At 27.4% G+C, this 58,647-nt stretch overlaps 1 protein-coding gene across 1 annotated transcript; it reads left to right on the top strand.

Annotated features, from left to right (window-relative positions):
* Positions 1–9,390: 9,390 nt before the first annotated feature.
* LOC111036920 (pikachurin-like) lies at positions 9,391–51,559 on the top strand. The gene is made up of 7 exons (XM_022319212.1): positions 9,391–9,947; positions 27,011–27,127; positions 31,762–32,013; positions 43,788–43,989; positions 44,059–44,203; positions 48,209–48,398; positions 51,378–51,559. Exons 1-7 carry the CDS (start codon positions 9,800–9,802, stop codon positions 51,542–51,544), a joined length of 1,221 nt encoding a protein of 406 aa, XP_022174904.1. The 5' UTR covers positions 9,391–9,799; the 3' UTR covers positions 51,545–51,559.
* The last annotated feature ends 7,088 nt before the right edge of the window (positions 51,560–58,647 follow it).

Genomic DNA, 58,647 nt, shown 5'->3' with positions numbered 1-58,647 from the left:
TCGTTAAACCGCTATGATTCATGAGTATTTAATGAAAATTCTTCAGTGCCTATTAATTATTTAATTATAATAATTCAAACATAAATGAAAATTGTTGTAAAAATTTAATTAAATAGACATAATATTCTAGCATTGAAATTCTATACATTATATAGACAAATTTTGTTTTCTGTGTAAATATAAAAAAAGCGTAGAATAGATTTGTTTAGCTTTTAATCACTTAAATTTAATTATATATGAAACTTAATTTAGGACAGTTAATGTGAATACAAAATTTACACATTATAATTATTATTACTATAACTAATTGTACTACGGCACAGTGATTTTTATTCAATGTTTTATTCAAACCAATTTTTTAAATTGTTTACATTAAAAATAATTAAGAATAAAAAAATAAAATAAAAAAACATTGTTATTAAGGCTTGACAGAAACAATTAAAGATGAAGCCCACTTTTTATGTAAGTGTAAATACAATTTTTTTGGAGTTTAACAAAAAATGAAATAAAAAAACCATGAGTATAATCACTTTTTCCCATTTTGTACAAATCTTGTTTCCTCTCCCTAAAAACAAATAGAGCGAGGAACTAATGATCATATTATATTGTTTCACATTGAAGTTGTTGGTTCTTATTGAGTGCAAAATTACATAAAATTATGTTTAGGTATTTATTTACCCATTTTTGTTTTTATGTATTTATGTTTTTTTTTTTTTATTTTAGTATTATATTATAGGTTTATTTTGTACAAATGTTTAAAAAGAAAATCCTTGTAAACAAATTCTGTTCTAGTCATAGACATTTATATTTACAAAATTATTACTAAATATTATAAAATAATAATAATAATTACTACTTATATTAATAATAATAAAATTGTCTCCGTACAAGGTTGGACATCGTTATCTTTATAATTTATTATAATGTGTTTGATTGAATTATTATTAAAAAAAAAACAAAGTTAGTTTTGACTAAATCATTGCGTTCATATTTTCATTTCAAATATCTAGTATAATAATAAATAATTAAAAATTAAAAAGTCATGGGTATTGAGGATCAAGAATGTCATAATGATAATGATGAATACAAAAACCATAAAGATTTTTTGAGTTTATTTTTAAGCTTATAATATCTAGGTACCATAAATAGTAGCTCAATTAGTTGCAACCATGGTATACATTTTGTGAATGGTATATCGTATATATGTATACATATGTGATTCTCATAGACAGGTAGTCTTAAGGGTTTAAAATAGCTTAGATTGAATGGCACTTTTGATGACTGTCCGAAGTGCATTATGATTTGAATAGTTTTGTCAAATGGTTGAATTTGATAAGTATATCGTTAAATTTTAATAAGTGAATGGTTATGTCATACTTTAGATTAGTAATTCCCAACTTATTTTACTCACTAAATCTTTGTAAGATCTTGAATATTTTGCAAAACTGCTATTTTTTATTCTTAAAAAGTGAGTGCCGTTAATTTACAAGAAAAAAACCACTGTTAATAAGCTACTCAATAATTTTGGTCTACAAGGAAAATCTATGAATCATAAATTCATAAATACGAATGTGTTTTCGTTAATAAATAACCATGACAACGAAAACCTTACGAAAAATAGGTCAAAAACATTTTATCGTGTATCCAGCCCAAAAACATATGTATGTTTAAAAAAAACAACGACGATTTTTTTTTAAAGTGTTATTTCGTCAATAGGTAACTATTCTCATATTATTATTTACTAATGAACATATTAGCAGAGGTAAATGTCTATCTGTCATTATCTCAAAGATATTGAGAAGATGTGAAGATAGGAATCTTCCATAGTTTTCTTAATTTTTTCTCTTACACCTGTCCGGAGTTATTTCTGAAAGTTGGATTCGTAAGTTCTGAGCAACATTCAGTTGATTTTTGAACTTATTCTTCGTTTTTGTGAACGCCCAAAATCCATTTTCGCACAGGTAGGTAGGAAGTTGCAAGTAGCAATAAAATTGTAACAGCCTTTACAAACAATTTTTCGTAATCACTTTCCATGGCAATCAAGAATGTGGAGAGTAGTATCTTCATCTTTAATTTATAAATATTTAATCTCATTTTTAATATTGTGCACTACAACCAATGTATAATTGACCTTTAATGACATACCTAGGTATCCCATTAAATTGGTAAGTTGTAGAGCTTAGAATGTTCTTGGCTTTATTATTGTGAGGTTGACAAAGAGAAAACTATTTTAATAGATTCTCCTACTTTACTCTCACTAATTAACTTCAAAGTTTAACAGTTTAATACCCATTCCCGAGTTCCCTTTTACACTCCTATAATATGCAACAAAAATTACCTATCTATAAACCTATAAAACGATCGATGACTTGCTTTATAGATAGATAGGTAGACCCTTTATTTTCCGAATAAATGTTAGTTTTATAAAATGTTGTTATGTACTTCCCATCAACTGTTAATCGTTCGAAAATATGTAAATATCGGCTCAAAGATCAAAGGGCCTTAATCGTGTTATATAATATTAAAATAAAAAAAAATAATTTAAAGATTGTGATATTTATATATCAACCCAACGAGTACATTTTTAAAATAAAGTAAATAGGTACTTAAACCGAATAATATTTTACATGGGATTTTATAATTATAGGATTCACATTATATTCATACTTTATGACAGCAAATATAACTACATATCATGAATATATAGGTATCCACGAATTCCACAACATATTAAGTAAACATATTAAAATCGCGTCGTACCTGCTTGGAGTGTGTTGTCTCCGTGCGCATAATTTATCAAAATGTACTGTAAATGAGAGTCATATAAGAGTGAATTGATCTATCATCAAAATTAAATATAAGAACATTATCTGTGTTCTCTCTTATGTTTTTGTGAGTTATAATGGAGTATGTGAAATATTAATACTAGAAAAGCTCATAATTCTCTGAAAAATTTAAATATCATAAAAAACCAACGAGAGAACACAGATAATGTTTATATAATTGTGTTTGATAATAATTCAATTCACTATAATATTTAAGCCAACAATACATAATTGTACCTCCTGAGTCCTGGATGTACATTTTGGTATAAATGTAATATGCGTAAGTATATAACTAGTAAGACGGAGACAACACATGCGGTACGACGTCTTCTTGAGGTAATTACCTAAGGTAAGTAACCTCTCCTAACCTAACCTCTCTAAAGTAAAGGTTTTGTCATAGATCCTTGTTGCAGTTTACTTGTAAGATGAAGTGTGTTCTTATAACGTTATACAAATAATGTATGGGTACATTACATATTTAGTTTATAATTGCACAATATATTAATTGATAAATTATTAAATATTTATATTTAGGTATACCTACATAAAATAATTGTGCATAATATATTAATATGTATTATTGTATTTACGATACAGCTCCAACCTAACACTTAAGTATATAGATCTATACTTATAATAGGTATAGTGTGAATAATGACGTGTAGGTATTTTGGAGTACATCCATCCCTATTAACACCTACATTTAAGATTAAAGTGCTAATGCCTATTTATAATTTATGTATATATAGATAGATTCTAAGGTGCATTCCAATCACTTTGGATTTTGGAAAACATGTTTCATTTTTCTAATTTTGAAAAAAGGTGTTCTTTCAACTTTTCTTTATTTAATTTCGTCAAAACCATTAAACTATTACTCTTTGTTCTTTGCAAAGGAATACAATTCAATATATAGGTGCCTATCGTTTTTAATCCCTAAACGGACACCGTTATATGCTTGTGTATAGTTTATAATATATATAGTTGTAATAATTCGTCTAAAATGATAAAATATAATCCTTCACTTCATTGGAGGAAATGCAGAAACCAACAAAATCTATACTGACTTATCAAAGGCTTTTGACCAATTTAATTATAAAATTCTTTTTCATAAATAAAATACAATCATTTGTAGGATTCTCCGGTTCCCTACTTAGTGTGTTCCAATCATTTCTTGACTCAAAAATTAATAAAAAAAATAACTACTAAACGAAACGTGATTAATTTACAATCGGATATCATCAATAACTTTCTTACGTGGCGTTGGCGTAATATGGATAATATTTATTTTTGAAAATTAATAAATATAAATGTATGCACTTACATCTAATAAATTCCAATAATTAATTATTAATTTTCAATGATGCAATTCTGACGCTAAAATTAAACTCTTTTCTTAACTAAAAGATTAAAGTAAAATTTTTTATTCTAAATTTCATATTTTTTTTTTTACACAGAAATGATATCCATAAGCATGATGTAGGCTTTATTAAGCAAGATTGTAAGTCATTTTAGGTTATATTCCTAAATTTCTCGAAAACCAATCTATCATTCATTCTAACTTAGAACAGATACTGACATATTGTCCTCTCAGATGTTAAATAATACATCAAAACAAAATAGGTAGGTGTATACCATTTATTCTATAATCAATGGTACTACGCTATAATCTCTAAATTGCCCCATACATTGGCTAGAATCATTGATAGAAAGTTTGCCAAATATGGAAGACTGTTTTGTCATCGATTCTTTAAAATGAACTAACTGATTCAAAATTAATTTTTTAATGGTTTGAACACTAAAAATTAAATGTATCAATTTATTAGTTAATATTGTAACAAATTAGTTTTTATATCATTTACACATTTTTTTGTAAGTCTAGGTAGTTTTTTTACTATAGTTGTCAATCTCCCAAAATATTGAACAGGTATAAGTTAAAAGTTATTGAATGCTAACATTTATTGGTATTTCACCTACCTAGCCACTTATATTACAATTACAATTGCCGTGTTACTTTAAAAGAATAAAATGTAATGACATATTATGTAAATAATAATTTTTATTCAATGATTCCGGATAATTTTAAAATTAAATTGGATGATTAATTATTTATTAATCACTACGACACTACCTAATTACCTTTTAGGTACCTATTAATTTGTTGTAAGTAGGTATCAATTACCTACATCCTACGCTACGCCGCTACATAAAACATTAAATATGTTATAAATGAGTAGGTACTTAAACTAAATATAAGTTTACATGATATCTTTAATAGCTTGTGTTGTCGAGAATTTACCGGTCCGCCTGTCATCAGTGCATCATACATTTACAAACCTACTGGCTACTAATCACTACAAAGGTACTGATTTCAACATAGTAAATCTTCAAAGCTATGAAATAAATACTGATATTTGAGATGTTTATATTCTCCATAGCGTGGGTATAAATGTATATTACGTAGGGAGATAGGTACACAACTTGTGTAATATTATACGAATCATGTATTAATTTAAATTACGCTAGTGCAGAAGCAGTGTAGGACTCGTGTAAGGGATGGTAAATCAAACACATATTTTATTAAATAATAAATTAAAATGCATAGTTATAGGTAGTTATGGTGTGCTTTCATATAGATAATTATCATAAGCTTATTTATTTTTAAACGTTAGGTAATAGGCATGTTTATTCTATGTTTATAATATAGATATAGGTATTAGGTATACATATTAATTTATACTTCACTATTTTTGCATTTATACTTTTAAGTCATTTTTTTTTTGCAACTTTCCCAAAGTAAATTGGGTAGTGTTATACAATCTATAATTATATATATAGTTTTATAAGGGAATATTATCCCAATCTATAATTTAATTAGGCGCCTACACTGGCCACCTGTAATACTGTTATTAAAGGATAATAAAAGAAAATATACAATAATATCAATTGGTTGGGCGGTTAACTTAAAAATCTGAAAAACTTCGTGTATCATATAAAAATATGTGTAATTAGCATAATATGTTGTCATATTTGATAATGATTTCAATGTATGTGGTGTAATTTAATATTAAACTGCATTTACCAGTTATCGACATTAAGAGTGTCGGACCCGATATATTGTATTTTATGTCCAATCCGTTTAGCTGTGTTCCTGTCAATCTACGCGGGTGATTCAAAATAAAAATAATTTATTAGAATACTTAATACTAGGTACCTACTTCCGATTTTTATTTGTTTAGTATAATAGTATAATATTAGTCAATTAATAATATAAATGTCAACTAAGCAAAACATATTCTCTAAGTGCTTGAAATAATCACAAATACGCACAAATGGGCATTGAAATGAACCTTGGAAGTCTAGGATAGCTTTAGATAGCAGTAGTGACTTAAATAATTAATAGATACTGTTTTTTTAACTATACCAAATTGATAAAGTAGTAAAAATTAAAGGAAAATAAAAACTGTTCTCAATTGTTAATGTTTCGGAATTCGGAAGCCTTGGGGTGCTGTTAAGCTATAGCCTGTACTCTGTAGAATAGCCGCACCTCACAACTTTCCACTGCTTATGGAGCCAACAGTTCTCGTTATTTACTGACTAAAGTGACTATGTATAATATATATATATATATATATATATATATAAGTAGATAGGTATGTGTTGAAGATATGCGTGGATCCAATGGGGAGGGGGGCAAGGGGCCATCACCCCCGTAGACTTTGGTGCATTTTCTGTTAAATATATTTTCGGCAGCCGCTATAATTTAGACATTGATCCAAGATCAAATCAAAACAAGGCACTGTAGAAAATATAACTATAGATATAGGGATCGTATTAAGTTCAAAATCAACAATTGATGATTTTACTAAAAAACAGTTACTTGAAAATCATTGGAAACCACCTTTAGGTTACAATTTTCTTTATTCAAGTCACATAAAAAATGAAATTCTTCGTAAACGATTTTTTAAACAAGAACAAATAAATAAATATTTCTGGCTAGTTTTTTCGCCTTCAAAAAGTGGATTATTTTGTATTTATAGTTCTATTTTTCATAATAAAACTGGTCATGGATTTAATAACCTTACTCCATTAATGTCATTAGTAGTTGAACCTTTAAAGAAATTCGTTAAGTTATTAGGAAAGGATGGTTAACTCGAAACGCATGATAATAATTTGTACCATAAAAATTCTTTACTGAACGGAAAACAATTTTTAAAATCGTATAATAATCCAGAGCTGGAAGTGGTAAACCAAATAAATTCACAGCGCCTAAAACAAGTTAATGAAAATAGATCTAGACTAAAACCTATAGTTGAAAGTTTGATTTTTCTCGGGCGGCAAAATATTGCTTTACGTGGTCATCGCGATGATAGAATCGTTAATGATCTATCTGATAACCCATTACTCATTAGAGAACGAAGGAAATTTTAAGGGTTTCCAAAGTTTAAGATATTATCTGGAGGACTGGAGATATCGCATTAGAAAATCATTTTAAAAATGCTGAAGCAACAGCTACTTATATAAGTAAAACGACTCAAAATACTCTTATTTCTATAGTTGGAAATATAATTTAAGAAAATATACTGAACAAAGTAAATAATGCAAAATATTTTAGCTTAATTTTTGATAAAACAACTGATATATCCAAAACTTCACAACTGGTTATAGTTTTAAGATACGTGTAAGACAAAACTATAAATGAAGACTTTGTTATAATTATAGACTGTCATAAAAATAACTACAATCAATCTAGTGTCAATATTGAACCAAAAATGACAGAAGAAATAATAGGGAAAACTGTAATACATTTTTAGAAAATTTAGCTTTACCTATGAATACTTGTGTAAGAATAGTGATGCATTCTGAAAAATACAGTGCAATTAAATTATTAAAACTCAAAATAAATTTGCTATAAAATGTTCATGATTTAGTCATACTCTAAATTTATTAATAATGGAAGGTTGTAACAAACATTTGTTAGAAATGCATTTGGAATTATTAAAGAAGTAGTAAGTTTTTTCAATACTTCAGCAAAAAAAAAAGTTTGTTGTAAAAAATATTTTAAATATTTCATTAAAGTCTTTATGTGAAACCAGGTGGGTCAAAAAACATGATTCCATTATGCAGTTTTCTTCGAATTTGGTTTTAATTATTGAAGCATTAGATAAAATATCTGAATGGAACGATCTTGAAACGTCCTCAAAAGCGTCTATTCTAATAAAATCATTGTCAAGTGTGGAATTTATTTTAGCATTAAGTTTTATATCCAATACATTTTCAATATCTGCACCAATAAGTATAATTTTGCAATCAAAAAGTCAAGATAACTTGTTGGCTCTTAAATTAATAAATAATGTACTTATTGTTTTAAAAGAAAAACGGAAAAACAGCGCTGAAAATTTAAATTTAATTTTTAATAATATTATACAATGCTTGGTTAACAAATTAACAATATAATGGCACAATTTTGTGAATTAATATCTATTAATTTGAATTTATCGGAAGATCTCGTAAAAAAATATTTCGAAGGAGAGCTTCAATTGTGGCATACATATTGGACAAATGAAAAAGAAATTCCAAAACATCATTAGAAGCTTTTGAAAGATGTGATTCCGAAACCTTTCCAATTATTTGTAATTCTTTTCTTATACTCCTAATATTACTAGCCACTTTAAAACTACGGAACGAAATTTTTCTTCTCTTCGACGATTAAAAACTTAGATGCGATCAAGTGTATCAGAAGAGCGCTTAAATGGACTTGCATTACTTTATTGTTATAGAAATATTAGTATTGACTATGAAGAAGTAATTGACGAATTTGCCAAATCTGAAAGACGAAACAATTTTGTTCTGTGATCATTATTTAATATTTGTTATATTTTATTATTAATTATTATTTATTATATATTATGTATCATTATTAATTAAACCATATATATTACTTATCTAATTATTTTATTTATTTTATTGTACTGATAAACTGGAATTTAAATAATAATATTTACCTATTAACTTACATAGTATGTACAATGTTTTTATCAGACTTAGGCTGAAATTTTATTTAAGATGCCCCCTCCCCCCCTCCCGTAAATATGTTCTGGATCCGTGCCTGGTTTAAGGGTAAAGTTTGCGAGTCTTTGTGTAGGACTGTCGAGATGTGGTACTATGTCACTTTTATGATATTATCGATTGGACACTATGGTGTCATAGCAGAGTGATAGATAAATTAATATAAAGTAGGTACTGTTTAGCCTACCTATATGGTTATATGGCTGTATAACTGTATAAGTAATATACATTAATTACATATTACATAAATATTATAATATTACTAGTTTATTTACAGTTTAGCAGCAGCTGCTGCAATAGCTGCCGCCCGAATCGAACCGTTTGCAGCGTCTTTGACTCGGTGCGTCAGAGACGTCCGGAATGTGGTGATCGTCACAACGCGGCACATAGATGGCGTGATGCACGAGTACGCGACTTGTGACCACCAGGGGTGGGTGAGTTCGTCGGCGGTCAAAAAATAATAATATTAATAATGATAATACGCCTCTCGCGCTCGAGGACCGGGGGAACCACAAACAGTTGCCAAACGCCCGTAGCATCGCGACGGGAGTTACGTCGTCGCCGCCGTTTCACCCAACGGGGTCGATTTTTTTCTTCGCGTTTTTGTTTATCGTTTCGCCAACGAAAGAGTAAGAAATACAAAATTACAATTCGTTGTGTGGTGCGTGTTCGCGATGAGTTAATAACAATAGTTATATCACAATAAACGTCGCCGTATCGGTCCACGCAGGTGTGCGTGTGCGCGTGTAGGTATAATACAATATTACAGGCAGTGTTTGAAAGATTAAAATAAACCGCGGAAAAAGGATGACGAGACGCGATGCCGAGAAAAAGCGAAAAGGGCGACGACCATCGACCGTGTGAATATTTGGCGGCGAATAGAGTGCCCCTCGCTTGCACCTGTGCCTATGCCGGTCCTGTGCGCGGCGAATAGTATGTACGACTTTCGGTTGGCGTCGGTGTTGTTGGCGACGGTCGTCGTCGCGGTCGGCGCAATCATCGGCGGCGAGTTGTCGGCCGTCGAAAAATCGTTGCAGTTTGAAGCGGCTTTCCAAGGTGAGCTTTTCAAACGTTATGATGATGGTTTTGATGGAATAAAAAAAAGGCACCACAGTTCTTGAACCGCCGGAACGGCTTGCCCCGTGATTTTGTTGTAGAAACCGTTTTAGAATAGTATATCTTACAACAAAATTTGCCAAACATTCGAAAACGATTGTCCTCACATAATTCGTTCTAGCCCAATAACATTTTAACAAATAGTTTCGACACTAAATTGTGAGATAATGTTGGTTTGTAGGTTAGTTCTAGCTCTATGTGACCTGTAGAAATAGAAAGATCGAACACAGTTTTAATTGGTAAAATAAAAAGTATGAACAAAATCGTAAATAGGGGACTAACGAAGTATTAACGAGTAAAATCGTTATTGATTTATTATTAAACGTTGATGGAACTCTTAGCGGAAGAGAAGCTTTTCTTAAGCCCTTAGTTTTCGGTAGTTAAATTCTTTGAATAAGTCACTCTCACGTGCCATCAAGTACAATAATTAGTATTAATCATTGACCGTGAAAACCAGTAACGAGTACTATCATACTGTCATAATTGGAGTAGTGTGTACTATATAACAGACATTGGCCAAGACAACGGGGTGTGTGGTCGTTTTGCGATACGGTCACCCATATTATGGTGTTTAACCTTTGAGAATAATAATTATCGTTAATTTTAATTGTTAATCTGTTGCATAAACTGTAGTGAGTATTAAATTGAATAATATTGAAAAATATATGAATTATTTAAAACTCCGAAAGTATCATATGGTATATAGTACATATTTGATGAAGTCGTCGTTGCTATAGTTTCCACGATTTCTATTAATAATGCAAGTTAATCGCACAGGTATATATTATATTAAATGAAGGTAGAATTTAGATACTTACTGCTCAGTTCTAGAATAGACTGGTAGATATTCATTCTAAAAATTGTAATGTAATAAAGATACTAATTACTCATAAATATGTGTAAGGCGAGATGTAAGAAGCCTAATTGAATAATATTTACGAATTATAAATCATCCACTATAGATATATTTGAAAGACGTTAATGGATTCCACATAACAAAAGATATTTATCGAACAATTTATATACCAACATGTTTTAAACCAATATATTTTTACTAAGCTTAGAAAGTTAGAACCTAAAATAATTACTTAACTGTAAAAATATTGGTATACAAAATTTAAAAAAAAAAATAAGCTCCGTAATAACGTATGAATATTAATGTTAACACAATGTGTAACCTTAATATAACAATATATTTTGAATGCTCGTGTAATTAATTGTAACATAAAGAAACTAGATTATTTTATATGGGCTATTTTAACCGTAATGTAAAATGTTTAAACAAGGCGTGTTGAGTATGCAAAATTAATACACGCTTGTATTGTTGATAAAATGTGGTTCACAATTTCACAGATTACATTTTTTTTTTAATATTCATCTTTTAATTTATGATGGTTTATTTAGTAATCGTTTTCTAAACTATAAGGGGAGATATTATTACAAATGTTATACAGCAAATTTCGATAATTTAACAAGTATACTTGTTGTCAAAATACTTCGAAAATAATTGTATTGTTATATAACAATGTCAGTAGACACTAAATTCTCGTGCATATTCGGTGAACATCACTAGTAATTTATTTTTGTAACAGTAAGTTTGAAAACCTCATAAACATATGATATATGTATAAAGCAGACTTCACACTAAAACCGAGAGTAAAACAAAACAGGGGAAATTCGAGGGGAAATAATTGTTAACACTTAACATAAAGAAAATGTTGTATGCATTTGTTGTACCATGTGTAATATGATATTGAAACAAGTTATGTTAATCAAATAATGAATGCTGTATAATGTGCACGTTATAGTTACATTGGTAGAATATAATATAGTTAAGCTTTATCTGTGACCCTCTACGCGTGTTAGTCATTTGATGGTAGACATTAGAGAGCAACCCCAACCATAGAATCCATTGATTATTAATTTGATTTAACAGTTCGTTCAACGGATTTATTATTAGTCACCTGTGTACTAATAAACATCACTCGGGCGCTTATGAATTTATGACAACAACCAGAATGGTAAAAAGGGTATTTTAATTGAATTTGTCGGGAATGCTGCAATAATTATTAGCAATTCAGTTTGTTTTATGTATCCCAGAGTGGATACAATAGTATACAACTATAAATATGTATTCACATATTTTGATGAATAAAAATAATACAATATAGTATAATATGGTCATGTATAGTATTTTTCTAATTTCTGTATTTTAAATTAGATTAATTATTATTAAAATGCCACAATACAACTATAATATATTCAAATAACTAAAATTAACAAATCATTTAATTTAATGAGATGTCTTAAATTATTTAAATTATACTTATCCCAAATGATTACATAATTTTCAAAGTATTTTGTTAAGACAATATTTATACTTGATATTATTTTTTTTTTCAAGATTGGTTTGAAATATAATCAAAACTTAAATCTCATATTATAAGTTATAATAATAATATTTAAGATAACAATTGTTTCCATTGTGATTTTGAATACACGTGTTTTCGAATCCTTTTATATTTTAAAATGTATACAATGAAAGTCGTAAATAAAAATAGAAAGTTCAAAATATATGTGACTATTACAATGAGATGTCATGTAAAAATGTAAAATACTAAACTGTTCTTTTCACCGTATAATAATCAATACACATCACACACAGACATAATATGATAATGGTTTTCAGTGAAACGTGTATCTACTACCTATTGAACCTTAAATTATTTAAAAACTAAATAGGTACCTTTACGTGTTTTGCTTCATACGTACATAAGATAATAATTAAATTAATAACAAGAAATTACAATTTTTGTGTGTGGACATTTTATGTAATTAAAAAAATACATTTTTCAAATAAAAATGAATTAAAAATGTTTTACAAAGAAACTTAAGTCGGGGAGGATACCTAATTATTTTTTTTCTTTATCCATATTTAGACTTATATCGAAAAGTGAAAAAATCGAGCATTTATTTTGTGAATGTTAAATGATAATTTAGAAAGCATTATAGTGGAGTATATTATACCTACGTCCTACATGGCTACATGTATAGAGAATCCCCTTATTCTAAAAATCGCCAGTTAAGTTGTTAGATAGTTTAGAGTGTTTAGATATTACAAAATCTACACAAAATCATTTTTACTTAATAATTAGTTTATAGAGTAAAAGTTAAAAAACATGGATTCTATATTCCTATGTATATAAACAGGATAGACTATTGAAGGGGAAAAATTCTAATGTGGAAAAAAAGAGTTATTTTTTCATCGATGCAATTTGAGTATTTGACAAATCCTAGTGTTATTTTTAACAAAATCATCTCCAATTTATATACTTATATACCTACTCATCTGTTTAGGTACCTGATATGGTTATGAAATTTATTCCAACACATGATACTCATTTCCTTCATTGATGGTATTAAAATTAATGTTTAATTATTAAAATTAAGTTTATACTTCATACACGTAAAAATCCGATTAGCGTTTATACGATGTATGATATATCTATAAATAAATAAGAATTAAATAAATAAATAAAAATAAATTGAATAAAATATAATTGGCAATATGCAATTTTATTTCATCAGATTAAAGAAGGTGTTTAAAGTTTAAATCCTTTGACTGAATATTAATACTTATATTGTACCTTATCCTCTCATTATTGACACCGATCGACTGAAAATTTGATTTTGTTTCATAAAATAACATAATTATGAAGAAACAACTCAAAAACTAAACTAAATCACTTTTAGAAACTTTTAAGGATGATCAAAGAACAATTTTAGTGTTTGAAGTTGTTGAAAATTATACTGTTTGAAAATTACAATTTCGAATTTTGTGGAAGGTACTAGACATGTGTGAACAATGTTGATTTATCTATTTTCTTTATACAATACACATTTTATAAAAACGTAATAAACTCAACCTGGTTTGGATTTTTCTGCTTGTTCCACACAACTTTCAATTTTTTTCTTTGAAAAAATATATTTTATTATTTTAAAATATAAATAAAATAATATCATTTAATATTATAATGTATGATACAACTTAAATTTACCTATTGGAATAAAATGAGACCATTTTTTACAATAAAAATCGAATAAGTCTGGACTTATCTAATTATTGCACCAAAAAAAAAAGTAAATAATTCCATTTTTTATAAAAACTATGCTTATATATATTATACAACGAACTAATCTGGTTGTCACATCAACTTTTAGGGAATGTTTTTCTTTATTTTATTTTTTTAAAAGTGGACTTCTCTGGTTTTTACAGTACGCCTTTTATTGTAGTATCAAACGTTCTAATAGCTATTAAAATTATATTAAAATTTGTTGTGAAATAACTTTGATACCTGGATTGCGTGTATATCTTTAATTGATGTATATTAAATCAACTTCACATCCAATACGGAATTTAATTGTAAGAAAATAATTATCATAAATATGTAAATAACTCATTTCCATCCATTCGCCTTATATTTCGAGAAGTCAGTTTTTCCAAGCTCACCAATTTAACATCATTATAATTAATGTGCATTAATTGTGTATTTAATATTGGTACTTGCCTATACTTAGGTACCTAAATCACTAATGTTATAATTATGGTAATTGTTTCAGAGATAATATTGTATTTAAAAGTTTAAATTAAAATTAAATGCAAGATTATAATTTGTAGGTACATCGATATATTATTTAGGAATGAATAGAAAGGCTATGATATTATCAATTAATGAACTATTAAAATCTGTGAATAAATTATTCTTTTAAAGAAAATAACTAAAATAATTATTGATATTGGGTTTTACTGAAACATTTAATATGGCAGAAAACTTTTTATTATTTGGACATTTTAACTTCTACTCTGTCTCATTATTATTATTAATATTAGTATTTCATATACATAGATATAAACAAAATAGCGTTGTATTATTAATTTTGCGATATTAAATTGGTTTTACAAGTGATTTGGTGATAGATGTTACAGACAAATTGAAATTGAATATTAATAATAACGCCCATAACTCATAACTCGCTTAAAAATTAAAATATCGCAAGTCCTTACCATTAAGTATGCTAATAGGTCTATTCAATCTAATATTAAATATAACGACAGAAATTTGGTTCTACTGATAAAACGAGTTTCAATTATTAGTTTTGTAGCTATATAATAATAATATTATAAAAAATATTAAAATCTATTCGAAAATTAATCTGATTTCACATTATTATCATCGCTTCAACATTTGTATCATATAACAAAATTAGATTTATTCAACCATTTTTATTTACAAAACACAACGCAAAAAATAAATTTTTATAAACATTATTTATACTACCATTAATCCTACAATTGGTTAATGGTCAGAATGTGTTATTTAGTGACCGTTAGGTTCAATACATTTAAATTATAATAGAAATGATTTATGAGAGGGCTTTAAAGTTTTTTTTTAACGAAGTAGTTATGGGTAGGTAATTCATTATATATGAAAGTATTATTACGTTAGTTTGTTCATTTTGTTTTAAAGTAAACAATGCTGTTTAATAACCAGTCTATGCAGTACTAGTTATATACATTTTAAATTATTCATAAGGATTTACTTTTACATTTTATACTTAAATACGAGTATTTAACTATACCTAAGTACCCGACGTTATTTAAATTAACTAAACATTTATAATCTGGGGTCACTCGACAACCAAAAGATACTTGACGAATGTTCAAACTGTAAAATAAATTATCTGGAATGTATAAGGAATATAAAATATAATATTATAATATTATCCAATTTTCCTTAATATAAATATTTTATGTGAAATATTTGAGCATAAGTACCTTTGAATGTTCTAAATTCATTTAATGTTTAAAATTGAATTTTTTTACGGTACCTATGTTTTTACTTTTCACTCCACCTAAAATATTTCGTTTCTGTTAGGCACCTAATATATTTTATAAACGTATACGGTTGACCTATATTTTTTAGACGCGTTTCTTTCAAAATGTACAATATTATTTTGAGTTAGTTGGTTGAGAATAATATAGTTTTATGTGCTATTGAGATCTCTGAATCCACTTCTGTGTGGAACATAGCGACGGGGAAAAGTTGTATATCCGGATAAAACGCCACACTTGAGCAACAAGTCCGTATAAATTATACACATTTAAAAAATTTGTAGGTGGCGAATAAGATAAGAGTATATTGTTGCAGGAGGGGGTTTGAGAAAATATGCCCTTAGAGGCGGCAGTTATACACGACTCGGGCAGAAGGTCGGCTGCAAACTCAGTGGTGTGTACTCAAAGTATAATATATATGTGTATATATATATTATATATTATATACATATATTCGACGCCCTTCCGCAGTTCCGCGGGTACTATCAACAGCGGCAAAGCGGCGGCGGTGGGTGGCAGAGGGTGGCGGCGGCAACTTGTGTATTGATTAACAACAATTGCTCAGCGGCGCGGCGACCGTTGAACGCGCTGAACACATATCTATACACAGTTACGGTCGCCACCTTTGTCACCCTTATGCCTATCTTCGTCGCCTGTACATTTGCATGTGAAATATTACCCAATATATTATTACAATATGCGTATTTAGTAATAATATAGTGTAGATACACCGTACACATCGTTGTTTGTTTTGAACGTTTGTCTTGAAATTATTCTATGCGAGAAGAAAGAAAACACAATATTATTATTAATAGAAAACGCACTGCCTCCGGTCGTTATTATACGACGTATACCGATTTACAGGGAACGATATGATACCGATTTACGGTGAACGACGCAGAGCCCGTTTTGAGGGGAAATTGAATTCGATTGGTTACTGACAATGGTGGTAGTGGTAGGTTCAACGCGTTAAAGAAGATAAATAAGTTAGAGATTTTGGCTATGGCTGGGGACAAAGGGATTTTAATGAAAATGGATATGGTCCAAAATCGTTTAATTGCCGTCATCGTCGCCACCGCCGTTATTTTACGATCTTTCAATTTGAACTCATTTGTTTGTACGAGTTGAAGACTTGTGCCAAGACACACGTTTTGTCGTCCATTGAATTATTCAAAACTCACAGACAATAAATCTCCATGTCTCGAATTTTAGAAAAAAATAATGGGTATCCAATTTTTGGCCTTTTTGGTTATCTTTCTTCAAAAAAACGTTTCTTCTATTAATTTTTATATTTTATTTTTCACTATTCTGTATTTTGGACTAAACGCATAGAACGATTAGAGCCCTAAGAAATTAAATATCTAAAATATATTTGAATGAAATATCGTAAACCTGCAGCTAATACTTATTATACTTATTTTCTTTCCTTTGACATTAAAACTCATTATACTAATTAGGAAGTAGAGTACAATGTACGCAATTAAGTAATCTACAGTAACTCTTCGCTTATAATAATATGTGACTTAACTATTTTTTAATTGAATTTATAATATTTAATATAACACATAAAATGATTTTCATTGTACATAATGCATAATGCACCCAAATATCTACTTTGATTTACTGGGTATTATAATGCCTAACTTAGAAGTCAATGAAAACACATTCACGCAGTTGTGCTTACCAAGGTGGGGTGGTTTAACAACTCTATTTTTAAAACTAAAATTATCATTCTTCAAAATACAATACAATGTTATATTATGTATATATGTTATACAATACTATATTATAATATCAATATTATTACAATACCGTACAATATAATATCTGACAAATGACGATTGTAAATTTATCATCTGTATCAACTTTCAATAATTTCTCTCAATGTGTATTTTAAGATTATTCAATTGTTTTCAAATAGTTTTTATAATTGTTTGGAAAAATGTATTTAATTTTTCTATTTTATATGTTACTGATAATCATAAGATGATTTGCGTTTTATACAAGAATGGCATGTATTCACAATTTGCTTCTGTACATATTTCTGTCAAGTGTTCCCGGTATTTAGACAACAATATTATATTATAAGACAATAGTGAAAATATTTCGTATTTTATGTTTGATATTCTGAATAAAATTCGTAAAAAGTTTTCAAGTATTTATTTTGAATACCTACTCACTTTCAAACAGTATTTTACTTATTTATATCTAAGTTTGTCTTTATCTAGAGAAAATGAGATATGCTAATATTCAGATATATTATCATGCATGAATATTAAATCATTTCCAAGAATCTATTTGGTTTCTGAACTGAGTTTTCATTGTCCAAACATTGTCACAATGAATAGGTATTCTGCGCTATTAATTATATAATATAATTCATCATTATTTATTATTATTATGTTATTTGAGTATTACAATTATTAATTTATTAGCATAAAGCCGTACAATAATAAAATACATTCTTCTGATTACTGTAATATACACCCTGCTATTTGTGTGTAGAACTTGTAGAGTAAATAGGTACATTGTTTTAGAACAGTAGACAGTAGTACTCAACCGGGGTGACATGTCTCCTTAGGGTGACGTGGACCTAGCTTAGGGGTGACGCAGAATTTTAACAAGAAAAGAAAAAATTTAAAAAATAAATTTTTCGATAATAGTAAAATTATAATAATAATAATAAAATTTCGAAAACAATCATATTATTTCTTATAATACATATATTATTCACCTATACCACCACTGTCATGTACATAACATACCTCAAAGTTTGTATCTTTATATACGCTAGATAGCTTTTGGGTGGCTATTAACAATGAATACCCTCGATTATCGAAAAATGCTATTAATGTGCTCCTTCAGTTTTCTACGTCTTGGTTATGTGAGCATGGCTTTAGTGCACTAACAAATATAAAAAAAAAAAACGCAACAGACTCACAAAAACAACTATAGAAGACGATATGAGACTCGCTCTTTCCACCATCAAACTTAGGATTCCCCAATTTTGTAAAAAACACCCGGGTCAAATTTCACATTAAATTTATATAAATCATTATTTTTTTTTTAACTTTAATTTTTTTCTGTACTGTATTTTTTTTTTAATAAAAGAATAATTTTAATATATACAGCTAAGATTATTTATTATTTTGATGTTAGGTTTTTTTTTTTTTTTTTTACATTACACAGTTAGGGTGACGCGATGTTTGATTCTAAAGGTGACATGAATCAAAAAAGGTTGAGAACTACTGTTTTAGAATATAAAATAAATAATTGATTTGTATTCCATTTTTTTGAAATTATCATTATTATTCAGCGACTACGTTTACGAAACAAAATGAAATAATATAAAGGCGAAATAAGGTCTAAGCCCTGATTTAAACCCATATATATTTTAGTAACCTATATATTTAAAATTAAAATTAAATACAGACAAAATCTAGTGATACTGTATGAGTGTTGAGTTTAGCTCAACTCGATACAAACAAAATATGATATTATGTATTATTAGGAACTATATATTTTAATACAATTCATTTTTTTTATTTCCTACTAGAAAATGAAGGTATAGCTACATTTCCATCGAAACGGAAATCACAATAATATAAAAAATATATCTTTTTTTAAGTTATTGGGTGTATGAAAAGTAATTGGGAAAATTTCGATAAATTGGGTGAATATAAATCCACAGTTACTTACATGTTACATATATTATATTTTGAATACAATCAAGTCAATATGATATAACTAAGCTGAAATTTAGTATTCAACATTTAGGAGGGGGAACCTTCCCATCGAGTTTACGTGAATGTAAATTAAGTCCTCTAATAGATTCATTGAACATGTTTTTATAAAAACTATAACTTCATGTATATGATAAAATGATTTGATTATCATTTTGCAAATTATTAAAACAAAATAACCAAAATTAAGTTGTAACTTTCATCAATAATATTTTGCAACCTTCTGAAAAACTAAACTAATCATTTTTAAAATTAATTTCTCTGGATGAGTACCTACCTAGTATCTACTACATGTGTTAAAATTCTAATATATAGATAGGGCTATAATCTATATATAGTATATACAATTATTGTCCTTAACTGAAATTTGATGGACACAAAACTCAAAACAATAACATTTAATCGTAAAATCAATGTTTTACATTATACATCATTCGCTTTAGTCAGAATCAACAATTCTAATCTAATTATTCATATAAATCTTATGTTGACAATGGTATTAAACACCCAGTATACCTAACATTACATATTTTGTCTTTGATAACCGTTTATATTAGTTTGTATAAATTATTATCATTGTGGGTTACTGCTGTGCTTATAATAAATAATGTATTGTTTAACAGTTGGTACATCAATTATTACCCTTTGAAACTATTGCAAACTCACGATTTTAATTTTGCCCAAGGGTCCAGATAACTGCATACATTTTTTAAATACCAATTCTACGATACACTGTTAAATAAAAACAAATTAATTAAATTATTAGTATCGGTATTTACATACGTTACACTATTAATACTCTAGTATAAATATGTAAACAAAAACTATAAATTTAAACACAAATCAATATTTAATAATTCATGACTAATAATTTGTGATATTGATAACTGATAATATTATGTATCATAACAATTAATATTAAAGATACAGTTTACTAGGTGTTTGATACTGTCTCGTATCCCTTCACTGACCCCGTTTTCAAATTTGCCAGCTTATAGAAATTAATGAGAAAATTTAAATCTGACCTTACTTTGTTCTAAAAAATTAAAATTAAATGTCCAATCAAAATTGTAAATACATAAAAGTTTAGTAATACTGTAAAACTGTTTCTACTAGAAAAAAAAATAATACAATTTAAAATAATACATCATTGTAACACCTTTTTTTGCTTTTCTCAAAATCAATATAGAAAATCAGAAAATAAATTAAGTTATTGTTTTTAATTTCAATATTTTATGTCATATACACATATGACCTTATAGGTAATATATTATATTATTCTGAAACAAAATTTTGCATTCATTTGCATGGGATCAATCTAACACTAATTTTGAACTGAATAAACTGAATGTATGTTTTTTTAAAGTATTTATTTATTTGGATTAAACGATCTATAACATTTTTTTACAAGCTTGAGTGAAGTTTGAATGTCAAGTGTCCACATTAATGACATCTTTAGGGATAGCCTTATTGGTCTGTACGATGAAGTATAGGGAAGATTGCCAGGTTTTGCTATAACTGTTTAAATTTGAAACTACCAATATATTGTAACATTGAAAATATGTTAAAGGATGTATTGTTTTAAATGCAATCATTTAATGTGACAATAAATATCATAGTTTTTTCTGGGAAGTTATGTGGCGGCTTCAAATGTCAAGTCAGCCAAGACATTTAACTCAAGAGATTTTATTTTGGAGATATGTAGAGATACAATGTTGAACTTAAGTCGGAGAAAAAAAGGTAGTGAAACGAATGGTAACAAGTATTTTAAATGTTATAATTCTTTTAATCTAAATTAATACTTATTACCTATTTATAATCATAATTGATCAGGGGCGGTTCCAGGGGGCCCTAGGGGCCACGCCCCCCCCCCAAGGCCCAAAACCCGTATTTCTAAAAAATTGTATATTGCTAGCAAAAAAACATATTATAGTATCGACTATTATAGACCCGCGTAAAAGTATGTAATTATTGGAGGTACGTCGGTGTATGAGTTGTAACATGCATCTACTATCTGTGTGGACTACGAGAATACTAAATTACTTGGGGAAATACTTAGAATATTGTCTTGATAAAAATTGTATTGTTATTATTCTAAAAATAAATAATAAAAGTTGTAAAAATTGTTGTTTTATATTTTGTTGTTATAAGTTTTATGAAAATTACAACTATTAGACTCCCCCCCCCCCAACCAAGTCTCTGGAACTGCCCCTGTAATTGATTCACTTTTATAAGCTGTTGCTATAGTACGATAAAAGTATCGATTTTTATAATTGTTGGATTGTAAAGATTAGGTAAATAAAATTTTAAAAATTAGGTGTAATAAATAATAATAGACATAATTATTGAAATAAAATAATATATTTTGAAATTTAAATTTAAAAATATTTGTATTAATAATAGTGAACTATTATAAATGTTTTACTGTAATTTAAAATAATAATTTAACTGCTTAATATGACTTTAATAATTTAAGTAATAAATTTAAATGATAAAAATAATAATAACAACAAAAATTGCAATTGTAATAAAACTGGATAATAAAATGTATGTATTATTTATTAGATTTGTGTTTTTGTCTCATGTTTCAAGAGTACAGACAAATGGCATATGAGTGACTGTGCAGCTATAAGTTGGCTATACATTTACGTCTGGATATAATATGACCACTGGTGGACAAGCTATAGAATATACTTTCATCCCATATAGTAATGTCACTATTTTCTTATATAGAATTAAAGGAACGAAACCTCCATTCAATTTGAACTCAAATATTTCATATAAGACTTGAACTTGTTAGCCAACAAAATAAATGTAAGCCGAATTATATTTATTTGATTTTCTTTGGTCATGTTACGATACGAAGGATGTTAAATTATTTTTATACTTTCCTAGAGGATCGATCGTCCATGTGAGTAGGTAAACGTGGTGCTTAGCGAGCGCCCAATGACATGTCAGGGAGTGTAAAATAGTAGTTATGCAACAATAAGTACAATGCTATAGGTATAAAATAAAAATGTCATTCATCTGAGTTATATTCAATAATACTTCGATCAATGCAATTTCCAAATTGTTTTCCACATAAAATATCTTTATGATAAATACGGAATAAATCGTTTAGTGCCTTCGCATCGGTTAAAACGTCATATCGGTTAATATGAATATAATTTTAAGTCCCAGCTTTATTTCCTTTGTTTATTGTACATTATTTTGTTCAAGTGTATAACCTATTGGTTAATATGTCACCGAACTACGTAGTTCCTTTGATGTTGAATAAAGCAATTTTTATAGTAGTTTTTTTTTATAAACGAAAGAAAATAATAAGTTAATTTTTAATTTCGGATTTTCCATTGAATATATATAAAAAGATAATTTAAATAAATCTGACAGCAAATTTCGACAATATTAGATATTTAGACAAAAAATTTCGGTTTTAGTTATTCTGCTGTAATTTAAAATTATTATTCTCCTTAAAACTTTTACATCTTGCCTAATATATTATTATATTTAACTAGGTATACACGATGGAATTTTCAAAAATATATGCAATTTTAATAATTTATAATACAACAGAATAATGTGATGTTAATGGGCGAAAATTAATTAAAATCACCGAACCCATTATTAATAATAGAATAAATTACTATAATCAATATAGGTACGACTTAAATGTATACATAATAATATATTTAAGCAGTAATAAAGGATAGAGTCCTCTGCTTAGAATAGATTTTCTTATTCAATGATTTATCATTGAATCAAAATCAAACACATCCATTAGTCATTACCTCCAGTGACTTACTCAATGACGAGGTACGCATGACATCTTACTACAGCAGAGCGGTTACAATTGTTTAATATTAGATTTCTCCTGTCTACGATTTACGTTTTGGAATTTTAAAATTATATAGGAAAATATCTAATTCAATAAATATGACAACCAATTTTAAATAGATAAATATCTTAAAATTAAATTACAATAATAAAGTACTTACATAACTATACTATGCTTCAATACACCTACAATGCTGATTCAATTTTCTACGTAGTTAAAAAAACTGGAACACATATTTTTACTTAAAACATTTTTTGGAGGATTATAATTTAAATAAACAATTCACCTATATTAATCTGACGCTTTTTGTTTACGTAAAAATAATACTTAATCCTGAAGGGGAAAGGCTTATCCCACTAGATTTAAAACCAAAAAAGGGAATTAAATAAAGCAGTTTAAATGGTTACTCACATTAACTGAAATATGTGTGATATTTTTGAGATTTTCGTTAAATCAGGTTATAGGTAAGTATATAAATTGATATATTTTTGAAATTCGTTCTATGTTAGTTGATAATAAAACATAATATTTATAAAAATAATAACATAGTTGTGCCTCATAACGTTTTTATATGTATGTATATAAAATATGAGCTATAAGATTCTGTTTGAATATCTTCAATAGTATTCAGTTAGCTATATCTATACACTTATTACGTCAACCGAGTACATTTAACTTAGGTACCTATATCATAAATTTATATCTATCGTCGTATAATTTTTGTTAAAAAATAAGTTTTTAAAAATATGTGTTAAATTTTCAACACCCATAATTTATAATTGTTCGCTAAAAAAAAAACTATGACAGAGGGTCTTAAGTATATTATGTATCTCTTTATGTAATACTTTTAAACTTTCTCATTTTTATATTTTTTTTATTTCAAATATTCATGGCTTTTGCTTCGCATATATTACCAGATAAAAAATATATAAAAATGAATTCCTTTATTTATGGTTCAACGTTGATTATATTTTAACGTAATAATAAAGTTTGCATTTTTATCGATTCGGTGAGCTTTCAAAACATACATAAACTCTAGGATAAAAACTAAAAAATAAACGGGAATTATGAAAGAAATTTCATTATTTGTTATACATTTGTATGCATATTAAATATATTAAAATATTATTTTAAGTTTAACCTTTAATAGATAGATATTTACCTACCTAAATTTATTTATTGTGAAGTTTAATAATGATTATACTTTCACTCATTTGTTGTTGTAAAATGTTATGAACTTATTTTATTTAGATTATTGTCAACTTAAGATAATTTATATTTATAAAAATATAGTGTCAATTATTTTTGAATTGATTAATTTTTCAAAAGGTTTAACTGATTTAAACAGTAGTAGTATGTTAAATATCAAATTATGATAGGTACACCAGTATAAAATAAAATAAACTCATGTATTGGTATTATATTTTTTTAAACGTAATATTGCATTAAACTGTATAATGTATCTTTCTACTTATATATTTGTAAAATATCCTGATGTTTTAATGTCTTAGTTCCGTGATGATAACTGTGATAAATCAATTCATTTTGTCTTTTACATAATAACTATTATAATAACCAGTGTTTGGAAGGAACGAGTTCCTGGAACGAATTCCTTTTTATATAAAAAAAAATAGAAAATGAACGAGTTCTTTTTTTCAAGGGAAAAATCGAGTTCTTTCTAGTTCCAGTTTACTCAGTTATGTAATTAATTTAAATTAAAATATTTTTTTTCTTAGTGTGTATAATATTGCCTATTAGTCATCGTTATCGAGTATCGAAGTTAATCGTATAATTTAATATTAATTTAAACTGTTTAAAAAAATAATAATTATAGATAAACATAGATGATAAAAGAAAAAAATATATTCAATATTATATTATTATATAGTAAATTATAAATGCACTTGTATGTATGTATAAGTATAATTAAAAAGTTAGGTACCGAAGTATGAATATGAAAAAAAAACATTGATGATTAAATAAGAATTTTTATTTTATTTGGAACTAAAAAAGGAACTCTTTTATTTTCCAAAGGAAATACAAAGAAAAGAATTCTTTTTTTTAATGAAAAAGGAACGGGACGAATTCCCCTTTAAACAAAAAAAGAACGAGGAACGGAACGAATTCCTTTTTATAAGGAACTTGTCAAACACTGACATTAAATAGCGCCGGATAGGCAAAGTATCTGCTCGCCGAGTTTTTGAATTATAGGTACTATAGCTTTGTCAACAGCTAAATCTTTTATAATATTTAATATTTCGATTCAATTATATTTTACATAAGTGTTTGTACTAATTTCGTATTATTAAAAATCATAAAAATCAAAATTACTGCCAAACACTTATTAGTCATGTCCATTCGATATTTTGAGGCTTTGAGAGACCCACCGAAGTTTTCTAATTATTAACAACTTAAAGCTGTAATCAAATATTATAAATAACGATATTATAATTAAGAAATATTGTGTAAAAACATAATATAATTGTATTGATTGAATAAATAATTACTTATGTTTATATTCTGATAATTTTCTTCGACATTTATATGTTTGTTGTTTCTACGAAGATCGAGATTATAATTGGATTTACTTGCATATATCTAGGTGTGCATTTTTATATTCAACTTCCACTGTATAAATGTAAAACTATAACAATATTGGCTTGTGCAGATATCCATTTGAAATAAATTACTTTTTCTTATGAACTTTATAATTGTTGTATAAAACCTGAACCGGAGTATAATATTACTTTTTTAATAACATAATTATATTAACAATAGTTGTGCACTTCTTTAAATTGTATAAATAAACATATAATAATTTCTGAAAAATAATTCTTCAATCATTTTTTATTCTTTAAATTTAATTTTAGATTCTTAGTGTAATGTTTTAATGGTTTGTTATTTTTTTTCACTAACTCCTTTGTGATCTCTTTTGATAATTTTTTAGGTAAGCAAAGCTAAGCTTGGTAAAGTTTTTTTAAAAAGCTATGATTTATTATTGCTTTCAAATATGATGACACCTACCTCAGTAGCCTGCTGCATTTTTATTTTAAGTAATTAAATATTTTAAAAGTGTTTTTCTCTAGAAAAAAAGATTTTTGTTTGTTTCTAATTTGAATTTTAACGATTTTGATGGCTATACTCAAACAACAATCTAAATTATCTAAATTAATATAAGAAAAAATAAAAGGTTAACTTTTTACGTAGGAAGATTTTTTCGGGGAATAAGTACAAATAAATATTTTTTAGTAACTTTAAAAATTAGTTTTCTCTTGTACAAAATAAGATTAGTTAAAAGTTAATGTAAATCTCTATTTATATTTTAAATTAATATCAATGGTAAAATAGAAATTCCCATCCTACAATTATTGCAATTATGAGTATATATTCCAGAAAAAATGTTCGTTAGTTTTTACATTCGATTTTATGTCTAACGAGCTAACGTTAAACAATTTTAATATGTAATCTATTATCATCTATGTAAGTTGACTAATTGTATAGAGTATATTAAACATTAAAATTTTTTTTTTAGGACGTTGTGGCCACGATAGTCCATGTGAACAACTATGTTACGAGCTCCATGACGGAATGTTCGAATGCGATTGCAAAACAGGATTTTCATTACATGAAGATGGCTATACTTGCACAAGTATGTTTAATTAGTCAAATTTATTATTCATTTTATATTTTATTTTATCACTATTTATTTATTATTTAAATAATAAATACCTCGGACACGTTAATCCACATTATAATAGCACGAACTGAATTCTTATTTTTCATCTTACACAACTATGCATAAAACATATTATGCAATACCAACATAGTCCCATATAGAATGTCTTGCAGTGTTTTTCATTTTACGAGCACATTCTTGCACCCAAATATAAATTATTATACAGGTACTACTCTCAATCAGCTTCCTGAAGAAACTTAAAAACTTACTTAATTATTTAATTACTTATTTAAAATAAGTAGTTGAACTTTTAAAATATAAAAATAATCTACCTATTTTATTTCCTTAATAGCCTTGATATTTCGGTGATTCTAAATTTTCTAAGAAACAAGAAAACAAATATTTTTATGATATTAAAAAACTGCTATAAACTATAATCAATACTGTATCGCTCGAGTATCAATATGACCCTGTGCAGACGTGTGCAGCCGTGGAGCCACAAATACGGCGTAGGTAATAATAATATGTGAACAAATCGTACAGTGCACATGTCTAGCAGCGCCGCTACGTCACCGTACGCATTGTATCCATTCAACCACTTAACCGCAGCAGCAAAAAACAGACGTGTGCACGGCGCCTAATTATCCAAAATTATATTTCAAATACTGTCGAACTGGGCAAAAAGATAATGGTGGAGATAAAAATGCCGAAACACTGTTTCTGATCAATAAACAAATAACTTATTTGTATAATATTTGAAATAAAGATTTCACAATTAGATCAATTTTACTTACAAAAACGTACTAGTCTCTACTAAATATACGAATAAGATGATATATTTTGTAATGTAACATAACATACAATTGTATTTAATGTAAATTCCTGTATTCATAAAAAAAAATTATATTCTGTGTCATTTTTCATCAAACATGATATTGTTCATATTCGTGAGCTAAGAGTTGTATTTTACTAGGAACCCTTCGAGAAAAAATCTCTTGTTATTAATGTTTAACGTCTGTAACAAAAAGTATTTCCGGACACAAAAACATGGTACACTGAAAAAAAAATCTTTACCTACCTTAGCAACAACAAAATACTTTATTTTTTTTTAAATAAAAACAAATGTCGTAGAAATAAAAATGTTTTCTGAGGAGAAAATCATCTTAACACTTCCCATAACATGTTTTAATTATTGTCAACCAAATAAAACTTGTTGCGTATAAAATATTCCTTAACTATAATATTATTTTACTAAAACAAAGTTTAAACTTTAAATACTGAACCAATATTATTTATCCATCTTAATAGGTACCTATCTTTTTTTTTATCGTTTATTATTAAAATACCTACAAAATCTGTAAATATTATTAATTATTTATTATACAATAACCGTATGTGATGGAGGTGACATGGCTTGAGTGGCAGGAGATAAGAAGCCACCCATTGGAGGCACTTAATGGTACCTATCTAATTTAATATTTTCAATAGATATTTTTTTTTTAGGTTTTCAATATCAATGGTTTTTATAGTATTTTAAATGTTCACATTCATTTTTGATTATTATATATTTATTATGTAAATGTCTCTCTTATAACCTACTAATCCTTTCATTCAACAGTCTGAGTCAAATGTTTATTATTCTATGGTGTATCTTATATAATGCATTTACTCTTTTAACTTTAGTCGTTATTTTATTATACGTTTCCTTTAGTTGGTTCTCTATTTTCAATTTACAAATGATCAACAAAACAGTGATTAATAATCTCTCCATCAAATACTTCCTCTCTTTTTCTATAAGCAAATTCCAACATAGTTCAAAAGAAGAAATAAGTATATTTATTGCTTTTATGTAGAAATGGAAATTCAAAAGATTGCAAAGTATTAAATTATTTAAAATGCGAATATTATTCAAATTAGGTCTTGTTTCGTATTTTCTCTTTTGTATTGTATTTAAAAATGGACTAAAAATTATTTTATTTACAAATTAGTTATACAATTATAACGAAATAAAGGAAAAACTATACACTTCACGTTTAAACTATTTTTATTTACAGAGAGTTTGAAAATATGCATAATACCAATTTCATTAAAAAATATAACACCAAAAACTATAAAAATGCTCGTATACTGGAATTTGAACATGATGGTTATAAGTAGTAATGGTTGTATTTTAGTTTTTATATCAATAAAAAAAAAATACTGTACTTTAAAAATAAGTTCTGAGTGGTCAAATTTTTGTTGATATTGAGATTGCTTACATTTCTTAAATTTCAATTGCTTGATGAGCAATTAATTTATTTTTCAGACGGGTAATTCGATCATCGCTTACGCTTTTAAAACAAATATGAAAAATAAAAGTGAAGATAGCAATTTGACATTTGATACCTCAAATTAAAACTGTGTTGCCCACGTAGATAGTATATAAAGTCAAAAATTATCAACAACTATTTAGTGGAGAAAGTAAAGAGTCAAAATATCTTATAACATAAGAGTAAAAATTAAATTGTTCCAACTTAAATATAGGTATGATAAGATCTATTTAGATCAGAATTATTGAAATAATTAGTGGATAGGTACCTATGTACCTAAAAATATAAAGTATCGTTTTTACTAATTTCATTCTCGATAAAATAAAAATAACAAAATATCGTATGTAGCCATGTAGGACTAGGTATATCTACCAAATTTGTTTGTCTCATTTTACATTGTATTTTCTAATAAATTTCATATCAAAATCCGACATAATGTAGGTAAGACAATTATAGTAAGTTAACTGTTTCTTATTTTCAAAACTGCGTTACTTTATTTAAATAATAATAACCTAGGTAAATACTGAAATGTATACATTTTGTATAGGTAACAATAAAGCTTACCTATTACAATTATACAAATTAGTATATTTCCCATGTCTGTGACGTTATTTTGATACAGTTAAATAAAATGAATAAAGATAATAATATATGAGGGGGATGAGGTGACCGAGTGGTCTGACGCGTCCGCTGCGACGCAGCCGGTCGCGGTTCGATCCTCGGCTACCGGGCGGCATTTTTCTCCGGACAAGTCGCGGTGACCGGAGAACAAGTGCTGCCATCCCCCACCCCCGGGGCATGGCAGAAACCTACGGGTGCCCCATTCGAAATTCTGCCAAAAAAACAAACACACACGTGTTCCCCCCTACCGTTCCAAAAAATATACAATACAAACTACAATACAAATCCTACTACAGCTAATGGCCTCAGTTGCCGAAGCTTAAGTTCAATAAAAAAAAAAAAATAAATAAAAATAATATATGAGTTGAATATCAAAATTATTTTAATCTAACGATTAAATAGATTGTTAAAAATGCATAATTTTATAACAAATAATCTGAAGATAATATTTAAGGTCGATTTTTTGTGAGTACAAGATGTGCAATAGTACACGATTTTAATATGTTGTACAGTCCGTTATATTATACAGCATGCACCTAGATAATATTTCACAATAATGTCTAGAGATCTACAAATTTACTAATTCAATTAAATTGGCAACGGACCAATTAACTTACTAATCGACTGTGGTATTATTTTGAGGAAATAGATGAATCGGCATTTTCAGTGGATGGCAACGACTACGACTAATGTTACCTATGTATTATTATATTTATTTCACGAAATGTCTTATGGGTCTTATGGGATATGTATATCAACGATCATATCACAATATATCCTGACTATACGTTTGTGAATTCGATATTCTATACCTGCCTTTATCAGACTGTTGAGCATGTAACTATATTGTGCATTACAGTAGAACCTAGATTACCCAACCTCCGCTATACAAACCCTCTATTATCCGAACAAATATCAAAACAATGCAATTTACGTATCTGAACGAGTCTATACGCGGTTAGCGCTTGTATATATAATCATGTATCAATCTACTCATAAATGTATATACTAATTTAATATATAATAATATTATGTGTGTTTGTTTGTGATACGTATGAAAAAATTTAATTTATATTTATCAATATATGTAATTTACTTATAATATGCATGTACATATTATATACTATATAGTATTAAAAAAATTCCCAGCATCCCAACTTTCACGTTTCCAAACTAGATGTGATCCTAGTTTGTTTAGATAATCCGAGGTTCTACTGTATTTAGGACATTTAGGCATTTGCGGAATAATGTAATGTACCTATATCCATGAAAACCTGTATTTATATTATATATAAAGTGATTCACGAAGCACGTTAGCACCCTTATCATTTCATTTAATAATTAACTTATTAAAATTCTAATTTTTGGAATACATACAGACCATATTTTCATTTTTTTTTTGTTGTAGGTACTTAGCGATACAAACATCTGATTTTCAAATTAGAATCCCCCTCCCCGTTTTACTGTAAATTATTTAGAAGATGATTTTTATTTTTATGATATACGATGTACTTAATTTAGAATTCAAACCAGTAGTTTTTCAGTTATTAAAATGTTTATATTAAGCATAGTGAGTATGCTTGGTAAATCACCTTGTATAATAATTGTGTTGTCACATACTCACATATTATTATATAATATGTATGTATAATCTATAAGTATATCTATATTTCATAGGAAACGATTCAGTAACAGATAAGATCAAAGAGTTCGAAAGAGATATTGGACTGACGTTTGTCGATTCCAACGAAGTGGATTCTGAGGACAGCGTTCGGTTTGTAAAGCACGTCGAAACTCAAACATTCGTTGCCACAGGCTCACCGGCTTTGTGCGTGCGGAAGTGCGGTGAAGGCGCGTGCGCGTTCGATAGCCGAAACAAACAGACTTGCCGATGCCCGTTTGGTAAAACCGGATCTAACTGCCAGATAAGTGAGTATAAAAATACTAAAAATAAACATAAATTGTTTTATAAATTTAAAACTAAAATAGACGTCGATCGAGTGCCTAAAGACCGGCAATATAAATACGTTTGTGATACTCGATACTCGTGTTTTGTAGCTCACATGAGTCATAGAACATAACAGCATACTAAAAATATCAAAAATGAAAACAGCGATGACGAAATCACTAAGCTTACAATTGTTTAGAGTGTTTAGACACATAATAGTTTCGAATGTTCAAAACGGTTAACATCTCATAATACACAATATGATACTGGTTAAAAATGTTTACGAGTAACGATAAAACATATTTTATTAATTTGTTTGAATAATTATTCAATTCGATATTATAATATAATTTATAAATGCCACTAGGTAGAAAGTATATATATTTTTTTGACTTTTAAACAAACAGAAAATCAGCGGACAGCATATATAGGTGCTATTAATATTAATATTATTATGGTACCTACGTATTTTCGTGTCGAGTTGTAGCTTAAGTGCGTAATACAAGTAACGATTTTAACTCGTCGCTCGCCACAATTCAGTTTCATTTTGTTGTACAAAATATTTTACCTTCGTCATATTTAATTTAATTAACTCTGCTCTAAATACACGTATTAATTAATAAATATGGTATCGTTTGAATTTTTAACTAGTTCATCTGAATACTGTATACATATATTAATCTGCATAATAAGATATTTTAGTCGTTTTGGGCACTCCCAATTTTGTGCTCTGCTGTTTTTTTGTCACTGTTTTGACGTTCGCTATTTTGGTTCTGTGGTTTCACGACAGTGAAGCATTGAGGCATTACCAGCCCAAAGTTTTCGGTGAATTTAAATAATTTGAATGTTTCAATCATAAACTGTATCTATTGCATTAAAAAAATAATTACGAATGAAGCTCGTTTGTACCACGAACATACATATGGTTACTGGTAAGTTTTTTGTTTTCCAGGATATTCCATTCAACAGTTGTATAAATAATGTTGAGCTGTGAAAGTTTTAATTTTTAAGATGTGTGATATGTTGTGACCATGAATATTTTTGTCAATACCTACAATTTTCATTGTATTGCTGTTACTGCATGAGTTAGTGTCTTGTGATCTCAAATGTTGATGTTTATGGGGTCGCGTCTTCTTTTGAGTATTATAAATTGAGGTTTATCAAAAGAAAAGAAGAAGCCTGATGATTAAGATTTGTCAATTTATCAATATTGAGCTGTAATTGAGCTTCGACAGTTGTTATGTTTTTATGCTGCAAAATATATTGAAGTCGCCAGCATACAATGTTTGGACTTGAGATGTTATATTCTTTGTAATGTGGTCGATGGCGACGAGAAATAGGTATGCTTTTGGCACATTGAGACTGATCATTCCAAAATATGGAATAGAAGTAAAACTATTTTGAATCTCATAATTTATTTTAGCTTGGCAGTTATACGCATTTTTGTTTTTCCGGAACCCACTTTGCTCCGGAGAGAAATAGTTGATTTTTTCTAGAGTCCACATGTAAGTTTTAAGTTGACAATTGTTCGAGTGATTCGTATGGTATATTAAGACGGTATATGGAACTGGGAAGTATCTGTTTTGTATTTTTGTGAGAACTTGTTCTTGCTTGATTTATTTCTTGGAATGACCCTACTATTTCTCCATAATTGTGAAAAACATTGTACATCTACATAAAATATATATTTTTAGAAGAGTTTATAAGTGTTAATAAAGATGTTATGTATGACTATGCAAGGAATATTCTAGGAGCCAGTATCCGGGGCTTTTACTTTGACATTTTCTTTATGCGAAAAGAGTTCACCTTGTGTGTATGGTGAAATGTGAAAAATATGGTTGGTGGATGTCGTCAAAGAATATTGGAAATATTAAAGAAGTCTGTGTGTGTGAGTTCATTATTTTTCGGGAAATCTTAGTTGTAGTATTTGTTACTGGAGATAAGACTTATGTAATTTAAAATCTTATCAATATTACTCAATGGTCATTATTGCCTTAAAATAATAAACAAAATATTAATGTTATGGAAATAAAATGAAATCTTACAATGTGATGATGATACTATGAATATTTTCACAATAATTTATTCAATTTTCAGATTAAAATTAAAACCTTAACAATAAAAACCAACAACACGTTTTCACAATAGATCACCCATAGTATTTATTGAAGTGTACATTGCACACAAAACATATTTATTATCAACAAGTGAAAATTTTAATTAATTAATATTCTTTTTCAAAATTGCCAAAAATCTATAACGTTAAAAACAAGTGTAGTGTATCAATATTCCTTTAGGGACCTATGATAGGTATTTCTTGAATTTCTGTAAGACTGTTTATGTTCAATTCTTCAGTAAATTGACGGACATTCACATTTTTCGAAAATGAATTCGAATACTTTTACTTTACCATTGTTGCTGAGAAATTATGCCAAGTTAAATGTTTTCTATGAAATCTGATTTTTGTAAAGTTTATAAGTACCCACCTATAGCGTTTTGCCTTTTCACTATCAACATTTTTTGATACGTTTAGTATTAGGCTACTTTATTTCTGTAACGGTATCATATTACATGACAAATTATCGCATTACTGTTTAATGTACACACACCGAAACATAATATATTAAGAAAATCTTTAAATATTATTATTATATTTTTCAACTTTTCAAGTTGTATTTTTAATTGCGAAGTCTAAACACATATCAAACTATAATAATATTGAGAGTGTAATAATGAGAATTTTTTTCTATCCTTCCTTAAAAAAAATATATGCAAAGACCTCCATCATTATAGTTAAATTTTCCTTACGATATTCCAGTAAAAATAAGATGCATAATATGTAATTTGTTATATTTTATTATTATTATATTGTTCAACATAGAACGTATAAATTATAACTTATAATTAATTAACATTAAATGAGAATTAGGTATATCGCAATGCATATTATATTACATCATCATTATCATGCTTAATATATGTATTGTCATAATTAAAATGAATTAACCTTCATAAATCGTAATACTCTGAAAACGCGTTTATGTAAATGTATATCTGAAAGAATATGGGTAAATGAATTTTTTTCAATTCTATTTTTAAAACAAATTGATAGTCTAGCGAAAAAAAAATGGTTTTAAAAAATAGTTATCTTTAAAAGACACACAATATTTATGTCCCTATGAGTGTATGATTATGCATTTTGCATTCATATTATATTTTATTCATTCGGTTGGTACAATTGAATAATTGATTACTGATTAACATGATAGTTTTTTCATCTTTAATCATATTTTTTAGAATCCAAGCTCTACTGTGCTGCCGTCCTGCTAGACGTGGCCCAAGCCTTTGACCGAGTGTGGCATGATGGCCTACTCTATAAACTTAAAAAATTTCTCACTGCTCCATATTACCTTATTATCAAGTCTTATCTTGAAAATCGAACTTTCTCAGTTAGAGTGAACAACAGCTACTCGGTTAACTTTCCTATTTTGGCTGGCGTCCCCCAAGGTAGCGACATAGCGCCTTTCCTTTACACCATATTTACACATGACATTCCGAAAACTTTGCTTACATCATTAGGCACATACGCCGACGATACAATAATCCTGGCCTCAAATGACAACCCTCAAACCGTGTCTGTTAGGTTACAAAATCATCTAAACATGATCCAGATCTGGTCAAAAAAATGGAAAATAAAAATAAATGACTCCAAATCCTCCTTTATTACTTTTTCACTGAGACCTAGAGACTGTCCTCCACTTTCATTCAATAATAACTTAATTCCAACAACCCCTGTAGTCAAATACCTGGGCCTAACGTTTGATAAGCGACTCACCTGGGCTCAACACCTCAAAAACAAAAGGAAATCTGTAAACTCTAGACTTCACTTGCTCCGTCCACTTCTCCGCTCCAAACTAAACATCAGCAATAAATTGTTAATCTACAAAGCTATTTTAAGACCTGTATGGGCATACGGCATCCAGATATGGGGCTCCGCGAAACCCTCAAACCTGCGAACTATACAAGCCTTCCAATCAATATGTCTCCGTCAAATCGTCTCTGCCCCTTGGTATATAAAAAACGCCAACCTTCACAAAGACTTAAACGTTCCCACACTTTCTCAGCTAACCAAATCCCACTTCCTCTCATTCCATTCAAAGCTAAATCACCATACTAATCCATTAATCAAACGTCTGTCTTCTTGTACAATTCCCGATAATCCTAGAAGAAGATTGAAACGATCTTGGCCTAGAGATATCCTTGCTTGATCTGTCGGGTGGTACTACTGAGTACCTTCCCACTCCGTTATATTCACCGATATTTCTCTCAACAAAATTATTTAATGTACAAAATTATGTATAGATTGTAATTATTCTTTTAATAAAAAAAAAAAAAAAAAAAAAAAAAAAGTTCTTATTAATCATATTTTTAAGCTTTTTTTTGAGAATTTTTTTTCAAAATAATTGTTTTAACATTAAAAATATTAAATTAAATTAGTGATTTTTAAAGAGTTAATTATTATATTAAATCGAATTTAGTAATTATAAATTAATAAATAATTAGTCTAAATAATCATATTTCGATTCCAGACTTTAAATATTACAAAAAAATTATCTATAATTATACTATAGTTTTGATGCTACATAGTTTATTAAGTATAATAGAGTGATATAGCTATTTGTATAATAAACACATCATGTATTAATTACAATTGAATAATATATTTAATTACAAAATACTTTTTTTATTTTAGTAAAAATCTTATAAATGAAGTTTATACTACTACCTACTTTAATTTTCATTATTTTTTTTCAAACTTAGAGATAAAATCTCTAAATGCATTAGGTTTATCGGACCTATGACTTTCATTTATAATTCATTCAAAACTATCAATTAGATGTTTGAATTTATATGAAACTGTCAATATCATTTATTGTATTAAAATTAATAACCGCTTATTGTAATGTATAAGCCATTGTTTTTTTTTTATAATTCTGTGTAGTAATTCTACTGAAGTACGAAATGCCTAATAGTAAAATAAATTACTTTAATCACAATAATATCATCAAATATACTAAATAATATTTTAGGGTGTCAGATCGTCTTTTCTCAGAACCATTTTTCGTGTACAATGATTTTATATCATTGAATTAAAATGTAACTCTATCCATTATAGTGACCCACTTGTAACCTACTGTACAGCAGAGCGATATCCACTTATCCGCTTTTTGACTGTCAATATTACGTAATTCAAAACAAATATCCTAGTGAAAGTTAATATTTTAAATAGAATGGTACCTATAGGAATATTAAACTCAACAAACGACCAAAATTCAAACGTGAAATACCTATTAACCGTTTACAATCTGCTTCGTCCTATGTTTAAATTAATTCATACAAAATGTACACTATACAAATCGCTACTGAAGCCCATTCGACTTTACAGTATGCAAATCTGGAGGTGTACTAAACCGTCTCAAACCCGCATTATCCAATTTAGTCCATATCCCTTCTTCTTAAATCATCAGCCTCTTGGAATGCAACCACTATCTACGTAAATATTTAAAAATGGAAATTGTTGACCAACTTGCCAAAAAGGACTGTAATATATAAAATATATTTTTTGAGTAACTTAAAAATAGGTACCAAACATCAACATTTTTATATATTGATAACCTAATTAAAAGAAAAATTGGTAATGAGCATGCTTGGTAGATCACTCAGTAAATGATAAATTAAAAGAGTATTCTATCCATTATACTATAACATCGAATATCAAAAATATTTTTATTTAAATAATCTTCAAGATTAAATGATATATTAGAGTATTCAAAAATTTGTTGTTTATTAGTTATTACACTATTGTACGAATTATACTTTTAGTGTAGGTATAAATTATATTAATTGTATATATAAATTATTCGTTATTACAGTTTTAAAATAATATTTATTACATATAATGTAAAATATCTATATCAACATCTTTCAATATTAACGTTTTAAATATGGACATTTAAATTAAATTATTAATTCCCTTTAAATTTAACCCATTAAATGAAGCCAAACAATTATTATAAGTTGTAACATTTAGATTTATTTTTACTATAGATATCATTATAAATCTTGGTGAGATAAAAAAGATACTATACAAAATGACCCAGTTAATCTGTACATTTAGTATATAAAAGCCTCTTTTGCAGGCCAAAATTATTAAGCTGAAGAAAAATGATAATTTAATCCCATTGATGTCCAGCTTACTGAGCCAATGCAATTAAAAAAGATTTACATACAAACTGCAGTAGTTCATGTAAAAATTACATATTGCGTATGAGTACAGTTCAATGATTCAACAAAGTTTCATGAATCAGTTTGGTGCATTATCATTTTTCATTTATTTAAGTTTAGGGTAGCGATGACAATAAAAAAAATTAAAATTAAAAATGTCACATTTATCAAAACTATTTATTTATGTTAATAAGTATATTTTACGTACTTTACTAAATGTAGTAGGTAATTAAAAGTTATACCCATTATTGATCAGTATAAAATAAATAATAAGCTATATAATATAATCTTCCTTAAAATCTGTACATTAAGACACATATGAATACGATATACTTTTTGCCTTTTTCAAATAATTGAGTAGTTTTCCAAAAACGTTTATAATTGAATTGGATTTTTTTTCATTATTTAATGATATTTTATTCGATTTTTTCTTTGAACATGAGTTGTCGTTTAATACAAGATTATTAATTTCCAAATCCTCTTGTCCGTATACTAGAATAGTATAAACAAAATATAGACGTTCCTAGTATACGGTACTAACTTACTATACATGAATAAATATCTAAAATATTTCAAAATGTCCACACTTATTTTGTATATTTTCTAAATTCTAAACCAGTTGAACTTTAATTCAAGTTTACACTATTACACAGCTATTAGATTATCAACGTATTGAATTACTTAGAGTTGAAGTATTTTCAAAACTGTTTCATTCAATATTCACCGTAGTAAATACTTAAAATACAATAACAATAATGCATATAATTTATCAATACTTCTTAATATTTAAAAAAGTACTATTCACTGCAATGGCTCTGTGTATATTGGACACGTTTTAAAAATCGTTTATCTTTTGCAGTCTTGCAACCGTCATACTAAATTGTATGGAAAATGTTTGCGTTAATCACACGATTTAGGTAGTCAGTTTTAACAACATTATTGAGATTGATGAAATATAATAAAGACGTGATGTGGCAGAGGCTTGTATTTGATATAATAATATGATATATAGATGTCATAAAAACAATGGGTTGTCTTGTGCGTTAAATATGATATATTAGAGTCAAAGCTTTGTAATTTGTATTCTGTCATAAGTATTTGTTCTAACTGTATAATAAAAATCTCAAGATTATGTCTTAATTTATAAAAAATGCACATGATAGTTAACAATATTAAATAAACCACTGTTGATGCAGGTACAGAGTTTAACAAAAATTATTGTGAATATTAACTAGGTACTATATTATTATATTAAAAAAATAAAATAATTATACTTACTTATAAAAACTGACCATACAAAAGTTATTACAATAAGTATATTTAATATTATATTATGTAATAACTTAACAGTCTACAGTAAACTTGGGTACAATTTACTGAGTCAATTTTTAGTTGGTCATTTTTTATGCCGTTTTACAGTTACGTAGTACCCGCTGTATACCTGTAACTCTAAACGTATTTTCTTATCGTCACTACACTATTTCATAATGCTTATTTTGTTTACATAAAATACTATACTCCTACACACCCAACGATACTGTTCCTATGTTTTAAATTTATTTGCATTTTGAAACATAAATTATCAATAACTAACCGCATATAAACAGTCTTATGTAAGACGACAAGCGTTTAATGATATACATACTATATATAGGTATTATGGATAGATATACATAATATTGCGGTTTTGTCCATTCCGATGGGGTGTGCGCTGTATGCTAATAACAACTGCAGGTAAAGTTTTGGATGCGTGTCAAATATATTTTTGGCTTGCTCGGGGTTCGCGTGACCGTCTTATACTGGATTGTTGCGTGACCGCGCCCAATAATTCGCCCCGGATGTATGTGTCGACCACCCCGGTGACCGGACAAAGGCGCTTGCCGAAAATAAACCCATTAGGGTTTACTGATATTTTATATGTGTTCTACCCGTACACTACTGCACATATTATAGGTAGGTGGGTGGGTACTCTATATGGTTATTCATGAACCGATAACAACAACATAGCTTTTTACGTGTAAAGAAAAATCGATTTTGCTTCATAGATTTTCCGTTAACATATTTTAAGTAGGTATTGTTAACAATAACTATTTTGCAAAAAAAAATACCATAATTTATAACTCAAAAAATATACATTTCGACAACATCATTATACGTTAGAACTTATATAGTAACAAATACCTAAGTTATAATATTTATACGACATACACGTAATAGGTACATATATGTGTATGTATGCAACATTGACATAACATTGTTATATCAATTATATCCTCATTTACAGCTATTTCTTGAGAGAGTTTAAAAACCATATAATCACTGTTTAACGGTCAATATTTAGTTTTACACCAATTAATGTTATCCGTCTTTATACCTCATCATTAAACTAATTAATCGCAATAGTCTAATGAAATTGATAAAACGCTTTAATTAAAGAAAACATTTTTAAATCGATCAAAGGTTTTTAATAACCCTTTAAATATTCTTTTAACTCAATTTTGAACTAAAAACTTTTTTAATGATTTTCTGATTACTTAATTCCAAATATCTTACTGAATTTCCGTTACGGCATTACCGTTTTTGACCAAAATTATGCTCTTCCCTTTTTGGCCAATTAACTTTTCTACCAAACCAAAAAGCTTTATATCTACTTTCTGTTATAAAATTGAAAATATTAATAAAAATATAAGTTGTACAAAATGTGTATAGGTAATAATGTAATATATAAATAAATATTAGTAAAATATACTTGTTGTCCGTAATTATTTGATCAATACCTTCGACAATTATTACCACTACCTCAATTTGGTTTCAAACCATTTCCTTCAACAACCCATCAGCTACAACAGATCTCTGAAATCATAGTAAACGGTTACGAAAATAAAAAATATTACCACGACAGCCTTCTTAGACATATCACAGGCCTACGATAGGGTTTGGCACCATGGACTTATTTCAAAAATAAAAACTCTGAACCTACCTTTATACCTTAACAATACACTCTTGTCGTTTATAATAAATCGCAACTTTCATGTCAGAATAGGAACAAATATATCACAAATACATAGAGTAAATGCTGGAGTTTCACAGGGATCTGTGCTAGGACCATCTCTATTCAATATCTACTGTCACGATATACCAACACCACAACACTGCATCTAGCTATGTTCGCAGATGACACAGCAATAATAACGCAAAACCAAACTCTTGAATCTTCAATAAGAGACCTACAAAGCTCCTTCAATGAACTATCCCTCTAGTTTTAAAAATGGAAACTAACACTAAACCCAACCAAAAGCGAAACAAAAATATTTACACTCAAAAAATACACAAATCCGACTCTACGTCAAATAAACAATAAAGAAATCAACTGGAACAACAAAGACAACTCAGTAAAATATCTGGGCCTGCACCTTGATGAAAAACTAATCTGGAAAATGCACATTAACAAAAAATTAAACCAAGGATACACTAGGCTACGAATACTGTACCCTCTATTAAATCATAGCTCTATCATACAAATGAAATGCTCTCTACTCCTTTACACAGCAATAATAAGACCATTAGTAACCTATACATGCCCAGTATGGGCAGCTGCCTCAAAAGCAAAAATAAAAAAATTACAAACCCTCCAAAATAAATTCCTAAGAATGGCCCTAAAGGCCCCCTGGTTTATGAGAAACAAACAACTACATAACAATATAGATCTACCTGGATAACACAACAATTTAAAAATGTCCACGAAAAACTCCACAAAGTTAACGGTGCCCGTCATTAAAATATCGGCAACAGATCCACAAATCTAAGACTCAAACCTCGGCTACCTCAGGACATCCTACTAGATCCCAATGAAGACACCTCAACCTCAGATTCTGACCCAGACTCATAGCTAACCAAAACTATTATACATTATATAAATAATAATATTATAATATTACTATTATAAATTTTAAAAAATTGTAACATTGTAAAAATACTTGGTGTATTGGCACAATTATATAAATAAATGAAAAAAAAAACAATTATTATAAGCTGCAGTTATCCAACTTTCCGAGGAATTTTCGGATAATTGTAGCATATATACAGCTGAAGCCTTAGCTATGTATAAAGCCCTATCTTATATTATAATAATAATTGCCAACTTGCAAAAAAAATTACATAATTTTAACAGACTCCATGACCACTTTATCTAGCCTTAATAATATTAATAACGATAAGGTTATCATTAGTAAAATAATCAACTTGAGTAATCAATTTAACAATAACATAATCTTTTCATGGATTCCCGGGCACTGCGGAATAATTGCTAATGAAAGAGCTGACATACTTGTCAAGGTATACGCCAATAACCCACATCAACGAACACTCTGGGATATAAAACCTGACAAAGATATAAAAAAAAGTTATCTACAACTGAGTTAAAAATAAATGGCAAAACGAATGGCTAAAAATGAACACTAAACCAAACGAAACAAAAATAACAGCAAAAAAATGGAGTAACCCAATGTCTCTCAAAAGAAGAGACGAAGTTGACTTAAATTGCTTCAGAATAGGTCATACACACTTCACACATGGCGATCTAATTAAAAAAGAGCCACCAGGAGCATGTCTTACATGCAGATATACACCTCAATCTAACATATCATCGCCGAATGTAGAGACACGCAAGAGGGCTGACAGTATTTAATACACTTGAACACCTTCATGAATCACGACGCACTAGGCCCCGATGAAGAATCCATCAAAAATATATTTTTACTTATATAAGATGATATTGGATGGTACAATTTAATTTAAATTATTTAAGTACCATGTTACGTAAAACAAGCCAATGGTCACGCCATTGAGGCTTTCTTCTTTTAATAAAAACAAAAAAATTAATATAAGCATTCTCATATTTTGTCCACTTTTATATGTACCTACTTCATTTTATACATAATAAAGAAAATTATTAAAAATATAAGTTATGTAAAATGTTTCTATTTATGTAGGTATTTAATTATTGTTAATCAAGTAATCAACGACAACAGTTATACACGTTTTAATACATTTCTAAATGTCTAAAATAAAGTAAATATGAAACTTTTGGTTTTTGCTTAAAATTGAATCGGCCGAAAGGGGAAGGGTACTATTTTGGTCGAAAAGGGTATCACCCTAAATATTAATCAGTTACTAACCGGTTAGAAAAAAAGCTCTTACTTTAATTATTATTCTTATTTTATAAACACAAAATTATTTAAATTGTATTATAATTCAAAAATGAATCATTAATAACATGTTTCTATGATTAAAAGAGGATTTAGTATGTATAGTATGTAATGTATTAATATAATAATATTTATTTATATTATGCTCAGTCTAGTATAATATTTTTATGAGAAATAAAATAAATTATTCGTAATTAATATACATTAATACGCATATTATTTTCCATGCCGTAAAAATAATTTATTTTTAATTTTCCTTACAGCAAATCCAATTAGATACCCAAGATTCAATGGACGTAGTTGGTTGGCATTCCCGCCACTCCGGGGAGCTTACAAACACGTGCAGATAAGTTTAGAATTCAGACCAGAGAGCTGGGATGGTATATTGTTTTTAGCTGCTGAAAGAGATGATTTAGTAGGAGATTTCATGGCTATTCTACTTCACAATGGATTTTTGGAATTTAGGTAATTCAACTTAAGCCAATAACAATGTCATTGTAACACTATTAGTAAAAACGACATTTTTCTTTACAGGTTTGATTGTGGATCTGGTTTGGGAGTAGTTAAATCTGAAGAAACAGTTATTTTGAATCAATGGAATACGCTGTCTGTGTATAGACATAGGTGGGATGCGTGGATCCAATTAAATCGTGGAAAACGTATTGCTGGGAGATCAAAAGTAAGTACACTCATAAATTTTAATTAAAGTAAAATTACAAATGTAATAATTGTTATTTAAATTTAGTTACATCCTTTACTTGTGCAAACAAACTAAGGATAATACATTTTTTTATCGTGGTCATCTTAAAATGTAATATATTTTTTTATTTTACCTTTAAGTATAATTAAATGCAATTCGATAAAACCCTAACCATGAAAAAGACCAAGTCCCAGAACCCTTAAAAAATAGTCTGCCTATCAAATTATTGATATCTACATTGCGATCAAGTCTAATCTTTCTTTAATCAATAACCTTAATATACAAATACATTCAAGTGTAACAGATCTCTTTTAATTTAATCGCTTACCACTTGACCAGTTTCTTTTGATTTTGTCTCTTTGGCGTTGTCAACATCTGAAATAGATTTCAATCATACAATAGCTATTTTTCTTTGAAACTAGCCAAGTGATGAGCAATAAAATTAAAAGAGATTAATTGCAAATGAAAGTATTTGTGTATTATGGTTATTGATTAAAGAAAGATCAGGCTTGGCAGTAATGTAGATATCACTACTTTCATAGGTAGACTATTTTTTAAGGGAGTCTGGGATCTTTCTATTCGTTTAACATTTTAAAGTTTACATATTATTTGTTCCTTAAATTGTATACATAAGCTTATGATGTCTTAAACAATGTGAAAATGTGCATACATATCAGGAAAAGACCTACTTGATAGGTACTACCGTTGATTTAGAATACTTTAAATACTGTATTTGTGACCAATGTGTGTAGTATTTGTGTTGGAACGAAATTGTAGCCCACCATCTAGATTTTTGCTCTGAATCTGTGCCTGAATCCTTGATACATGTTTAATTGTTTCAATACACGTGAATAATTTTATTTCTAAATAATAATACCATTACCTATATATTTATTCATTTGAATGTGTATTTTAATATTTTTATCTCACAAAAGATAGTAAATTTGTATGCTTGATTTCCAATCAAACAAAATATACAACATTACATTAATTTACACAAAGTATTCATAGAATTGTGAATTAAAAAATATCAAACAAAATTAAAATATAGATGATATTGAAAAAATATAACTCCGTGAATAGGTGAGCAATGTGAATAATGTGTATTATTAAATAATTATTTAGCTTTTAATTATTTTGAATCAACATTAGAGTTTTAAATCAGTTATAAACATTATTAAAATTACTAAAAATACATAAGAAAACATCAAATATTTTTACCAGGTATATTCTATTTGAGAGTAATATAAAGTTAAATTGATTAGTTTAAACTTTAAAGTTTTAATTAATACATAAATAATATCTTAAATTGTATCCACTTAGATTAAACGAGACATTCATTGTTCAAATACTACTTTTTAATAAACAGATTACTGTCATAAGAAAGATACTTTACCTAAAATAAAGTAGAATAATTTATTAAATGTATATCAGTGCCGATTTTGAAATATATATTTTATTTAGTCCAAATGCTCAAAAGTTTATTGAGATAATATTAAATTTGATACTTGTGGCCTGTGGGCTATCGTAATTACTTGAAAAAGGAAATTACAAATTATAATACAAACATGAATCATGATAATTATTTGAGTAATAATTATCACATATCAGACATTTGTTAATTAATACTTAAGAAAATATATAAATTTTTATCATAATCTTTAATTATCTTTTTGAAGAATAAATAAAAATTAAATAAATAATGTTAAATTATCATTACACATACGTCATATTATTTGCAAACAATAATTCAATAAATTAATAATAGTTTCATAAAAATTTGGTTAATGGTTTAGTACCAATTAATATTTACATAATAATATAAATACTTAAATATTATGTTAAATTGTAAACAGTACCTAATACCTATAATAAAATAACCTTTTAAAAAAATGTTGTAAAATTGAGGGTACGTCATCATCGCCCAACTGGTAGCTTATATACATTTTTGGAATTCACGATAATCCATAACTATTTTTTTTTGAAATCAATATTTTAGGTAAAAACATTGACTATTATAATATGTAAAATCAATGATATATATTAGCGGTTTCCAACCTTTTTAGTTGTGTTAGCCACAAATCTCAAACACAACTTTGAGGCCCACTTATACTAACTGGTATAAATAATTTGTATATTGATATTATTAATTACTCAGTTCCGCTCAGAGTCTAAAAATAATGTAGTATTAAATTATATAAAATACATTATCTAGATTATTGATTTTATGACAATAAAACACAATTTCACAACACACAAATAATTTCTTCTTTATTAATTTATTTTAAGTTGGTTGATAGCCAAAAAACGGTAATCTACACTAAAAATGTTTGTAAAATACTGAATACAAGAGATTCTTTGTTTAAAACTATAAATTAAGAGTTGAATACTTAAGCATTATAAATTTATAAGTTGTAACAATGCACATCTTTATGTTTTATTTGACGTTTAATGGTATTCAAATTATTTTAAATTATAACGTCCTGTTATGGAATCTGTAATAGCATAAATTATAATGTAAAATGCTGTTTGACTGACGCTAAAAGATGAACTTTTATCAACAAACAATATAAGGTGCTTTTGTTATCTTATTTTGATTATAATATATGCGTGTTTAATGTTAATATTATAATTTTAAAGATATTGATTTCACACAATATTGAAAAAATGTCCATTTTTTTTAATGAATTATAATAGGTAATGATTATTCGATGTAAACGGATATTTGTATAAACAAAATTAAAATATTGTTGTTTAATATGATTATTATTGGTAGTTTTATTACTTTGTAATTTATATCCACAGACTATAGTTTATTGTGAGAAATAGAACCTTGTGTAGTTGATAGAGACTGGACTAACCATTAGGCACCATAGACATTAGACATCGCGAGCTTACAGCGCAACTTTTTTAAGTCACCAACAATTTTTGACTATCATACGATCAACCAAAGCATCATACTGCTTTTTTGTTATCTATGATAATAATAATAATAATAATATTAAGTTGATTAGATGTTGAGTAAGTTAGACCATACAATTTGTCATAATATGTGGTATTGTGGTGTCTATTATGTAAGCACTTACACAAAATACATTATTGTTATTATCGATATGTAGATAAATTACCATTGTTATTATTATTATTATTATTAATTTATTTTTCTACACAGACAACGGGTATGGTGACGATGTAAATGCATTAACAGTAATTTGATTTTTTTCCTTTGACTCCACAAAAAATGGGTACTGCAGTGACGCAGATAAAATCAAAGCCTTTAGGCGAATTTCTCCTTATTCCAGCCCTGAATAGAAATTTAATATTTGAAGGTGGAAATAATCTTATTCGTTTTATACATTTGAAAATATATGTAACTAATATTAAATAAGATATAAGTACAAAATTGGTTTTTCAAACGAGATTTTATATTTTTAAATAAACTTCTATCAAGGAATGGGCTCTTTGTTCGTGCAATTTATCAGTACCTGCCTATTAATAAGTGATTACTAATTGCCTATAATTATTATTTATTCAGTGTAACACTATAACTTACCAGATATCTGGAATCATGCTGTCAATTTTTATACTCACGCAACTAAACTAAATGTAAATTATAGCTGTTTAAATATGCCGATATTAAAATTATTATTTTATTACCTACACTGCAGACATCAGACACCCCCCAACTATTTAATATACATTTTTTTTCATGAATTTTGTGATTTTAATACATCTTCCTCTAGGCTCCACTAAATTCTTGAAATAATAAAAAAAACTTCTCAAGCTACTGATATTTTAATTATGTATTATTTACATTTAAAAACGAGACAAGGCTAATGAAATAGTATTTAAGTAAAATGTTAATTTTATACATTATATACATAACATACGTTTTACATATATTACAGATAAATATAAAAGTAATTTGAATATAGAGTTCAATAATTTCACTATTCTAACAATAGTTTGTATTTTTACACTTAGGGTTTATTCTCGAGAATTACGTTTCGAGAGCCTGTCTTTATCGGCGGTCGAGGTAATACGTCTGGGCTAGCTGAACGGTTCCCAACAGACCGTGGATTCGTAGGTTGTGTTCGGCTGTTACAAGCCAATGATCACAGATACGATTTTGGTGAAACACCTGCTGGCGATACAGTCAAATCTCAAGAAGTCGGTAAGTGTTAACTGCACATTCGGTTTTCTTAGACCCCCTCATGACCACCTTCAAACATAATATGAAAAATGTCGGTTATCGACAAAAATGATCCGTTCATAAACGTCGACAAAATTCTTTTTTTTATTTATTGGTATTAAAAACGCAGTTTTAGATATTCAAAACGACGCTTGAAGACGTGACCAGACTTTTAAATTTCAACGACGAAAAAAAAATATAGATGTTCTCTTTTTAGCAGTTCCAAATATAAATAAAGGAAATTATATAATAGGAAAGGTCCTCTAACCAAACTTTAAACAAACTGCCAAAACTGTTTAATTTGTGGACAGTGAAAACTTTTCATTCTCCTTAATCTACGTCTTCTTGTTCGCTAACTTCGCAAATTATACCGGATAAAACATATGGGTTACTTGGTGATGCCATTAATTATTTTTGTTCGTATAAAATAACAGCTTATAATTTTCAAAATGGAAAGCAGAATCATAAAATCGCTTTTGAGAAAACAATTTTAAACTATTATTGTGATCACGAACGTTAAAATATTTAAAATTGATAAATCATATATGCAAGGCTATTATTGAGATTTATTATATTAAACTTATTTAAAATATACGTAATATAATATAATATTATTAAAATATACGTATTTAAAATATTCAATATATAATATTATATTAATTTAATTTAATTTAATATATTTAAATATAAAATCTAAATAGGCTGAGTTGAACAACATATTTGAAATTTTATATAAATTATGAGTGTACAACCTACATATATTTAATTTAATATTTTTAAATAGTTAAGATAATAGATAAGATATAATAATATTTATAATTACCGTAATCATATAAACGTAAAAAAGGTGATGGATACGATACGATGCTTTATTTTTATTTTTTGGATTTATTTAACACCTTCAGATAATTTTTTTTTCAAATATAAAAAAATTAATTAATATATATTTTATGTACCTTAAAAAATAAATTGTACCTTTGATTTTATTTAGTATAAGAAATATTCAATAAAATAATAATCGTAATATTCAATATTAATCATATTATGCAAATAACAATCAAATTTAAAATTGTATATTTTAATTTATCCTGGTGAAATCACTTAGCTTATTTAGTAAGTTAATTTTTACTATGGAATAATCTATAAAAAAATAACTAATCGTCCATCATTACAATTTATCGGTTAAGACATGTGAAACGTGGGTATATTAAAGTTACGAAAAGCATACTCCTAAACTTACTATGCTGATTTCTTAAAAATTATTAAAACTTAATGGTCTTTTAGTAAAATTGTTGAAGTTTTAATTTGGAGACGTTATAGAAAATTAAGATAAAAGTTTACTTAAAATATAGACTGTTGACGAAAAACTAAACATGATTAGATCAGATGTCGTGTAGTACGTGTTTATTAATGTATATAAAATATATAAAATATTAAACTAAAAGCTGCAACAATAAAAGAGAGAGAAAAAAGCTGCTAAAACTCTTTGAGTAAACATTAGATAGAAGCTTTGAGGTGAAAGTCGAGGACAGCCGTGTACTCCCACCGTCCTTTTAGCGTACCAGCGTTAATTAATTTTTTAGTCAACCGCTCCGCCGCCGACGTCGCTCGCCTTTGGTTTGTGTCTTATTATTAATTTAATCGGCTAGGAGCCATGGTAGAGGACGAAAAAAAGGCACAATTCACTCACTTGCTTTTTAATCTCTTTAAAAATTCTTAGAGCAAATGTTTGGTGTTTTATTGACGTTATTTTATGTTATTGATTACTTGGTGTAAATAATTTTTAATGTTGAAAATGTTGAAATATTTATTTTTGTTTTTATTATTTTGAATTATTCACCATAATTGAGTTTATTTATTTATGACACCAAACAAAATGGATGGTGTATACCTAATATTATAAATCATCTGACAAATATATTCATTGGGCAACAAATATTCTCTATGAGTTTTCGTATAGGTTACACAATAATATATTATATGCGATCCATTGGATATCGGATGAAGATTACACTTTATGCTTGTCAAAGTTTCAAATTCCCATTAATTTGAGATAAGGAAAAAAATGGCTACATTTATAGTCATAACACGCCAAACTCCGTTCTGTGTGAATTGTTATATTCAATGGTCCATGATTAATAAAAAACTTTCAGTCTTGTTACATAAATCTAAATCCCAGTAAGAATCAAATGAAACGATAAGTGCCTTTAACACTAAAATTATGGCTGAATAATTTTAAATAAAATATAACATAACATTTAAAAATTAAGAATAATCATTTTTACTTGTACAAATTGCATCTAGTTAAAAAGTTATAAGTTAAATTATAATAATCATACGATTTCATCATAGTTATTAAAAATTAAAAATTATTTTTACACTCGTTTAACATATATTAACATAATATTATCTTGCCAGTTTGTATATTCATGTAATTTAAAAACATTATAAGCATATATTAATTTTGCATGGACTTTAAACTACATGAAACATAATTATGCCAGTAATTAAATGAAAATTATTGTTGCTATAATAATTTTACTTAAACACACCGCTTTAAATTTATTAGTAATTGTATAATAATGTTAATTCTTTTCATCTTAAGTCCAAACAACGTATACAACTTTTAAGTCTGGCGCCATTTTTTTTTTTTTTTGAAATCGGATCGATTAACTTCGGGCAAAGTACTGTTCTTACGATAGCTACATATATCTTGAACAATGACATTGAAGTATTAGTTTCTGATCGAAAACCTCGCCTTGTAATTTGTCTTTGATAAATGGCACTGTAATTTAGTACACGTGGGACCGGCAGTGACGCAATAGGGTTGTTTTTTCCAAATAGAATAAGAGCAAATCAAAAAAATTGATTTTCTGAACTTGATTTGTTTAAACTTTATAACTCGTATCACTTAGCCAATAAGTAAGACTAAACAATTTCGATAATAATTTTATTTTACAGAGGAATGCTCTACGGACAAGTGTACAAGATCTCCCTGTCAACACGGTGGCAAGTGCGTAACAACCACAAATTCGTCACTATGTCTGTGCCCTCTTGGTTACACTGGAGATTTATGCGAAACGATATTGGACTTACAGGTAAATATCACAAAAATAATATCACAATAATAATACTCACATCATGGTGCTTATAATTTATATAATAACAAATATAGATTGTATAACTATATTCAACTGTATACGTATACTTATGTAATTTTGTTTACAATACTAAGTTTTTTATTTTATTTTTATTTCTTATTCATATTATGTATAAAATGTTAACATTATAAATATTCTTTATTTATAATAATATACATCTAAATAGAACTTATATAATGTTTAATTCGTCGAGGCAAAATAAAGATCAATTAAAAAAACATAATGACAATTGACAATAATAATACGTTTAATCGCTGTTTCGAGATCAATTTTTAAAAATTAAAATGGCGTAAAAAATCAATTTACGGATACAATACTTTAATAATAAAGACATTATTAAAATAGATATTCAATGATTTCAATTTTCAACAAATATGTATTATTACCTAACCTTACAAGATTCTGATTGTTTTCGAAGAACATAAAACATATCTTGATTTCTAATTATCTACAATTATAGTATATTTTTATCAAATTTATGCCATGGAAACTTATACCCTTTAACTTTTACAATAAAATACTATTTATTTAAAAAACAATTTTCATGACAAAGATTAGCTTTTTTTTTAATAACTAAACATTTTATACTTTAGTTTACTATTTATGACCGACTTGGATCAACCGGATATTTAAGTATTTGTATTTATTTAAGATCCCCCCCAAAAAAAAAAAAATACTCTACAAAACCTAATTAAATATATGATGTAATGAAAATTGAAAATAAATTGTATGTATTCTTGTAGACCCAATCGAACACTGGGTAAAAATGAATGAGTAAATATTAAGTAAAATGTTAGTATATACACAGTGAAATTTATACATTAATTTTTTTTTATATAATATTATGCATAACAACTCTAAATATTTCTAACAAACAGTTTAATAAAATATTGAAATATTTATCGTAAAATATTTTAATGTTTATGACTTATTATAATAATATTATATTATTATCAGAATTGAACATCAAAATGACGAGCGAGGTTCAATTGGTTTAATTGAAACTGTGATGCTCGTGTTATTGGTATTGATAAAGAAACCGAGGGTATATTATTTAAATCATGCATTTGCATTTTATAGATTTCAAGATTGAACAATTGTACTGTAACCCAGTTTTAATCCTTCTTAATAATTTTCTGTGGGGTGGTATAGAAATCAAAAGCGTAGTAGTCTTAACGAACAGATTGAAAGAACTTAAGAAGCTTACAAAATTGCCTATGCAATGTGATATGCCATATTGTAGTTCAGTATTAATTGTTGCAATTGTCTTGAATTTTATTGTACAGTATGCTATTCAACACATCCCATTTCAAATAAACTCTAACATGAATAATATGTTATGTACCTATTCGTATTTTAATTAAATTTGATATATTTTGTGTAAGTTGTTTGATAGTTAGTACTTAATTGTGAGTAACAATAAAGGTAATAATAATTAATAACTCTAAGGTCAAAACCCAAACAACTTAACAATACATTTTTTTTAAATATATACCTATAAGAATATAACTTAATTATATATATTATATAAATGTCTACATCATTTACTATTAATTATATTATTCCTTATTATTTATCAAAGAGTAAATATGTTTGTATTTTTGATGAATCATAAAAAGCAATTTTGTTTTATCAATTATTGATTATTTAATAATTTATCAAAAATACATTTACATGAAAATTAATTTTCAAATTACAACAAAGTAAATATAATTTAAGTTCTTTGTTATATATCTATAAAAAATAATGTTAGTTGATAATTATTTTTATTATAACTACAATTAACATATTGAATTTATAATATAAAATTGGTACACTAAAACGCATTTATTTTAGAATGTCTTTAATGAGGCATCTATTTTTATAAAACTTATGAGTTGCAATATTTAGCCAAATTAAAGAGAAAAAATATCTTTATTGAACATAAATCACAAAAAAACATTCCAAAGATGTTTTTTTGTACTGCAAAAGATAATGCTCTAACAAGAAATCTTTTGTGGATATGATACTTTCATGAGTTTTTCCATTTCGTAGTTTCCGGGTTCGAATAAATGCGAGTATTATTTACGCACCACGGTTATTGTCAGGGCCGTATATTAAAACGTCATCACAAATTTTAATGTTATGATTTACAAAATGTAGGGATTATTTTTTTTAGCTTAATAAAATATTTATAGGTCTTGAATATTTTTAAGAAAATACTATAAAAGTTTATTATATATTGGTAAATGCATAAATTTTAACTATTTGAGATTAAATATTATGCACATGAATGTATATGTTTTTTAGTAACCACCCTTATAACTGCTTTCATATGGTGCACTTCACAAAAGGAAAAAATTATTTTTATGCAGAAATCTAAAATATATAAAAAATTGCATTTTTAATAAAAAAATATTTAATAGCCTCTTCCTCGTAAAAATACTTTATAAAAATACCTACTTATTAATGAAAATAAAATTGGGTAGGTACTTTGTATTTATTTAAGTTTTATATGCAATAATCATTGGGCTAAAATAATTAAAATATAATTTCAAAGTGCTGTCCGTTTATATACTTTCAAAATAAACTTGTAATAAAAACTTTATAACTTTTACAAATAATCAATAATTTTAATGCATGAATTATCCAGTATCCTCATTCCTCATATATTAACGACTTCATTAAATAAAATATTAAAAAGCGGATTGATCACCATGTTCACGTGAGTTGCCAATTATATATAGTTTACTATTTAGTACATTAGTACAATGTGTATAGCTATTTGTGAGAGAATACATATTAGATCGTAACAAATAAAATAAAGCATCAACGATAACAACTGATCTAAGAAGTTTAAATGGTATAGTTTTATGATGTGGGCTTATAATTAATATACAAAAAATTAAGAATACAGATGGTATTAGATTATTCCCAATGTGTCCTTAAGCATCAATTTTCGTTTTGGAATATCATGAATTTTAAAAAAGTTCAATAGGAAAATCATTGCTGTTACCCCAGCACTAAACCAAAAGACTTTTACCTCCCAATTGTCAATCTGGTATCGATTCCTAGATATAATATGATCCAAATAACCTTAAACATATAAATTTATATCAAATTAAATAATAAACATTTCAATCGAAAATATAATATGAAGGTAGGTACATAGTATATTATTTACTATTGGTAATATTTTACCTTCGGTAATGTAATATTTACACTAAATAAACTTTTATTTTTATTAATTTTAAATTTAATCACATTATACGTACTATATAGTACGCATAGATATTATCCTTATGATGTACAATCGGTATTTACAACTGTATAGTTACTATTGTGTTTAAATTGAAAATTGATTTTCAAATATGGTTTTTAATTTATATAATGGCGAGTGAAACAACAAAAACGCTGTACGGGCACCGTGGCTTAATTAATACCAAATGGCTATTAAATTACATTATTGTCATTTAACGACCAGTGGGGCATGAAATGGCGGCATATAACATTATGATATCCTAACGAGTGAAAAGGGGCCGGTTATACCACGCACGCACGTAGCCCTCGTATGCATATTACATAACCAAATTGCCTATCAAAGACGCCGTTGCGCGTAAATCTGCATCGAGCATATTATTATTATATAACCATATAAATGCAATCCTGAAACCTCATTTGCGCCACACGTAACTCTTATTATTGTTATTAACCCTTTTATAATGTTATGCAAAAAGATATACCGATAGAAAAAAAAATTCTTATACACACATTTTGTTTTAAAAATCTATTGATTTAAAATGATTGCCACGAAAAGAATGTCTATACTTAGAAAAAATATAATAAAGCGTGATCTAAAGTAATTAAGACTGATTAAATTGATATATTTCTTTTTTAAATGTATAAAATATATCGTGTTCATAACATTTCTTTATATTTTAATCGATAAGAAACTTTAAACTACTAAACTTCTAATTTCTTACCTCTAAAACATTAAAATATCACATGTTTAATAGAGTAAAAAATATGATGACATATTTTATAAATATTTAAGTGGCCACGTTCTAATATTTCTAGATATTTATCAGTTTATGTTTAGTTTATGTTCTCGAAATGTTTACTATAATATGCAAAATTGGTTTAATATCAGAAAAAAAATTACCGTTAAAATAAATCATTCAAACAAAAAAACTAGTTTAACTATTAACTAGTATTCAAACGTATTCTAGTTAATTATTAGAATAATATTTAACAAAGTATAAAATAAACGTCCAACAGATAAGTGAGCTATAGTGAGTCATAGCGAAGTTCTGAACTTATAGATACAAGTTAAATATTTTGATTTTCAACGTTGACTTAAAGTTTGATTTATACAAACACAAAAGATTAGCCCATCTCGTCTAAATAGGTCTCCATGGAAACACATAATATATATGATATATCGTGTAAAGGATTTACACGACCCTTTCTCCCACCTGCCACCAACAACTGCCATATATTTTATATTTCCATGGAAACACTTTAAATTGTGTAAAAATCTCGTCTCACGAAACTCAACATTTGTGGCGAGTGAAAAAATTTGATTAACAGCCACCACGCTAATGACGCATCAAATCAGTAACGCTTTTAACGAGTGTATATCCCGCACATCCTGCACAATAACATATTGAAAGGCTTCAAAGGGAAAAAAATACCATTTTAAGGCGCCCTATATACATCATCTGGTACGGCGAAAGCTTAAACAATGTAAATCGTATAGCATGCTTAGATACGAACTAGGTATTATAATATCAACATACTTTAGATTTCGAAAATCTTTGATGCCAAACATTATACAGTGGGGATTACCAAGCATGTTCACTCTCATTTTTTCTTTTAATGATCAATTTATTTAAATTCCGATTTTTGAAATTTTCAAGTATACTAAGAGTTAAGGACATTTACACATTTAACATGTACACATTTAATACTATTCAAGGAGTGTTGATAGTGGTGATACCAACTTCTTTATTCGAACAAGAGACATATTTTATTCGTGTAAGTTTTTAATCAGATGATTTTTTTGAAAATATTGGTGTTCCAATATTCCCAATCAAAATTCCAACGAATAGTTGTTGAGTTTGTTAACTTTGTATTCTAACTTCTTAGGATAATATGATCATAAAAATAAATTCAAAAGATTTTTACTTGCTTGCTTGCTAACGAGATCTTATATTATAATGCCTAGGTACTGTATTGGCGGTTTTGATAAAGATATACGAAGATGCAATTATTAAATTGTGGTGCATAGTGTATTATTAAGCTAAATTGTGTATATATTATTGTTTATTAATTTGTTATTAACTTTTAACTTATGTTATTATAATTTGGGCGTAGCGTAAAGTCGTGTGAATAGATTCCTATTTGTTTTTGTTTTTATAGTGGTTTAATGTATACGTTTCTTAAATGTAGACTAAGCATTTTCAAAATTTAATCGTGTATAATAATATTCCATCTACGTAATTATGTATAATATAGCATTGTAATTCAATGCATTTTAAACACCAAAATACAATTTTCAAATTTTGTAATTCGTAATTTTTATGAATTTCGTATCAACTGTAAGAAAAACATAATGATATGAGAAAAAGGAATCTTGTTTATTAATCTTTTGTTTTATATCTTATAATCAAAAATGGCAATATCGATTAATATAAATTAAACCTAGCATTTCGATATAAAATACCTTATAAAACAATGCATATAATATTTCTTGCCTAATTGTTTTTATTAATCAATTGTTTTAAATGTGTCCTATCACATACAACACTACAGATTCATCAAATAATATGTTGCAAAATGCATGCATTCCTCAGATTTTTAGAATTTCACATATTTTGCAATGATATTATTGATTTTATGAATTCAGAGTAACAAATATTATATTTATATAAATGGTATCCATATATCCTGGAGACGGCACCCAGTTCAGACCACGAACACGGTTTTTCATTGTACAAGTTACACGTGATTCACGCGTAGAAATAAGTACAGGGGAACTCGAGAAACATCAAAGCGTCAAACATCTATTATTTTACTCATACATTGTTTGCGAAAAAATGTTGAAGTACCCTCTACCAGTATACCTAGTACCTACTACATAGACGAAATGGGAAAAAAATTTTCTATAATATACCTACACACCTTTTCATATTATTAAATACTTCGCATTTTTTTTTTATGATTTTCTCGCATGTCTTTACATTATCCCCGTCGTAGTGAACGCGTATAAGGGAAAAAAACTACCTAAGTATATATAAATCGACAGTTTATATTTGTTATTTAAACAGGAAGCACTTCATCTCTATGTACAAACAGCAATGTTCGAAAATCTTCGTTCCCATCTCCTGTAAATAGTGTATAGAACTCTATACAATATACATTTAATAGGTAGACCTATAATAATCAGTAAGCCACAATGCCGACAACAAATATTGACGATTTATAGTCCCTATATATACATATATTATAATTTATATTATACGATACTATTTAAGTATCCCACAGATTTATTGAAGATGTTGAAAAATAGGATTTCTATATCTTTCTATATAATAATATAATCTACGACGACGACGACGACGACGAATATTAGCGGAATGGCGTTCTGTAATTGTATTTACCAACCGCGTGAGTATCAGATCACTTTTGTCGATGTTCTCAAGAGTGCTCAAGAAACGTTAGCTTTGTTCAATATATTTCATAATCTTTGACAAACAAAACCTGTGTATTTGATGGTAAGGTTTAGTGAATGGGATCGCCGCGTTTTAGATTTTAGGGGTGGGAAAAGTGTAAATTGCAAATCGTGTCTTACGATATGTGCAATTTAATATAATTACTGCAGTTGGGTGAGGGGAGGGGATTCTATTAACTATATAAATGTGGCTCCTACAGGGCACAACATGTCAAACTACAGAACCTATATACACAGACAGTACATAAAGTATTCAAACACGATTTGAATTCCACATCGTCGTTATAAACTTCAATGTTACACGAATACAAAATAGTGTTGAAACAAAATTAAGAGATAATTTTCAAACTATAATTGT

Source organism: Myzus persicae, unplaced genomic scaffold, assembly GCF_001856785.1.
Source record: "Myzus persicae strain clone G006 unplaced genomic scaffold, MPER_G0061.0, whole genome shotgun sequence".
In the NCBI taxonomy this organism is placed as follows: Eukaryota; Metazoa; Arthropoda; class Insecta; order Hemiptera; family Aphididae; genus Myzus; species Myzus persicae.
The sequence above is the reverse complement of the archived record's forward strand: the minus strand, read 5'-3'. Positions and strand labels throughout refer to the sequence as shown.

Excerpts from the sequence above, each read along its gene's own strand:
- LOC111036920 (XM_022319212.1), top strand. The coding sequence starts at position 9,800 with ATGCCGGTCCTGTGCGCGGCGAATAGTATGTACGACTTTCGGTTGGCG. Across the intron at positions 27,128-31,761 it reads AGATGGCTATACTTGCACAA|GAAACGATTCAGTAACAGAT; the intron begins GTATGTTTAATT and ends TATATTTCATAG. Across the intron at positions 44,204-48,208 it reads GTATTGCTGGGAGATCAAAA|GGTTTATTCTCGAGAATTAC; the intron begins GTAAGTACACTC and ends TTTTACACTTAG.